Source organism: Petaurus breviceps, unplaced genomic scaffold (assembly GCF_028583685.1).
Source record: "Petaurus breviceps papuanus isolate PSGF00001 unplaced genomic scaffold, PetGlider_PUasm1.0 567, whole genome shotgun sequence".
Classification (NCBI taxonomy): Eukaryota; Metazoa; Chordata; class Mammalia; order Diprotodontia; family Petauridae; genus Petaurus; species Petaurus breviceps.
Genome location: NW_027186383.1, coordinates 4010501 through 4082589, shown reverse-complemented (window position 1 = coordinate 4082589; position 72089 = coordinate 4010501). Strand labels below are relative to the sequence as shown.

The 72089-nt window shown below is 44.6% G+C and overlaps 1 pseudogene; it reads right to left on the bottom strand.

Annotated features, from left to right (window-relative positions):
* Positions 1-48217: 48217 nt before the first annotated feature.
* Positions 48218-49445, bottom strand: LOC138173141 (L-lactate dehydrogenase A chain pseudogene; annotated as a pseudogene).
* Between the last annotated feature and the right edge of the window lie 22644 nt (positions 49446-72089).

Genomic DNA, 72089 nt, shown 5'->3' with positions numbered 1-72089 from the left:
AGCAGAGGCTATTATTATTTATTGTGCTGTAGAGAGAAACAGCATGGTAGAGCAAAGATTACTAGGCTGGGATTCTGCAAGTCCTAGGTTCACACCCTAACTTTGAAACTTACCGGCTGAGGAATTACGGTCATCACTTAAAATGTCTGAGCCTTAAGCAAGTCCCTGGACATATGAGTCAGCAGTGTGATTTCGGACTGAATCAAGAGAGGTAGGCAGGGCTTTCAGGGACAAGGAGTTCATATTCCCTCTGTACTCTGTCATCATCAGACCTCACCTGGGGCATTGGGTCCAGGCCAATTAGACAATCTAAAGAAAGGTTGCCAGGATAACAAATGACCTGGAGTCCCGATATATGAAGTCTGGGGAGGTTTGCCTGTAGAAAGGCAGATTCTTGGGGGATGGGAGAGCTGAAGTTAAGAATCTAAAGGACTCCCATGTGGATGAGGGAACAACCTTGCTCTGCTTCATCTGAGAGGGTAGAACTAAAAGCAATGGATGAAAGTTGTGAAGAGGAAAATTGAAGCTTGAGGTCTGCAATGGGAGCCACTCCAAAGTGTACTGGGATGTCTCAAGAGGTGGAGGGTTCCCCTTTTTTGGGGGTCTTCAAGCAGAAGTTAAGTAACCAGTTATTCGGTGTGCTACAGTGGGTCTTCCTCTTGTATGGGGGTTAGAAGAAAGGGGTCCTGCACTCCCTTACCACTGTCAAATGCTGTGGCTCCAAGGTTCTGGGAAGGAGGGAAGAATGGAAGGAAGAATTTACTGAGCACCTATTATGTTCAAAGCACTGGGAACACAATGAAAATTAAGAACAAAAACCAGTTGCCATTTTCAAGGAGCTCACAATCCAATGAGGTTATAACATGCAAAAAATTACATCACAACAAGATTACATAGAGGACAAATTGGCAATAGTCTCCTCAGGAAGTCACTGAGTTTGAGAAGAACTGTGAAAGGTTTCCTGAGGAATATGAGATTTTGGCTAAGACTTGAAAAAAGTGAGGAATGCCTGAAAGTGTACATGAGGAGGGAGAGGATTCCAGGCACAAGGAGAGAGCTGGGGAAAAGGCAGAGTCTGAAAGATGGAACAGCATGTGGAAGGAACAAGGACAACAGTGCCACCAGATCACAGAGTAAGGGGGGGAGTGGTGAGGCATAAGAAGACAGGAAAGATAAGAAGGGTCCAGGTTATAAAGGATTTTAAAAGCCAAACGGAGGATTTTATATCTGATCCTTGAGGGGATCTCTGGAGTTGTTTGAGTAGGAAGACAACATGGTCAGATTTAAGATTTAGAAAAATCACCTTGACAGCTGATTGGAGAATGGACTGGAGTGGGGAGAAACTTGGGGCAGGCAGACTTCCCAGCAGCTCTTGTGGTGAGGTGATGAGGGGCCTGCATCGGGATGGAGACAGGACCAGAGGACAGAAGGAGGGCATAAATGAGAGGTGTTATTAAGGTTAAAATGAGAGATTGGATATGGGTGATGAGAGAACGAGAAGTCCAGGATGCCCCCTGGGTTGTGAGCTTATGTGATGGGGAGAAGGGTGGTATCTTCAGTAATAACAGGGAAGTTAAGAAGAGGGGAGAGTTTGGAAGAAAACATGAGTTCAGTTTTAGACATGTTGGACTTAAGATCCAGGCTGAGATATCTAATGGGCAGTTGGAGATGGAAGCTTAAAGATTGGGAAAGCAGTTAGGGCTGGATTGAAAGACCTAAAAGTCATCAGCTTAGAAATGATTGAATCCACGAGGGCCAATGAGATCACCTCATTAAATAATATAGATGGAGAAGAAAAGAAAGCCCAAGACAGGGATGCCCACAGTTTGAAGATAGGATTTAAATCAAGATCCATCAAAAGCAAGAGAAAGAGCAATCAGATAGGTAGGAGGAAAACCAGGAGAGATCAATGTCATCAAAACAAGAGAGAAGGGACAACCCAAGAGAAGAGGATGACCCGTAGGGTTTAAGGCTGCAGAGAAGTCAAGAAGGAAGCCGGACCCCTCTCTTAGCACTTCTCCTCCTCCAGCTAAATGCATCCAATTCTTTCAGCTGATCTCCTGGTGCCATGACCTCAAGGCCCTTTACTCAAGGTCATCTTTTCTGTCCTCTGGGTGTTCTTCTTACATGAATTCTTTTCAACTATTTGTTGGACTAGGCATCCCCTGAGTTCTTTTCCAACTAATTTCAGAGATTCCATTAAGTGACTACAATAGATGAAAGTTAATTATAATATACATTTTAACAAAATATTTGTTTAATTCAGTGTATTCTAAGTGTATTCTTTTGCTGTTTTTCATAAAAATCTAGGTAGTTCAAGGTTACAAAAAATAAAAACCAAGACCTAAGATTCTCTCCACCCCTTCACACACAATCCCTTTGGATGTAACCAACAGCATCATAAATTTACAATAAGAATTATAATATGAACCTATAAAGCAATATTTTTATCCCCAGTTATGGGGACGGTATAAATCAAGGCATAAAACTTGAATGGTTAATACATCATCAAGGTCCCAGAAGAAAAATAATATTCCATAATAATGATAAGGCAAATAATGAAGGTAAGCCATTAATCTTCATGGAACATGGTAGAGTCATCTGCCTCCTACAGGCACTTGGCATAAACACTTAAGTCCAGAAAAATGGACTGGATGTTTGCATGATCGAATAGTAGACAAGAAGGTCCCTGAGGATAAGAACTAAACTGAATACAATTCTGTATCCTACATGATGCCTGCTCTTAGTAGGGGCTTAATGAACATCTGTTAAATGCATGAATGAGTGAATGAAATGGTCATTCTGCCTGTTTTTGAGGACGGGGCTGGGCCAAGGTGATGTTGAGAAACTTTCTACCCTATGGGCATATTTAAGAAACTTGGAGAGGTGCATTTCTTTCAAGGCCTCCAAGCCTCACATCTAAGTAGCTCAGACTTAGGTGGCACAAAGTGTGGATTGAAAGCCAAGAGGAGAATTTTCTTGGGCACACCTTCAGTAGATGGTATTGCTTCTGTTTTTCATTGTGATTCTATTGGCTCTAGAGAGGATGGGGGGACCAAAGGGTGGGAACTGCAGAGAGGAGATTGGATTTTGCTTGATATGAGGAACTTCCCAACAATTTGTGCAGAGTTGAATGACCATGGGGTGTGCTATCACAGGACATAATGTACATCTCCCCAGCAGAGCTCAGTTAGAGTCTGGGATGTGCTGGAGATGCTGAAAGGCCCCAGGAATCAGGCCCTAGAAATCAGACCCCAGGAATCCCTCACTCCAAGCCTGGCCAGAGATGTTTTCGTTTCTCTTCAAGCTATGCAGGCCTTCTCTACCTACTGGTCCCCTCCCCAGGTACTTCTCTCCTCTTTTCAGTTCTTTTTTTAAATTAAATTTTATGTTTATTTTTACTTTACAATATTCATTTCCACAAGATTTTGAGTTACAAATTTTCTCCCTGTCTTTCCCCTGCCCACTACCCCAAAACAGCAATCACATTGAATATCCCCTCCCCAAATCTGCTCTCTCTCATATCTTCCCCCATCCCCACTCTGAGTTTCCAGTAGGGCACGGTGGATCTCTATACCCCAGTGCTTCTATATCTTATTTCCCAGTTGCATGTAAAAAAAAAAACATTAAAATTTTTTTTAAATCAATTGGGGCTAAGTAACTTGCTCAAGGTTACATGGCCAGTTATTTCTGGGTGTGGTGCTAAGTATCTGAGCCCGAATTCGATCCCCCAGGTCATCCCAACACTGGGTCCGGTGCTCTTACTTACTGAGCCACTTGGCTGGCCCTAATTTTTTTTTAATTTGATTTTAAAACTTTGAATTCCAGATTTTTTCCCTTTCTCCCTCTTCACCCACCCTAACTGAGAAAATGAGCAATTCAATATAGGTCTCACATGTGTAGCTATGCAAAACATTTCCATAGGGGATATATTGTGAAAGACTGAGTTTATTTCCCTCCATCCTATCCTGCCCCCCACTTGTTCTCTTCTCTACTTTGACCCTGTCCTTTTTCAAAAGTGTGTCCTTCTAACTTCCCTGCCCCCAACCTTCCCTCCCTTCCATCATGCCCCTTCTCATCCTTTTCCCCCCTACTCTCCTGTAGGGTGAGATATCCTATTTAGTGTGTAATTCATTCCCTCCCTAAGCCAAATTCAATGAGAGTAAGGTTGACCCATTGCCTTTTGCCTTACTATTCTTCCCCTCCATTGTAACAGTTTTCCCTTGCCTTTTCTATATGAGATAATTTACTCTATTCTGTCTCTCCCCATCTCCGCTCATTATATTCCTCTCTCACCTCTTAATTTCACCTAATAAGTATCATCCCTTCCTATTCAATTGGTCCTGTGCCCTCTGTCTATATATACCTGTACACATATATACACACACTCACATATGTATTCATACACCCATATACCCTCCTATAGAGACATATATATGTATGTATACATAAATATATATATATACATGTATACATTTATATTCCCTTCAACTATTCTTATACAGAGAAAAGTTTCACGAGTTACAATTATCATTTTTCCATTTAGGAATGTAAATAGTTCAACTTTGATAAGTTCCTTATGATTTCTTTTCCCTGTTTATCTTCTCATGTTTCTCTTGCTTCTTGTATTTGAATGTCAAATTTTCTATTCAACTCTGATTTCTTCATCAAGAATGCTTGAAATTCCTCTATTTCATTGAATGTCCATATTTTCCCCTGAAACATGATACCCAGTATTTTTGTGTAGCTGATTCTTGGTTTTAATCCCAGCTCCTTTGACTTCCTGAATATCATATTCCAAGTCCTTCCATCCCTCAGTGTAGAAGCTTCCAGATCCTGTGTTATCCTGATTGTGTTTCCACAATATTCAAATTGTTTCTTCTTGGCTGCTAGCAATATTTTCTCCTTCATCTGAGAACTCTGGAACCTGGTTATAATATTCCTAGGAGTTTTCTCTTTGGGATCTTTTTCAAAAGCTGATTGGTGAATTCTTTCAACCTCTATTTTGTCCTCTGGTTCTAAAACATCAGGGCAATTTTCCTTGAGAATTTCTTGAAGGATTATTTCTATCTTCTTTTTTTGATTATGGCTTTCAGGTAGTCCAATAATTTTTAAATTATCTCTCCTGGATCTAGTTTCCAGGTCAGTGTTTTTTTTTCCCATGAGATATTTCACATGGCCTTCTATTCTTTCGTTTGTTTGGATCTGTTTAATAGTATCTTGATTTCTCATAAAGTAATTAGCTTCTATTTGTTCCAATCTAAATCTGAAAGAATTATTCTCTGCAGTGAGCTTTTGAGATTCTTTTTCCATCTGGCCAATTTGACTTTTTAAGGCATTCTTCTCCTCATTGGTTTTTTGAGCCTCTTTTGCCATTTGAGTTAGTCTATTTTTAAGGTGTTATTTCCTTCAGTCAGGTTGTTGACTTTCTTTTCATGATTTTCTTTCATCATTATCATTTCTCTTCCCAATTTTTCCTCCACTTCTCTTATTTGGTTTTCAAAATCCTTCTTATGGTCCTCTATGGCCTGTAACCAATTCATATTTTTCTTGGAAGCTTTTGGTGCAAGAGTTCTGACTTCATTGTCTTCCTCCCATTATGAGCTTTGATCCTTTTTGTCCCCAAATAAGGAATCTTAAGTCAGATTTCTGTGCTTGCTTTGCTTCCTTTACTTGATTATGTCGCCACTCAATTACTTGACTTTTGAACTTTTTGCCACAGTAGAACTCTGCTTCCAGAGAGGAGAGCTTTGTCCCATATCCCTGGGGTTTTCTCAGCTTCTGGAGCTATTATTTAGGTGCCCTCTCTAAAGCCTCCACATGGTCTGGCATGTGGTCACATACCCCAGGACCTCCACCCTAGGCAGTGATCCAGAAGCAAGCAGGTTAAAGTAAGAGCAATTACCCCTCAGAATGGTTGCTTGTTTCTTCTACAATCTGCAGGCCAGGAGCTCTGAAGCAGCTACAAGTTGGCAGCTGCCACACCTCATCTTCTTCTCCAGGGGCAGAGACCACACTTCCAGACCCTCTCTTCCCAAAGTCCACACTGACCTCTCACTTTGTCCTAGGCATTTATGGGTTGATAACTCTGGAAACTGCTACAGCTGCTGGTGATCCACTCTCCCAAAGTCCCTCTAGCCATGGCTGGTTGGGGACACCCTGATGCTAAAACCTTGGGTTCACGTGGGGCTGGACTCTGTTCCCAGCTCGCTGCAATGGACCCTTCCTGTCTGCCAGCCGGGCTCCCCTCCTAGTGGGAGATTCGTTTCTCTATGTCACTTTGTGGGTTCTGTAGGCCTAAAGTTTGTTTAGAGTCATTTTTATAGGTATTTGGGGTGGTTATGGGGGAGCACATGGAGTTTTCCTGCTTCCAAACTTCTATCTTGGCTCTGCCCTCCTTTTTCAGTTCTTTTTATGCATCATCCTCCATTAGAAGTAAAGGTCCTTAGGGACCCAAATTGTCTTTCTTTTGATTTGTATTTTTATCTCCAACACTTAGCATAGTGTCTAGAACATATTCAGTGCTCAATAAATGCTTGCTGACTAACATGGCACAGTGAAAAGTGTACAGTGTTCTTAGTAAACTAGCATGGTACAGGGGATTTGCCATCAGAGGTTCTGGGTTCAAATACCATATTGGCCATTTGCTGCCTATATGATCTTAGGCAAGCTGATTTCTCTTTCAGCCATTTCCATCTTCTATAAAATGAGGGGGTTGGACTAAATTACCTCTGAGGTGATAGAGAATAACTTCCTTTTGGGACCCTCCCTTTGCTCTTTCCTTTTCTTCATTCCTCCTCCAACCTTTTGGTCAGCCAGGCCTTATTGGGGGTAGATTAGAAGAAAGATCAGTGAGGTAACCCTTCCCTCTTAGCTTCCCTTCACCTCTTCCCTTCTGAGGAAAGCCAGAGAAGGAGAGAAAGATGACTGTTTATACTTCTCAGATGAGCTAGGATTTATCATCTATAATTATTTTAATAAGGAGGATAATTAGTCCTCATGATATATCCTGACCCTAAATCCTAAGGTCCTTTAGGCTTTACAATTTACCTGCTTATATTTGAAGAGACTAAAGCAGAGAGAAGTTAGGTGATTTGCTCAGAGTCACACAGCTAGTCAGTGTCTGAAGCTCGATTTGAACTCAGTGCCCATTGAGCACACTGTCATCTGATCTGCTGTATGTGCTAAGAACCTCTGGACCTTGCCATCTGTGTCATTGCTAAACTGTGGAGATCTTAAATGTAGAGAGAGACATGACTGCCCAGAGTAAAAAGAAATGGTTTGGCCAAGCTGGTGGATATAATCAGGGGAAAAATTCCTTGGATCTGCCCAATTCCTTTTGAAGATGAATACTTTGTAATTGGGGTGACCAAGGGGAATAGAAATGTCAAGCCTCAATTTAATAGGAAGGGATTATACTTAAAAGGTGAAATTAAGAGGTGAGAGAGGAATATAATGAGAGGAGATGGGGAGAGACAGAATGGGGTAAACTATCTCATGTAGAAGAGGCAAGAAAAAATGGTTACAATGGTTACCAAGAATAAGAAGGCAAAAGGGAATGCGTCAACCTTATTCTCATTGAATTTGGCTTGGGGAGTGGATGAAATACACACTAAATAGGTTATCTCACCCTACAGGAGAGTAGGGGGAAGGGGATGAGTTGGGGATGATGGAAGGGAGGGAAGGCTGGGGGGTAGGGAAGTTGAAAGCACCCACTTTTGAAAAGGGACCGGACCAAAGTAGAGAACAGAACTAGTGGAAGGTGGGATAGGAGGGAGGGAAATATAGTCAGTCTTTTACAATATATCAACTATGTTAATGTTTTGCATAAGCTACACATGTACAACCTATACTGAACTGCTTAACTTTTCAGTAAGGGCGGGTGACAAGTGAGGAAGGGAATGAATCTGGAATTCAAAGTTTTAAAATCAAATGTTTAAATACATACATACATATATATACACTATTAATAATACTATTTTACATGTAATTGGGAAATAAGATATATAGGCACTGTGGCAGAGAGATCCACCATGCCCTACTGGAAAAGTCAAAGGGGGTATGAGAGAAGATATGGGAGAGAGCAGATTGGAGGAAGGGATATACTGTGGGACTGCTATTTTGGAGCAGTGGGTAGGGGAAAAATGGGGAGAAAATGTGTAACTCAAAATCTGGTAGAAATGAATGATGTAAACCAGAAGTTAATAAAGAATTTGAAAAATTAAAAAAACGAAATGTCAAGTATCATGAGGTCACTAACATACAAATGGGCTAAGAAGCTGAGGGAAGGAAATAATTCCATCCTCAAAATGTTACCATATTCTCTTTCTATGCAGTGGGAATAATCAGACACACCGTTAAGTAATGTTTATAATAACTGTATCATTCTCTTTTCAGTCATCTCTTTGATGATATCAATTATGCCATTTACCAATTAATCAACAAAGCGTTATTAAATGACTACCCTTTACCTGACACTATGTTAGAGGTTGGTGGAACAAAAAAAAACTGGAACAGAAAGTATTCCTGCAAGTGGAGTGAGTAGCACTTCCAGGCTCCAAACTACATCCTCAAAATTATTTGATGTTGGTTAAAAAAAATCAAGAGTTCTCTCACTGGGAGTTATTTAAAAGAGAATTCCCTCCTTGATGAAAAACTCCCAAGAAAACTAGAACGTAGTCTGGCAGAAATTAATTTTAGAGTAATATGCCGCAATTCAATCTAAATGGATACATAGCTTTAATAATAATGTTCATACCACCAAAACACTAGAAGAGAAACAGATCATATACCTTTCACAGCTCTGGAAAGGAGATGCATTTTTAACTAAACAAGGAATAGAGGCAATTATAAAACATTGCATTAGGTAAATGGAATTAGGCGAAACTGGAAAACTCTTGCACAGACAAAATCAATGCATCCAGGATAAGAAGAAAAGCAGTAGAGTGGGAGAAAAAATTCAAGAGATAGATAGCTAGATAGATGGAGAATGGGAAAGGGAAAGAAGGGAAAGTAACAAAGATATATGTCTTTATTAATTTGCTTGTTTACTTTTAGTTTATAAGATTCAATTCCACAATCCCTTGAGTTTCAAATTTTCCCCCCTCCCTTTTCTCCCCTTCCCCCCCACCATGGAGGCATGTAATCAACTATAGGATCTGCAAATACTTTCACACTAGACATTAGGTCATAAAGAAGGACTGTAACCAATGGAATGGACAACAGGAAAGAGGACACAAAACCAAACAAGAAAAAGAAAGAGAGCAAGTAGTTTGCTTCAGTATGTATTCAAATTGTTCTTTCCTGTTCTTTCTAGTTTTTTCTCTGAATGTAGACATCTCCTTCCATCATGAGTCTTTTGAAGTTGTCTTATAACCTTGCTTTGCTGAGAAGAGAACAGTCTATCAGAGTCGGTTGTCACACATATGTTGTGTCTGTAATTGTGTACACATTTCTCCTGGCTCTACTCTTCTCACTCCACATCAGTTTGTTTAAGCCTCTCCAGGTAAATATGAAGTCCATCTGCTCCTCATTTCTCATAGCACAATAGTATTCCATTACATTCATATACTGCAACTTGTTTAGCCATTCCCCAAATGATGGGCATCCCCTTAATTTCCAATTCTTTGCCACCACAAAAAGAACTGCTATAAATATTTTTGTGTATATGGGTCTTCCTCCTGCTTCTATGGAACAAATATATATTAAGCACTTACTATGTGCTAGGCATTTTACAAATATTGGTTCATTTGATTCTCACAACAATCCTGGGAGGAAGGTACTATATTATTTCCATTTTGCAGTTGAGGAAACTGAGGCAGAGGTTGCGACTTACCTAGAGTCACAAAGCTAGCCAGTGTCCAAGGTCGAATGTGAACTAAGTCTTTGCTGACTCCCAGGCCCAGTGCTCTATGGACTGTGGTACCACCTAGCTATGCCACACATAGATAGCAATAACAATGGTGACAAGAGCAGCTAACATTTATACGGTACCTGCAGAGTGTAAAGTGAAACATCAGCATTGTTTTAATCTTCATTTCTTTTATTATTAGTGATTTGGAGCATTCTTTCATGAGGCTGACAATAGTCTGCAATTCATCTTTTGAGAAGCGCATTTATATCTGTTGACCTCTTCTCAATTGAGGAATGGAAATATACTGCAGCTAACTTATTATACACCAACGATTGAAGGCAGCTAGATGGGACGGTGGATACAGCACCTGGCTAGCACAGATCTCAGGCTACATAGACATTACCTCAGAAACCACCTGGTCCAAACACCTCAATTTATACATGAGGAAATGGAGGCTCTCAGGGTCTCAGTAACTTGTCTTTGATCAAGTTTTAAATGTAAGAGGCAGCTTTTGAACCCACATTCTCCAACTCCAAAGACTGCTCTTACCTTACCAAAATAAATATGTACCAATCAAAACTTAGTCCCAAGAAATGAGGGTTCTCCATCATCCTTTCTCTATTAAGAGGCTCCTCTTTGATCCAAGATGAGCATGGATCAAGATTCATTTTGAGGAGATTCTAGCCCCTAATGAGAGGGTTTAATCTCCTTTTCTTGTGTTCTTTACTTTGTGTTACACATTTTGACCCTGAAGTCATGGTGGTGGGGATGAGAAATACTAAAAGAATTGTTTTGCTCTAACTAAAAATATGGGTTTTACTTATGTGTAAAGGATCATCAACAGAGAGATAAGAAAGGTGCACTCAATGTATAATGTAGATCAGGTATAGGACAGCTATTTATTATTTCAACACTGGAGAAATACTAAACAGAGAATGTACAAACAGATTGATTAAAAAACTGAAAGAGCAGCTGTAGTAACATTAACTACTGTTTTATTCTCCTAGGAGACTGATGCTTAAAAAGCAACACATGTTGCCATTTGCCAGATGTTGAATAGTGATTTTTTTTTTACTCTGCAATGTTCAAACAATTTCCTTCAAGTTCCATGCCTTCAAGCAATCCAGGTCAAAGATTGTCTTCCTCCACCTGTCAGTGGTCATCCTACTGATGGGGAAACTCTCTCTGCTGCTAATAAGTTTTGATTATGTGACCAAGTATCTCTAACCCTCTTTAACTTCAAAGCTGTACATAACTATCTTACAGTCACAGTTCAGACACTTTGGGCAAGAAACACAAAGCAGAAAGACTTCCAGGGGCACCAAAGCCCAGGCTCAAGCTTGCCTAAACTCATCAGCATTTACTTATATAATACATCTATAGTTCAACACTTCTCCTGGGATGGGGCGAAGGACACCACTCTGCCCCTTACCTCTAATGTGAAGTCTGGAAAGGGAGCCTGACATTCCACACAGGAGAGTTGAAGGAACAGAGCAAGCCAGATGTGTCTCTTTTCTAAACTGAAGCAGCCACACCTGCCTTACTATCCTGAGGCTTAGAGACCAATTAGGAGATTGATTGCTGAATCATTTCAAAGACACCTGAGTCCTCCCCACGGAGCCAATGCATCTATTCAGCAGCACAGTTGGGGCTAATCTGAGCACAAACTGTGAAGTCCAATCCCTTTAATATCCACAAAATAAGTACCAAAATACAAGATACATTTTGGGGGAAAGCCCTGGCCTGGAAGAGGGGTATTATAGAAGTAACCCCTGAGGTGTGAGTACTTGGGAGTGGAGGGAAGGATGGAGAATGGTTTGTTCCAGGTGATCCAACTATGAAGAAAAGAACAAGAATCTGAACTCTCTCCAACTTCACTGAACGCTCTTTTCACTGGACCACACTAATGTAGCCCACAAGGAGTCCTTGTTCAGAAGGGGCGTGGCAGGGCATTGTCCAGGAATAAGGGCCAAGTATTTAAATTAAACCAAAATCTCCATAAAGCAAAATTACAATAGGGTGTTGCACTCCTTACAAAAAGACCCAATGTCCAACAACCACAAATGGCATGAAACCCCTCATTTAATCAACTACAAATGCTCTAGTAGGTCCAGACAAAGTTTCCTCCAGGTAGTTATAAATGAATTAAGCACAGCAATAACAGTAGCCAACCACAAAGACTTGGATTAACATGATACATTCTCACAGTCTGCTGTAGGAGTATGAAATACAGTTGGTATCTTTGGTTTTTCCATCACATGCATTTGTCAATATATCCCTTCCCCCCCCCCAGAGGACATCCTCTCCTTCTTTTCATGTCTTCTTTCATTTCTTACTGCAACAAATCAGACTGCCCAGACAGTTTTAATTAGGGCCACAGGAATCAGGGATGGGGGAGCTTCCTTGAAATGACTCGGAGAGACTAGGATATTCAATGATCTTTTTGAGAAACCAATTACAGGACGTGTTGGTAATTGTAAAATTTTGTCAGAGGTGAATTCTATCTAGTCACCAGATATTTATTAAGCACCTACTGCTGCTACTACTACTAATATGCTACTACTAATAGTACTGCTACTACTATTATACTACTACCACCAGCACTACCATCACCACCATCACCACCACCGCCATCACCACCATCACTGCCACCATCACCATCACCATCACCATCACCACGCCACCACCACTACCACCATCATCACCAGCACCAGCACCACCAGCACCACCAGCACCACCATTACTACTACAGCTACTATGACTATTGCAACTCATAAATTTCATTCCACTTTATCCTCACCAACACCCTGGAAGGAAGGTGTTATTATTGTCCTTGTTTGACAGATGAGGACCCCAAGGCAGACCAAGTCCAAGGAACTTGACCTTCATCACACAGCTAGTAAGTATCTGAGGCCAAATTTGAAACAAATCTTCCTGATTCTATATCCAGAGCTCCATCCACCATGAAACCTCCCTGCCTACTTGCTATAAAATGTCATTATCAAAATCGTGACAGGTCCAGAATGAGGGAGAGGCCAGTCCCATCAGTGTCTTCCTTCATTAGAGCTGATCTGGGGTAATGTGTACAAATCAGGGGGCCATGTTTTACATAGGACCTAGGCAAGCTGGTCTGTTTCTGGAGATGGCAGCTAGATTGATGAGACCTAAAATCCATTGAGGAAATTGGGGGCTCTTTAGCTTGGAGAAGAGAGTAGAGGAGGAGAAGATGATGCCTGTTTAAGTTTTGTTTTCTTTGTTTGTTTTAGTTTAGTTGAGTTGAGTTTTCGTTTTGGAAGAGGGATATGAAACTGCTCTGTTTGGCCAGTGAAGGTAGAAGAAGGAGGACCATGAAAAGTTACATAAAAGTGGATTTAGGCTTGACACCAAGAAAAAACCAAACTATTTGATCCACCAGGATTCTCCCAAGGTAGGACAGACTGCTCTAAAAAAGAGCAAGCTCCCTGTCTTTGGAAGTCTGAAAACAGTCTGGATGAACACTTGCTGGGACCCTTAGGGAGGAGAGGTTTCAGCAGGTGTGCATTGGGCTAGATGAACTCTGAGATGCATTTAACTGAGATTCTCTGGCTAGAAAGGAAGAGACCATTACAGGGAAATGGGTGAAAAGTATTGGGAAGCTCAGGTCCCATGGAGGAAGGCTTATTTAAGTTTATAAAATACTGTGTTTGCAAAGACTTACATGAACTGATGCTGAGTGAGGGGAGCAGAACCAGGAGAACTCTGTACACAGTAACAGCCACAGTGTGTGATGACCAACTTTGATAGACTTAGCTCTTCTGAGAAATGTAAGGTTCTAAGACAACTCCAAAAGGCTCATGATGGAAAATGCTTTCCACATCCAGAGAAAGAACTAGACAGAGTAAGGCATACTATTTGCTCTCTCTCTTTTTTGTTTTGTTTCTTCTTTCACAAGGTTCTTCCCATTGGTTCTAATTATTCTTTACAATATGACTTTGTGAAAATGTGTTTAGTATTAATGTATATGTAGAGTCTCTAGCAGATTGCATGCCTTCTTGGGGAGGGAGGGAAGGGAGGTGCCAAAAATTTAAAACTCAAAAGCTTGTGGAAGTGAATGTTGAAAACTAAAAATAAATAAATTTTAAAAATAACTTGAAGACACAAAAATGAGTATTATGGACAGGATTCAGCAAACGCTGGTGCATTGCAATGAGGGTTTACCTCCTCAAAGCTCTAAAGAGCTTTTTAGGGGAAAAAAGAGCCTGCTGCTTTGCACAACAGGTAATAAATACACTGATACTAAGATGTGATATAAGCCAAAAATATAAAGAGCTCCAGAAATGCTGAAAAAGGAAACTATTTTAGGTCCATTGCTGACTGCTGAGGTTAACACCAAAGACAGTGACAACGGCCCTGCAGGGTCATTGTGAGGGACCATGTATCTGACCAACAATGAAAATCTCTGACAGTTCATCCAGCCTCTGTGTTCTACTCCTCACTGATGAGTGGTTCTAGCTTCAGGGAAAAATCCCAGTGTATCGGAATTGGTCATATATAGAAGTTATGAATATCGTGCATGGATGTGCGTGTGATGTCTCTCTCTTTAGATAGGAAACTCCTCGAGGGCAGGGATAGTGTTCCTGCTGACAACTTTTTCTATATCTTCTCATGAATTTTTCACAGGTTATCTGCTAAGAGTCTTCCTGTCAATCTTTCTGCCATTTTCTGGCTACCAGTGGGACCTGTGTCTGTCCATTGTAGGCTCCTTAATGTGACTGTAGTTCACTCCTTGCGTTTCTGCAGAGGCTGCACATGCCCCACATCCTTATCTCCATTGTCCTTGAGGTGACTTGAACCTTCAATTTTTTTGGATAGTGAGGCATTCTGTATCCCCATAATTAAAGGAAAATTATTGTTGTTAAATAGCTGGACCTTTTTTTTTTTCCAGGAAGAAGTTTAGGGTCCTTAAAAGCGTCAGACTATTTTCCAAAGTCCATCTATTCCACCTCCTCCTTTTTAATCTGGGGCCAAGCTCCTAATCATCTCCAAGACTGGTCAAAGAGAAGGGCACTTATCCTTAGCTCCAGGGAGCATGCTTCAAACCTCATCACTTCACACCGTCATGGGAACAATAGGCATTTATTTTTCATCCACTTGGTTTTTATATGCCAATAGTCAGGCAAGCTCTTCTGAGTGACTTTGGGTCTCATTTAGGACTCTATAATGTTCTGGGGTTGTAGTCAGCACAGTCCTCCAACAAACAGGGGCTCACTTTCCATCAGGAATCCCTCTTCTAGCTGAACTCTGAACTGACCATTGGCCTTGATGTCGGGAGTCCCCTTTGTTGAGCAACCACCTCTCTGTTTTACGCTTTGCTTAATAAAGAGTTTCCTTGCCGTTCAGTGATAGCCCCCATGTCCCTCTCTACATGGCCAGTGATTGGACACTTGAGCAGGAGGCAGAGAATGTCTCCGGCTCATCCTCAGTTTCTTGGAATGTGATGGAAGGTCCAGCAACAGTGAGACTGCCATACATCTTCCTGCTTAACCTTCACACATCACACATGTCCTTCCAGGCAAACTGCAAGGTATGGATGAGAACAATAAACTAGTGACTGAATGACGGTAGATCATGCATTACTCTTTCATCCCTGCTTCACATGCCAACGAGATGTTTGAATGGCAATGTAAAGGGAACAAAATTAGACCCCACTGAGATGAAGCATCGAATTATTAATTAAAAAGTACAACAGCAGCATGAATCACCCCAGCTGTAGTGGACCAAAGTGGCACAGAGAGAGCTTTGAAATTGGAAGGGGAGGGAGGTAGTCACACAGCTGCATCCAATCCAGAGGAAGGCCTCCCAGGACCAAAGCAGAATACACTGTGAAAGTCATGCTGGAAAATGCCTCCTTGCCCTTCTGGGCTTTTTGTCTTTTCAGCACACCATGTCCAGGGAGCAGTCGCACAGCCAGATCCTGAATAGTGGCATTTATCCAAGGGCAGCTGGGAGGGATGGCACCATGATGGGTCTGTCCATAGTAGCTTAGAGGAGCAAAAAAGAGAGGGCGGGGAGGGGGTGAGGTGGGGGGGAGAGAAACCACACCCAAGATCAGAGAGTTGCCTGTGTATTGGAACCCAGTGCTCACACAGTGCTAAGTTTAATCTTGTCCCAAGAAGAATTTCCACAACAACACTCTAGCATCAGGTCCCTTATGTCCACTCACATAGCCCCACACAACCTCATTGATTTTCCAGCAAAGCTAAGCAATATTATTTAAAACAAGAATTAACATTTAAAACTCAAAGATGATCAAATAATTGCTAAAGAACAGGCCAAGTCTGGGACCATCTTTTGACTTTGACAGTCTGAAAGAGCATAACATAATTCTGAATGACTTTACAGCTGGAAAGAACAAAGGGAAGGACCTCGAGAACAAATCTGGGTCACTGAGCTAAGGCCTGCAATCAATAGACATTTTCAAATTCCAATTATAGAACCAGAGTCCCCACGAGAAAGAACAGTGGCTCATCTTGGATTTTGTTCTCCTGTCGCTGCTGTGGCATTTTTAGGCAAAACAAAGATTGGAATGGGGTCAGTTTGGTTATGGTCCGGATCTGGACTCAGCTGCTCCAGGGGCTGCATGGTTGGACTGCTCTCCTCAAGATGACGCCAGGAGTCCGAAGCTGGGGGCACTCATGAACTGCATTGAGGGAGAGCCGCTGATATCTCCAGACCATTATGCCCATTAGTGCAAGCTTCTCTTGGGAAGAGATTACCTTTGGCCTTTTTTTTAATCCATAGGGTTTAGCACAGTGTCTGGCACATGGCGGGTGTTTAATGTTTATCGCCTGATTTGTTGCCCTGCCACCCATGTTGTCCTTTGGAGTCCATACCCTGGTCAGTCCACTCCATGCCTAGCCTAGGACCCAGCCCCTTCCCTACTAGCACCTGTAGGCAAGACTTAGCAATGTAGCAGCATAAAGTTTAGTCATGGTGTACTCATCACAATGGATCTGGTGAGTAAGTATAAAGTTAACAAGTAGACCATGTGAGCCACCATCCAAGTGATGGGCATGGGGAGTCTTCCAGGCTCTTCCAAGATGCAGAAGGGTTTGGTGCAGAGGTTCTAGAAAACAACAGGACGTGGACCCCTGAGCTAACTCCTCAAGGATTTAATGGTGATCAGTTCCCTTTCTTATACCATTGGAATATGGTTTTAGTGTGCTGAAAGTTAGTCTGGGGGCATCCACCTTCCATAGGTAGGCAGTGCCTAGAATTAGAGCATGGAAAAAGTGGGTAAGAACTCAGTGAGATAGTAGAACAAATAGTTTCCTGACTTGGAATCAAGAAGTCCTGAGTTCAAATCCCACCTCATATAGTTACTAGTTATCAGACTTTGGGCAAATCACCTAGCCCTCAATTTCCTCAAGATAATAATAGCACCTACCTCCTAGGGTTGCTATGAAGATAAAAATGAGAAAGTGTATGTGGATCAATGAGTGTTCCTTAAGGTGCTATACAAATGTTAGATATAATTATTGTTTCTGGGACTGTTTTCTTGTATGATTTCCTAAAATATAGACATCAGATTCATTCCTCGTCCATTTTTTTTGGGGGGGGAATCCAATAATTCTTATATTTTCTCTTCTTGATTTGTCCTCCTTGATTTGGACTTCTTTGCATTAAAATCTTTTTTCCAATTTTGTTATTTTTTTTATTTTTCTCTTCCACCATATTTTTGCAAAACATAATGATTCAACTTTTCATAGATTTCATTTTTGAATTTCTTTGTCAGCCTCTCTATACAGTTTCGTTATCATCTCTCCTTAAGAATCCTCATTCCTTCTTTTTTCTTTCTTGTGATTTTTGCTAATTCCATGTCTTTAATTTTTCAAAAAGTTTATTGTCAAATTTTAATTGTGTTAAGAAAATTCTGGTTTTATTTCTGATGTGACTGGTGTGATTTCATTAAGCATCTCTTCTGCTGTTGTCCTTACTTCTTTAATCCATAATATATTATTTAAAACTGTGTCAGACCTCTTCTCTGATTTGTTCATTCCTTTTGGTGATTTAAAATACATTCTTGTAAGGGTTTTGGGCAGTTGGGTATCTTTTGAATATTTCTAGTGATGCTTTGAGAATATTGAAGATAAACTTAAGGTCAAACCTTTAGAATTAGAAGGGCTTTTGAGGTCATTCAGTTCAATACTCTCATTTTGCAGAAGAGGATACTGGGGCTAAAGTGACTTTTGCGAGGTCACACAGATGAATAAGTAGTGCAGCTAGGATTTTAACCCATGTCCTTTGACTCCAGTACTTTTCCTTCCACTCCTTTCTGCCTCCCCTAAACCTCAGTGCCTCCTGTTGCTGCTTAGGTTGTCCAAGAGGTCTTTTCTGTTGACACATAGTCTCTGAAACCTGACTGCGTATCATAAAGGAGTATTTCCCATTGCTCTTCTGTAAACTCCTTGGAAGCAAGGGTTGGTTCATGTTTTTTCTTTGCTTCACAACCACCCAGCATGGTTTCTGGCACATAGTAGGGCTTTCACAAATGCTTATTCATTGATTGCAACTTTGGGGAGGAAATGATTTAAAGAAACAGATGGATGGAAGGATATAGGGCAAAGCTTCTTCTGGTTTTGAATAATCTTCATTTGCATATGAAGGGGGTGGAACAGCTTTGGTCTGGAGGTGACCAGAGTGTAGTCCATTCAGCTGAGGCTTGGAGACATGGTCAAAGGTAGCTTCACAGCCTCTGAGGAGTGAGTCTTCTCTCCATTTGGGAACCTGAGTTTGATTCCCATCTCTGTGCTTTGGTACCACAGGCTCCATACAGGTGTGCTTCTCCACTAGGGAGCTCTCTGTGTGCCCAGTCTTCCCACTGATGTTCTGGGGGAATTTTTGTGGGAGAGCTGGCACCAGCGTTAGAGGGGAAATAGGTTGTTACTACTTTTCTTACTATGCCATTGATTAAATGCCTTTGCTTTGAAAAAAAAATAAATAATAGATCATTCCTGACATTGATTAGAGGGCGAGGAGAGATTGCTTCCAAAATTCCCCATGTTGTTTAGTATGTGAGTGTCTGGATATTTAAAATTATTTGTCAGTGCTTTGAAGGGGCTTTTTTTCATTATGTCATTTTATTATCTAATTTCCTTATGGAAATAAGTGTGTGCTTCTGATCTTTCCAAATTCCTTTTTACAGCTGGAGCCTAAATGAATGCTCAGTGAAGATCTATGGGTAGGGGACCAGCTCAATCAGAGGGAGGGAAAGGAGTCTTGGGGCAAACCTCTCCTTTTCAAATGTTTTGATTGATGCTTCCTGTTTCCTTCCATTACTTTCCCTCTTTGGGAGATCCTCAAGGACAGGGCTCTCTTTTATAATTCTTTGGATCCCCAGCAGGCCCTGGAACATTTGTTGTTTGGTGTTTTGGGTGCATCTGACTCTCCCTGACCCTATTTGGGGTTTTCCTGGCAAAGATTCTAGAGTAGTTGGCCATTTCCTTCCCTAGCTCTTTTTATAGATGAGGAAACTGAGGCAAATAGAGTAAAGTAACTTGCCCAGTTCATACAGCTAGTAAGAATCTGAGGCAATATTTGAACTCAGGGCTTCCTGATTCCAGACCCAACACTTTGCCCACTGTACCACTTGGCTGCCCACCTGGCACTTAATGTGTATTCACTGACTGACTGAATTCTCCTTTGTGAAAAAGAAAATAGTAAATCACATCCAAGTAGACTGCACATGTGTAATGGAAATGCAAATTTAAAGATCTTCCCTGCCCCTAGGCTAAAGTGCACCTAGAGCCTGGGGTGAGAGGCTTGTTTTTCAGTAGACACTTTTTGATTGGCCAGTGGGTCAATAAGATTGTTACATTCTCTGAGCCAGGAGAAGGCTATATAAGCCCTGATGGGTAGCTTTGTTTTGGGGCTCACTTTGAGAAGTGTTCTGTGATTTGATCAGATGAGACTCTGGGAAGCCGTTGTTGAGAGCCCTCCGGCTTTGAAAAACCCAGATGTTGATTTGGTATGGATGTAATCTTTGGACAATTTGGAAACCTGTGTCTACTTGATCTGTTTCTGTCTTGATAATTCTTTCTGTATACTCTGAAGTTCAGGGTGCTGACCTTTTTCCCCTAGGAAAACTAGGCAAACAATATATGTTTGAATGATTAAAGTAAACTTGTTAACCCATTTTGAGTTGCTTTCCTTTATCAGAGCAGATCCAAGAACCTGTGTTGGCAGCCACCATGAAGACACTTGGGGTGCTTGCTGCTACAACATGCAGCCCCCATCTCTCTGCTAAAAGGAGAGAAGACTTTTGTTACTTGTGTTCCTGGACCAAAATTGTTCAATGCAATGAGCTTGAGTGGAGGTGCCTTCTGGTGCTGTTTTCATTTACCCCACATAAGCAATTCTCCTGGCATTGCTTTCTTTATGCTGTATCAGTTCATACAGGTCTTCCAAGGTCTCTATTAATTCTTTATGGATGAGTTAAATTTCATCAATCTAATGACCAGCCTACTGAGTCAACATTTTCCATCTCTACTCCCATTTGGCCTAACCTGTAGCATGCAAGACACCTAAAGGGAATCCCAAAGGCAGCAACAATGTTGAACTGGGTGGCTATTGTTTAAATGTGCCTGTGCATGTGTGTGTGTGTGTGAGTGTGTGTGTATGAGTGTGGGTGTGAGTGTGTATGTGTAGCAACAAGCACCCCAAGCATCCCCAGGGTGGCTGCCAACAAAGGTTCTTAGATCTTCTTTGATAAAGGAAAGCAACTCAAAATGCGTTAACAAGCTTACTTTAATCAGTCAAACATATATAATTTACCTAATTCGGGGGAAAAAGGTCAGCACCCCGAACTACAGAGTATACAGACAGAATTATCAAGACAGAGAAACAGATCAAGTAGACAGGTTTCCAAACTGTCCAACCATTATATCCATACCAAATCAACATCTGGGTTTTTCAAAGTCGGGGAGCTCTCAACAACAGCTTCCCAGAGTCTCATCTGAACAAATCACAGAACACTTCTCAAAGTGAGCCCCAAAACAAAGCTACACATCAGAGCTTATATAGCCTTCTCCTGGCTCAGAGAATGTAACAACCTTATTGACCCACTGGCCAATCAAAATGTATCTACTGAAAAACAAGCCTCCCACCCCAGGCTCCAGGTGCACTTTAGCCTAGGGGCAGGGAAGATCTTAAAAATTTACATTTCCATTACAGTATTTGAGTGACTGTGTGAGTGTGTATGAGTGAGTGTGTGTGTGAGTGTGTGTAAGTGTGAATGTGAGTGAGTGTGTGTGTGATTGTGTGTGTAGGCTTGCTTAAGATTAACTTGAAGATAAGAACTCATCCCAGTGACTGATCAGCTAAGACAGCATCATGGGAGGTTGCAGAAGAGCCTGGTTCTTTCCCTTATGCTCCATTACAGACCTAGAAAGGGCACCACCTTGAATAACAACCAAAAAAACTAAAGTGAAATCCAGGGCAGGAACACTCCAAAAGACTGCCAAAAAACTGGTGATCACTGGCAGAGTTGGTCCCTCTGGGGAAGCTGGCATAAGATTAGGTAGCCAGGATGGAAGCCAGGCAGTATCTGACCAGAGACACTCTGGGCACCTGAAGCTTTTGTCATTTGTTCCCACAAGGAGGAAGGGGAGCTCAGAGAGTTCTTTACTGGGAGTTGCAAGGGATGACAAAAGAATACAATGCTCTGACTAAAGCCAAAAGTCTGTAGGTCTCCAAGCTCTCACTTGGTGTGTCCCAAAGGGGCAGAAACCTGCTAGCACAGGTGCACAGGGGGAGGAAGGCATTGGTGGAAACCAGGAAATAAAGGCCAGGACCAAACTGGGCCCAGCTATGTCATTCAGGAACGTGGAAGGGCATGAAGCCTGATCCCGACAGAGAGTCCCACACTAGCAACTAAAGTGGCAGATGTGAGTAAACAGAAGATGCCAAACACTATGAAGAAATATGACGGGCCAAGAGTTTTTGAAGAGAGAAGCCTGTAAGAAAAGAGTAACTCCAAGATAAGCACAAGTAGAGAATCTGGAGAAAAATGGGTTTACCACAAAAATTCTAAAAATACCCGGAAGAAATTAAGAGAGAAAAATAAGTAGAATAAAAAGATCTGGGGCAAAAACAGAAGAGTAAATGGCTTAGAACAGAACGTGGAAAACCGGACCCAACGACTAGCCATCTGCCAAATTGTAATAACCTACAGGAAAACTATGTGATAGAGGACTCAGTGGCTGCACATTTAAGACTGGACATCAGGTATTCCGCAACCATTGAATTTTTAATTTGGTTTCATTTGTTTTTGCTGCTGAAGCTTTTTACGATACACACACACATACACATACAAACACACATACATACATACATATATACATATATATGTATAATTTCCTGATATATTTTATTCATTCATGTATTCAAAAACATTTAGTAAACAAGGTACCATATTGTGTACTAAAGATACAGTTGGGAAAAACATGCATTTTGACATGTCCTAGCTCTCTGTTGATGGGCCAAAAGAGCCCTTTCCTCCACTGAAGAAGCTTGTCTTTTACTAGACAGATAAATAAATGTAAGTATCTTGATGAGAAATTCAAGGTCAGCTCAATGAGAAGACACTGACCAGAGCAGACCAGGGAAGGGCCTGTGTATAAGGTGACTCTTGAGCTGTGCCCTAGAGGGTCCCGGAGATTCTTCAAGGTGGAGGGAAGAAGGGAGTGGATTCCAGGCAGGGTGAGATGCTATGAAAAGATGTTGAGGCAGGAGATGAAATAATGTCAACGAGGAACAGACTGTTTGCATGGCAGACTGAATGAGGGAAAGTAACATTAAATTAATCTGGAAAGTCACACTGGATGCAGATTGTGAAGAGCTCTGAATGACAACCAAAGGAGTTTGTGTTTGACCTTACACACAGGAAGAAGCTGCTGAATTTCCTTGAGAAGGGGTGCTATGGCCAGGCCTTCATTTAGGAAAATCACTTTGGCAATGTCTAGGGGTTGTATTTGGAGGGGGAAAGACAGGATGCAGAGAAACCGATTAGGAGGCTATTGCCACAGTCCATGGAAGAGGTGATGCCCTAAGCCTTAACTAAGGTGGTGGCCAAACAAATAGAGTGAAGGTATGGATGGAAGTAATACTATGGAGGCATGATCCACAAGACTTGACAACTAACTGAATGGTTATGCAGAGAAAGGGAGAAAACTGAATTGAGGATAATTCTGAGCTTACAAACCTAGATGCCTGGAAGAAGGAAAGTAGGAAGAGGAATGGGTCAGGGGAAAGTTAATAAAAATGAATTCCATGTTGGTGTTATTATTGAGTTAGAGATGTCTGGAGATATCTAGCTGTTATTCTGGAGGAGACAGTGGATTAAGTTGATCTGAAGCTCAGGAAAGAGATTGGTGCTGGATATGTCCATCTGGAAGTCCTTTTCCTGGAAATATCCATTTAACACATGGACATTATTGAGATCACCAAGTTAGAAATGTACAGAAAAAAAGGAAGCCAAATTGTGTGACCTTGGGCAAGTCACTGAACCCCAATTGCACTCCAAAAGGCAAAAAAAAATAAAGGAAGAAAAAAGGGAATAAATCTTAGGTCAGCTTTGGATATGAATAATGATAAAGCAAAGCAGCCTAAGAAGAAAGCACCCCATCTCCCAATGAACACTCCCCCATGACAAAGAAAAACATTTAAGTAAAATCAACCCACAAAACCACTGTGGTGGACAGCATATGAGCCCATTCTGTAGCCCTAGTCCCCCTTCCCTCTGAAAGGAGGAAACTGTTTTCATCACTAGTTTGCTAGAACTAACATTGGTCATCACAATGAAGGTGAGCGTCGCTATCTTTTAATGTTTTCATTTATATCACCCTCATTATTGTCTATATGGTTCTCCTTGTTATGCTTTCCTTCACTCTGCATTCATTCATGCAAGTCCTCCCATGACTCTTTGAATTCCTTAGAGCTTTCATATTTTTTATAATACTATATTCTGTTACATTCATATATCACAGTTTGTTCAGTCATTCCCCAGTCAATGGGCCCCCACTTTGTCCCCCAGTTTTTGTTGCTATAAAAAAGTCCTACAAGGGATATTTTGACTATTTTCCCAGACTTAGCTCATGTGGCACTCTTGTAATAGGTCTTTCTCCATCCTTCCAAATACCTTTGGCTTCCTTTTTTAGACTGCCTTCAGTCTACTCTGTACAGGTCTTGTAGGGACCATGTTATTTCCATGTGATCTCTCCCCCCACCCAAAATCTGCTCCTTGAGTATAGGGACTGTTTGGGTCTTAGTTTGAATCTGTGGCATTTAGCCCTGTGCTCACCACAAAGCAAGCTCCTATTAAATCCTTGTTTCCTCATAGACATGGAACTGCCCCTTTTGCCTTTAGACCTCTTTGTAGAATAAAGAATCATGAGTCAAAGTTTTGAGCCTCAGAGTGACTTTTCTCACAAAATTTCCAATTGCCCAACACAGTCACAATATTTTAAAGAAGGTCCCTGTTGTAGCCTTGATGGACTGGAGTGTTGGATGACCAGTTCAGTAGCAAATATGTTACCAGAACAGAAATATTATCATTATAGCAGAAGCTTTCTGGGAGGAGCTGAAATGTTCAGTATGGTTGGGTAAAAAAGCATGCCTAATCAATCTTGACAGATCAATCCCAAGCTGGATTTAAGCTAACAGAAAATGAGGTTGGGAAAAAAGCAAATCAAAACACTAGACTGTCATTCTTACTCTCCACATTTTCCTCCCTCCGGAAAACCTGCTTGACTCAAGTCTTTCATTATGATCACATCTCATGGCACTAACATATATTTAAACCTACTAGAATGTTGGCCTTAGTTCTCCTATATTTGTGTTTATTTTCAGGTCCATTAGGAGTAGGAAATTCAAGATGTCAGCTTAGCTAATAAAAACGATTTGCCTCTAGTCCTCAGTCTCCTGCAAGCATTCATTAATAAAATATTTATTATCATCTACTCTATGCACAGCGCTATGGTGGGTGCTGAAGTAGATGCAAGGATGAACAAGATCCAGGCCTTTTCCTCAGGGAGCTTGTGATCCCCACAATGATCCCATAGTGCTCCACTGGCCACAAAGAGCTTTGAATGCTTACTCCTGGCCACTGAATTCTCATAGCAGCCCTGGAATAGAGTACAGTTATGCCTTGAAGCCTTCCATGGATCTAGCCTTTTCTCCTCAGTGTGGGTCCTCCCTGCAATGGTGGGGATTCTGAGGGGCTCATGCTTCCTTATCTATGGGTGTCCTGGTCTGGGTTCTCATAAATCCTGCCTGGATGGGCATCTGCTTAGAACCTGAGGTCAAACCCTGCTTCTGCCATTAATCTGCATGGATGAACCTGGGCAATTGAATTCAACCCCCTGGGCCTCAGTGTCCTCCTCCAGAGAAGGAGGTTGGACCAGATAGCCTTGGAGGGGCTTCCCAGATCTAGAACTGCCTCCTGGCAGTCAGAGGAGGAAAAACTATTTCCCGGATTGGGAGGGAGAAGTAGAGAAGGAAACCCTTCACAATTTCATTATGATCTATGATCTAAGCTGGGCCTTGAGCTGAACTTTTAACAGGTGGAGGGGGATAGGGGGAGAAAGAAGAATTATTCTAGAAATAAATAAGGCAGGAGCAAAAGCACAGAGCAGCATGAAAAGAATCCAGTTTGCCTCATTTGTCTAATAAATGGAAAAGTGGTTTGAGAGAAGGTTGCAGAAGCACTGCAACGTGATGTAATGGACGGCTAGTCAGACGTGGAGTCAGTAAAGGCTCAGTCTCAGTCCTTGCCTCTGACACCTGCCACCTTTGTGACCCTGGGCAAGTCACCCCTTCTCACTGTCCTGAGCAAATCTCTGAGGCCATATGTTGCAAGGGAGTTGCAATCTGCAGCGGTGGGTGGAGTTCTTGTACTGAGTTTCCTACACAGGTGAAACCGGAGGTCCAAGACCACTTCCCCACATCAGAAAATACAGGCTGCAAAAGATGGGCTGAACTGAAGTTGTGGATGGCATTGAATGCTAAGCTAATGAACTTAGACTTTCTTCTTGTAAAGCAACAGCGAACATTTTTGTTGTTTTAATCAAGAGACTGTCCTAGGGGCTTTAAACAGGTTGCTCTAGCAGCAGGAAGTAAGGAGAATTGGAGGGGGGGAGAGGAAAAGCCGAGGTAACCCTTGGTGTTGGGGAGAGCACACAACTGCCCTGGTGTAGAAGGGATATCGCTGGCCCTGGTCCTTATCTTGACTAGTTTGGGGCATCAGACGAGTGCCGGTGGCTCCCCCTGGTGACGTATAGAAGTATTGCCATCATTTGCACATGGACACAACAGCTCTGTGTGGGGCAATGAACCAAGCCAGAGTTAGGTCACAGGTGTCCCCAGTCATCCCTGGAGCTGATGCAACTGCCCAGAGATGGATGTGGGAGCTGTAAAGATTTCATAAGGCCATGTTGCCAAAAAAGCTTGGGGGCTTTATTGGGATCACCATCCAAAGGCCAGGAAGGTAGAGTGGAAGAAGCCTTGAATATGGATGTAGAAGGGCCTCTTATTGCCTGTGTAATGTCTAATAAGTCACTTGGTTCTTTGAGCCTCGATTTCCCCATCTGTCAAATTAGGGGAATGGACAAGACACCTTCTAATCTCACATCCAGCTCTAAAGCTGTGATCTCACGACTGTAAAAAAGTCAATCAACAAACCAGACTGGGATACAAATAAGAGAACTCTACTAATATTAGCAGTCATTGCTTTTCTCCCACAATGACCTTGTGGCGTGACTATACAAACCTTATTTTCCCCATATCTTAAGGATGAGGGAATTGAAGTGTGGAGAGGTTGTCATTTTCTTAAAGTCTCACTCACAGCTGGTAAGTGGCAGAGAAATGATTGGACTGTTATTGATAATAATGTTGTTATTAGATCATAGGAATAAACACTCAGTGGGAACAGGATGAGGCCCATGTCATTCTAGTCTTTCTTCTGCTACTTATACCAGAGATGCCTTCAGTGAGCCTGCAGAAGATGAACCGAGAAGCCCCAATGTACATTCAGTCACAAGTATAAGGAGGGGGATGATCAAGATACCTCAGATTAAGTAGCATCTCCCCCCACCCCAGCTCAAATGGTGAAATGAAAGGGAACAGAAGAGAGGGTAATGAAACAGAGTCTTAACTAAAGTATAAAGAACCCCCCTCTAAAATATACAAAACAATAAAGCATAAATAAGTATTAGGATTCCCCCCCTCTAAAATATACAAAACAATAAAGCATAAATAAGTATTGGGATTTTGCTGACCCTTTGAGAGGCGCGAAGTTCCTTAGTTAAGCTTGGGATGAATGGGCGCTGGTCTCTGGCTGCCTGAAGGAGTACTTGTGCCCCTGGGGCACCTTCAAAAAGCAAAAGGCATTTTCTAAGCTTCCAGCTGAAGCAGCAGACAGCTCTGAGGAGTGTGAAGGCTGGGAGCTGAGTTAGACAGTCAGCCCTGGCCATGGGAGTCAAGCTGAAGACATGAACAGACCCCTCCCAAACCCAGCTGAATGCACTACCCATCAGGGATGCTGCACCCCAGATACCATGAGAATGGAACAAGCTTCAGGGCCCTACAGTAACAGGAGTGGGACATCTGGGCTGTATCTCTTCCCTATGGATGTCTCTCTACCTGTGTGTTCTCTCTGGATGGGCTAACCCTTCCCATAGATGCTGTGTGTATTTGGGGTACAGTGCACCCCAGGCTTGTGAAATGAAGGGCTTATTACTATTCTTCATGCTATACTATTAAAGTAAATCTCTTTGCTTTGAGCTAATTTTGTCATCTGGTCATTAAAGGTGAATTAACCATGAGTATTCATAGGGTACCTTGACCCTAGAGTGGTCCTATCCAGTTTGATGGATTTGAAGTTGGGGAAGGTAGCCCTGGAGTGGCTTCTACACAAAAGCAATCATTTGATCTTCCCATGCAAGAATCCTCGGGACATAAAAAAGTGAAGTGGGATAGTACCATGACCCAGAATTATTTTTATACAAGCTTTGTCACACAAGATGAGCAGAAGGAGAAGTTATTAGTAGCAATGGGTTTTTTTTTCCTCAGCTCCATCAAACATAAAGTTGGGAAGACCAAGACTGAGGCCAATCACTATGCCAGCAGCAACAGGTGAGAGTTGTCAACTCAGGCATGAATTCACTTGAGGCCCAGGGCTTTTCCCTCTCTGCCAATGCCCTCTCCTCTGAACTGGGGAAGGCAGTAAATTCAACCAGTTTGATGTCTTCGATATTGTGTGCATAGAGTTATGGGGGAAAAGGAGGGAAAACCAGAGAGTGAACATTGCCTTTCCCAAAGGGAACTGTTACCTCTAGCTACCGACCGTGACATTCACAGTTCCCTGGGTTCAGGTGCTGTGCAGTTGTCTGACATTAAAAGACAAGTCAGGGGCCCTCAGCCCACTTTCTACTCATTGCTGCAGGCAGGGGGCATGGATCTCTTGTCCCTTCCCTTCTCTGCCCCAGCTGGTAGCCCAGAATCTTGTTTGCATGCAGACTGACCCCACTGGACTGCATGCCTGGCACTATTCATTCAGAGAGGCCCTCAGAAAGAGGTGTGACCAGGCAAAGTTGGAAGTATTCATTTGCCCTTTGATGTGAAAATAGCCACTTGACTTTATCCCTGTCAGAGGCTGAACAAGGGTGTGAACTGGAGAACTCATATACCAAATCCCCCTTTTAAGAGCTTTTAAAGCCTTTCATCACCCAGCCACCTTCCTTCCCAGGCTTCTCATGTCTTACGATGTCCTCCGTGATCTGGGGACACTGGCTTTCTAGCTGCTCCCAGCTCCATGTGCTTCACTGTCTGTCCCCCCGGCTGGCCACCAGGCCCCCTCCTCATCTCCACCTCCAGGCTCCCCTGTTTCCTTCCAGGCCCAATTAAAGCCAAGCCTCCTACAAGAAGTCTGTACTGACTCCCTCTGCTGGAAGCGCTTCCCCGGCTCTCATGCTGTCCTCCCCATTGGGCCAAGGGAGCACTGGTTCTAGTTTCCCACATGTCCCTAGCACCCAGTAGAGCGGTTACACTAGGGACTCAGCAAATGCTTGTTCTCAGATGGGCTGACTAAAGAGCTATCGAATGGCAGAGGGATCAGAGAGGGGCTGCTTGGCCCCAGAGAACCAAGGAGTGCAACTGGTGGGTGGCACAAACGTTGAAATTCTGGCTTAGCTCTAGCAATAATGATAACAGTAACTCACATTGAGATCTTGTAAGTTAAATGCTCTCATTCCCATTTTACAGATGGTGGAATTGGGGATCAGAAAGGTGAGGAGACTTGCCCAAGGTCACACAGCCAGGAAGGTCATAAATGGAACCCAAATGCAAGGGGAATCAGTGGCTCCTGAATTCACATCCAGAGAGGTTGGCAGTGGACTCTACCCTGCACTTGGTATATCTCAGAACACCTTACACACACACATCCCATCTAAGTCTCACTGCAATGCTTGGTAGTAGAGACTACAGGTCCTACCTACAAAATGGTGTAGCTGGAACAGATGCCCTCTGGAGTTTCTTTCGGCTCTCTATCTACTGCCTCCAAAGTCAGAGGACCTGGGCTCCAGTTCTGTATCTGATGAGTACAGTTCCTATGACCAGGAGCAAATCAATTGCTTGTCAACCTCAACAAGTTAGTTGTGAGTCTGCCTCAGTTTCCTGATTTGTAGGCATCCACTGAGGCCTCTTTTAGCTCCAGTTCTAGAATCCATCATCTGCAATTTATGGACAAGAAAATTAGAATCAAGGAGTGATGGGGCATCTAGGTGGCACAGTGAATAAAGAGCCAGCCACGGAGTCAGGAGGACCCGAGTTCGGTTCTGGCCTCAGACACTTAAAACCCACAAAAAAAAACTAGCCATGTAATCCTGGGCAAATTACTTGACCCCACTTGCCCTCCAAAAGGCAAAAAAAAAGGAATCAAGGAGTGAAGTGACCTATCCAGGGTCACACAGCTTTTAAGTAGAAGAGGCACGATTTTAACTGGAGACAGCCACCCCAAGTCCATCATTCTTCCCACTCTGCCACCTTGCCTCTCTAGTTCTCTAGAAAAATAGTCCTAGGTTTTGATGGGATCCCTGGAAATCTGGTTCCTTGGGAAAACATACATTTATCACATATGTGGCAGTAAAGCCAATCCCAGATGGCAGCTAGGATGAGCTTCTGCTCTTGGCACATTCACCGGCCAGCAAGGTGGCCTTGGGCAACTCATTTCTGGGCTCATCTGCAGAACAACTGTGCTGCCAGCAGGGGTTTCCATGAGCTTTATGAGAAATCCCTTCATTAAACCAGCAAAGTGCGGTTGGAGGCACCTAAATGTCATGCCAATGGTAGAACATCAAGATGTTCTTTGGAATACCGATTCTTAGATATCACTTTAGAAACACAAAATCCAATCAACTCCTTCCACATCTCTGGGATGTAGCAAACCCCATCTGAGGTGCTAAGGGGCCACTCTCTGGGGGTGTGGGAAGACAAAAGGAAAGGGAGAATACAAAGCTCAAAGATGGGGGCACCTCGTGCTCAAGTCACAAAATCCAATGGATCTGCTCTCTTCCTGCATTGCATCCTGGCTCTTGTGTCTCCTTCCCAACCTCCCCAGGTGGCTTCCATTTCACATACTCATTGGCTTATTAAATTAACTCAGAACTCAGTGCCTGCTGTGGCCCCCAGGGGCATGGTCAGCCAGGTCTGAAAACAGTTTATTTTGATTCTGCAATTAAAAAGGAAAAACCTTTTCCATTTTATTAGCACCAGTTTTCCCACTGCCAGCTTTTGAGACATCGATGAGATTAGAAACTAGTTAATGTAATTAGCCCCAAACTGAGCCTTGCTCAATCATTCAAGGACCCTTGCTGGAGTTCTGCCTCCTGCTTTGAAGCCCCCAAATTGATATGGACAATAGAAAACATAAGATGTAATGTAGCAGAGTGGAGAGATGACCACTTGAATTGAACCAAGGGACCTGAATTCAAGTCCTGCCATGGAAACATCTTGGCTGTAAGATTGGCATTGAATGTCATGTTACTTAATCTCTTGGTGCCCCAGGAAATGTTCTAAACCTTTGCAATACAGAAAAAAAATGCCAACCTTCATTAGGAGAATGAGTTTCCTTACCTAGAAACCAAACAAAAAACTCTCCATGCCAAGAAAATCTAAGTTCTAACAATAACAACAACCCAACCCCTCCATACCAGAAAAGATAGAGGACTGAAGTTGGCAGTGACTGAGGTAGGACATGAGGAAGGTGGTGGAAAGGTGGACATTGCATTACTGCAAGGTGGAATTCTCTAAGCAAAACCATGACCAATGTTATCAACCCACTTCAACTAATTCAACTCAATAGATTTTTATGGAAAGTAGGATGGGAGGAAAGAAGAACATTAGAAAGGAAGGAAGTGAGTAAGGCAGGGAAGGAGGGAGAGAGGGAGAAAGGAAAGAAAGAAGGAAGGAAGGAAGGAAGGAAGGAAGGAAGGAAGGAAGGAAGGAAGGAAGGAAGGAAGGGTGGGTGGGAGGGAGGCAGAGAAAAAGAAGGTAGAAAGGAAGGGAGGGAGGGAAGGTGGAAAAGAAAAAAAGAAGGAGGAAGAGAGGGTGAAGGGAGGGAAGAGGGAGGGAGGGAGTAAAGAAGGGGGAGAAGAAGAAAAGAAAGAAGGGAGAGAGAAAGACAGAGAGGGAGGAAGTTCATTCCACCTGTGGATTTTTTACACTGAAAGTCTTCTTTCCTGTGGCCCCTTCTTCTGATTTGCTAGTTCCTTCCAGAAACTCCATTTTAAAGCCAAAGCCCAGGCTGGCCATATCTTTGTTCCTCTTCAGGTTTCACTCATGATCCTGGATCTCTACATGCCCCACACTCACCTTCACTCTATCCCTCTCTTATCTGCTATCTTCCCACATTAGAATGTAAACTCCTTGAAGACAGGGACTGGCTTTCCTTCTTGCTACTCGTCTCCATATTCTAAGCACTTCTCACAGGGCCTGGCACATAGTAAATGCTTAATTAATGTTTATTGATTTATTGACTTGGGTTGAAGATGGCTCCATTGCCAATAACAGACTTTTTCGGAAGCACACACTTGGGACTGGTCAGGTTGAGCTTTGAGCCAAGATCTTCTGACTCGATCTTCCTCATTTGAAAAGCTGTTGCTGGAGATCACAACCACCAACCTCGCTCATCTGAGGACACCAGAGTTCATTTTTACCAATCACTTTATAAACAATTTCAAAACCCGGGCAGTGGGAGATTCATTGTAAAGGCAAAGGCACAAATAGAACACACTTAAAGAACCAAAAAGAAGGGGGTGAAATCTGGAGATCCCATTTCTCTCCCACTGCTATTTGACTTGTTTGTACTCTGGGGCGCCCGGGAACAACAGGAAATGTGTTCTCATCAACTTTCTGAAGCATGACAAGGATTATTTACTGAGGGTATTTCACACACAGTGAAGCATTTGTTTTTGAGGTTTCTAATGATGGCACAGACACCAAACCCCTCTGGGCTCACATGCAGTGAGAGCTCACTGCTTCCCAAACCACAGGACAGCAGAGTAGTTCTTGCCTGTGAGTCATGCAGGAAACAGCCAGGTGCAAAGAGGTTACTTAAAAGGACCCTTTGGGACCTCAGAGGGAAACCTAAAGGGATTTCACTGTTCCCACGCATGTATGTGTGTATACATGTGTGGTATGTGTATGTATAGGTTGCACATGCATGTGTATACATTGTATATGGGTGTGTGATCACAGATAATTTTAGTGAGGCGGAATGACATAATGAATAGTTTAGCCTTGAAAGGTAGGATGATCAGAGTCCAAGTCCTAAAACATATTGGCTGTATGACCCTGGGGAAGTCATTTACCTTCTCAGTGGTCCAGACCACTATCTCAGCTTTCATACAGATGAGGAAAGGAAAGTGACCTTCCTCAGACTCCATGCGATAACTTGATTACTCAGCTCCAGCCAGAAGGTGTCTCATGCTTAGGTGAGTATTTCTCAATGTGTCCTTGTTCGGACCTAAAGAAGGATTTGCCATCTGGGTTATGGGTGTACACTCAAGGAGGAGGCAGACTATTGTTTGGGCTACTGTTGGGCTGCTCTGGTGTCTAGATTACTCTGAGGCAGAGTTAAGTCCTTTTACTGTTCACAGAGACCATGAATCCTTCACAGTTAGAATCTGCACTGTCTGCAGCCTGGGTCATGCAAAGAGTGAGAAATAGGTGAGCCACAGGGTGTGCTTTTTCTGTGGGTGTGGCCACTCCTTTACTAACATGGGAGGCTGGTCAGTCAGCAGGCAAATCCTGACCTGGATGGACGCTTCCATGCTTGGGCAGGGCCATTAGCCATGAATGGCGATAATGACCAAGGAAGCAATGGAAAGGATCATGCTCACAACAGTGGGGATAAGGTGGTCCTAGTTTCTATGACAACAAGGATGGTTGACATGATGATGTCAATGACAACAAGGATGGTTGATGTTATGGCGATGTCTATGTGGAGATGACGGGAATGATGACAATGGTTATGCTGGGGGGGATGGTGACAGGCGACGGGTCACAAGACAGAGAGCGAGCTTCCGACTCAGTAAGACGTGAATTCAAGTCCTGCCTTTGTGGGTGACACCTCTCACTGCCCCAGGTACCTAAAACTGAACTGAAGAGTAGGTGCTGGTTCAGGTGGGCAAAGGGTGTTTTCTCATCTGAGAGGTCTCTAAACCAAAGAAATTACAGATCATGCCAAAATGCTAGAAGTCACTGGCATTACTGCAGTGTTTTAAGGTTTGCCAAGGGATTTACTACATGATCTCTTTGCTCCTCACCACACCTCTCTGATGTAGGTCCTTATTACTAGTCCCATTGAACAGATGAAGAAACTGAGACTCAGAAAGGCAAGATGATTTTTCCCAACGTTATGTAGCCAAATAAACCAAATAAAGCCAAATAAAGACCCCAGGTCTTTATGATTCCACAACCAGTGTTCTTACCATTATGCAATGTTCATGCTGCCCTTTGAGCTGTTCCAAGTCTCCCTCCTCCACACTTTACCACCCCCCCCATCAGACATTCAACTCCCAGCCAGGAGATTCATAAGTGTGTGATTCTGAGACTTGGTAGTGCACACATTGTCATATAAGTAAAGGCAGTAATGTAAGGAGCCATGTCTAACTAAATTAGTTCATCCTGAGAGAGTGTAGACAAATCCTCTAAAAATCAATTCCATCAAAGTATGGATTATGCATTCCAATCCTTTTCTAGGGGCATAGGAGAAGCTGTCTCATTCTATCATGGCCTTTGTCCTGGATGGAGCCAGGGCATGTGATGAATGAGAATCTTGACTCTAACATCAGGGACCCGCTAGCCAAGAGGACTCTTCTCAGGGGGGTCGGGGTGGCCCAGATGCCAGCCTATTCATGTAGGTGGGGCACCATGAAGGTTTCTTTAGCCTACGCCACGAGAAACCCTTAGCAGTGAATGCCCATCCCCAGAGGTATGGGGCTAAATACTTACCCACTGGCTCTCTGAAAAGGCGGAACATATTTTAAAGTTCCATCTGTATTGTCAACATTTGCTCCATCACTTTAGAGTCTAGACAATGAACAAAACGATAAACCCAGCCCCATTGGGCTTATCCGTTCAGGGAGAACATATGGCGAGGCAGGAAGCTAGCCATCCATCAGAACTGACTCAGCTCCTCCAACACTTGGCCCTGGAATGGCAGCTACTTGTGTTTTGTGCAGGTGTGCTGGGTTTGGACAATGCCAGACCCCGCCTGGTATAGGTAACGAGCTCATTCAGAGGCTTAAAGAAAGGTTCGATTCCATCCCCAATGCAGGAAATGGTCTCTCCAGACTCCCTGAGAGGCGATTGTGTGGCCCTACTTAGCGGTGACGGTTATACCATGGTGACTTGTCATAAGTAAATCTGTCTTCATAGGGAGGAGGGATAGGCTTTTTCTCCCTATTCTCCCACAAAAGACTTGATTCTGATCTATCAGTGTTGGTGGCATTTTTTTGCAAATGCAAAGCAGCTTCAGATCTAAGGCTGGAGAACCATGAGAAAGACATAAATGAAGGCAGCATTTGGGTTTCAGCTGGATGGCATTGCTAAGCCTAGAGCTGAATATTAAACATGTATCCCCAGTGCTGTTTCCTCTCATGATGGGAAAACTGGCAGTGGCCAAACAGCTCTGCCAAGAAGAAAAATACTGAGAAGTAAAAACTCCCAGGGCATTCCCAGGGCAGTGCATCTGCTTAGTGGGGATGGGGCTCATTCCTCAGAGGGTCAGCAACTACTAGTGAGAACATGAATTGGTGTTAGTCAAGGAAATAGCAGTTTCTGTCATTTAATGACTTTTCTCTATAGCTTCAAATGTGTCTAGAAAGGGGAGAGAATTGTGTGTGGGGAGGGAGGAGTTTGAAAAGAAACCTACAGTAAAGGAAGATGAGACATGAGCAAAATATTGCAAAAATGTAAGGATGTTTAAAGGGCTATTCTGAGGAGTTAACCAGAGTGATCCAGAGGGCGCTGTGGAAGGAACTGAACCTGGGGTCCTGACATCTGGAGCCTCTGGTGCCAAGTCAGCCATTTCCTAGGCATGTGCTTAGGGATCACAAAAGTAGCTCACACTGATAACCATGTTTCCCCGATAATAAGACTGTCTTATTATTTTTTTTTGGACAGAAAAACACCAGAGGGCTTATTTTCAGGGGAGGGCTTATTTTAATGAACATTGACAGCAATTTTAATACACAGGTAAATGTGAACAAAAAAATGTACCTTTATTCAATAATAAATTCAATAAAGAACAGGATGACGCGCTCACTGCTGCAGCTCTGATTGGATGCAGCTCGGAGCGTGGCATGCATTTCACTGGGGGGGGGGACGGTGCATACAGAGGGTACCATAATGTAGCATGTAGCGCAGGGGATCATCTTCACTACAGTAGCAATCTCAATAGGGCTTATTTTCGGGGGAGGGCTTATTTTAGAGGAATCTTACACAGTAAGGGGAGGGTTTATTTTCGGGATAGGTCTTATTATCGGGGAAACACGGTACAGCCACTAGAACGTACAAGGTACTGACTGCATGGGGCAGGGCAAGGATCATGATTGTCATTCTATTCATGAGAAAGCCAGGTACAGAGAGGCTGTACCACCTACAGGACTCTCTCTTACTGCCACTGTGAGGTTCAGCAGAAAAGTGAGGGGGTGGGGCTAAGTGGGATTACTAAAAAGCTCTCATTCATGCGTTCATTTATTCATAACTTACCTTTCCCAACTTAACATAGCTGCTAGCTGCTGGCCCATATGTGTACCTTGTATTCAGACTGTATGTATCTTGAATATACCTATATTAACTATATATTGAATATTCATGTTGACTGCCCCATTAGAATGTAAATTCTTTGAGAATAGAGACTGAATGTCTGTCTCTCTCATATCTGTCCTGTCTGTCTGTCTGTCTGTCTGTCTCCCCCAGCATTTAGTATAATGTCCAGCACATAACAGGTGCTTAAAAAATGCATATTGACCTGACTGGAATGGAATATCATCATTGCACCAGGCATTGAGGACATAAAGACAAACCCCCAAACCAGGTCTTACTCTCAGGGAATTGACATTCTCCCGAGTTCTGTTTGTCTTCTTGTGCAGACATTCCATGGCCCCTGCCAAGGACACGACACAGGGGAAGGCTCAATTCTGAAAAGTCTTACTGAGTGCCATGGGAGGAAGAATGGCCTGGGAAGGGGGCAGAATGTGGCCAGTGATGTTATATGGTGGGGAGTGATGAGCAGAGCTACTCAATCTGCAGAGACAGATGGAATCGTCCATGTAGATGCTGCTCAATCATCTTTCCATACTACGTTAAATTTATGATTTTATATTAAGAAAAAAAATTTGTGTTGGCAGGGAAAGGAGAGAACAAAGAGGAAACGAGACTACATGAAGTAATAATGAGGCGCAAAGCTCGGGAGTCAGGAAGCTCTGAGTTCAAATCTTGCCTCTGGCACTAGCAGCGTGACTCTGGTCAAGCCTCACTTTACTTATCTGTAAAATGGAGGAGTTGAACCAGATGTTCTCGAAAGTCACTCCCAGCTCCAAACCTGTTATTTCATGATTTTGTGAGTGCTCCAGACTGACAAAGCATTTCAGTGTGTCATCTTATTTGATCCTGAGTAGGACTCTGTAGTGCACAAGAAGATGATATTTTATCCTATTTGACAAATGAGCACACAGAGAGAAAAGATAAATGACTTGCCCAGGGCCACACAGTCAGAAGGCATCTGAGGTATGCCAATAAAATTGTACAGTATCTCAAAGTGTCCAGAAGCAGTCTACCCAACCCATACCTGGAAAAGAAGCCCCACTCCAACTCCTGCCCCACCTCCATGGTCATCTAGTCTCTGTTTAAAGATCCCTAGGGGGGAGGGTCATTGGCTAAGTAGGGAAGTGAGTCCTTCCACCTGGAGACATATCTCATTGGGGGGAAGGTTTTCCTGCCACTGAGCCTAGTAACAAAGTTAGTATTGGCTTTATAGACACTTCTCCAAGGATTATGGATTACTGTGGGGACCTTGGAGAGCATCTAGCCCCACACTCTTATTTTATTAGTAGGGCATGGAGGACAGGAGAAGGACAGTGATTTACACAGGGACACACAGGTAGTAAAAAGCTTGGGGTCAGTTTCCACACACTTGTAAAGCAGATTAATAACATCTGACATGTGCTAACTCCGAGACACAAAGGCTAACAAAGTGTGTTTATGAATGTTTAAGATCTTGGCCCAAAGGTGCTCTAAACTTTCAGTAAATTATTCCTTCTGACTGAACTGGGAATGGTTTCCCATAGTGGCTGTTCTAAACCTTAAACTCCCTCTTCCAACTGCCTTTTCCACACTCAAGCCCCTTACAGATACACACACACATATGCACGTATGCACTTCACTTACCTGAACACATACACATGTTCACCCCCATGTTCACAAATGCACAGAGATTAGTATACTCCTAATTCACTGAAAAAATGGAAGACATCCTGTACTTTCATTCCCTTCCCATCATCTTCAAACTTCTCAGTATCATTTTTCTTTCATTCTATTTTTCTTCTCTTGTGCTTCAGATCTCTCCCCATTGCTCAACTTTTGATCTCCCCACCTCCCCAGGACCCTGTTCCACCAATAACACCTCTCCCCCACCCAAATATATCTTCCAACTCTTCTCCCTGATGGCTCCTTCCCATCTGCCCACAAATTTTCAATTCAATTCAGTGAATAATTATTTCAACAACTCACATGCTCAGGCCTTCCCAACACTAAAAGGCTTGCTTTAATACTCCTACACTATTGAGTTATTGTTTTATTTCTCACCTGTCCTCTACTATTGAAAAAGCTGTCTCTACCTCAGCCCCCACCTCCAAACCATCCACTTAACTCTTTAATAGTATGAAACGTGAACTCCTGTTCCTAATCTCCACTGAAACTGTTCCCTTAAGATCACCTGTGACCTCCTAACATTCCTATTAACTCCCCTGATAGAGTGTAAGTGCCATGGGAGCAGGGAGGGTTTCCTTCTTGTCTTTGGATTTCTAGAGTCCAGATCAGTCCTTGGCATCACTATGTGGTGTTCAGTGTATTAAACTGAGAGTCAAGAAGAGGTGTGTTTGCCTCCTTCACATGTCTCCTAACTGGGTGCCCAAGTCATTGAGCCATTCTGGCCCTCACTATTCTGATCTGTAAAAAGAGTGAGTTGGGCTCATTGACCTTTAGGACTTCTAGCTTTAGATATGGAATCCTTCTTGCTACTCGGTCCTTCCTTCACCACTCCCCACGGCTGAGAAAGATCCAATGAGCATCACAAAGAGGCAAAGGAGAGGGGCATGGTGGGTACAAGCAATGAAAAACCCTGAAGGACAGACCTGAAAAATGTCATCGAGGCGTTGTATCAGAAGCAGAGAAGACAGATTGGTCACATGGCAAGGATCAAGGATGATACTGTCAGAGTGCTTCCCTGCCATACTCTTGATATATATGGAAAATCGGAGCAAGCCTCCAAAATGTAGAGTTGAATTCCTAAGATAAATTTGGGGGAAGACATGGACCAGAGTCCCTTAGGATGGGCCATCATGATTAGACTGGCATCAGAATTCTTGGAGAGTCCTCCCACATTGAGGAGATCACATTTCCATCAGAATACCTGACCAACTAATGATATTCAAACCCCAGGGTCTTTCCCCTTCAGATCTCGTCCTCTTTGACCCCCTCATAATATGTAAGACCGTTGACTGTGCCCTTCTACTTCTCCTCTCCCTTTCTCACTTTAGCTCGGAGATCTAACACTCCCTCGTTTCTCTTTCCACCTTTAGCTGCTTCCTCTTTCTTCTTGGCTGTCTCCTTGCTTCCTTAATGTGAAGAGTCCACAAAGCTCTGGCCTGAGTCCTCATCTATTCTCCCTTCACTTCTCCCTTGGCCATCTCATTCCCTTTCAAAGTCTTCAGCTTTCACTTCAATGTAGATCCTCCCCTTCCCTCATCTCCCAGTCTCCACACGTGCATCTCCAATTACCCATGGAGTATCTCTGCCTGGCTGTCCCACTGGCACCTCAACCTCAACAGAGGGTCACGGGACCAAAGTTTCTGATCTGGATGGGACTTTAGAGGTCATAGTCTGACCTCCTCACTTTACACATGGGGAAACTGAGGTTCAAAAAATTGAAGTGACCTGGCCAAGGTGAAATAGCCAGTAAGCACAGCCAGGATCTCTGACTTCAAGCCAGCTCCCCTTTTAATGTACTATATTGCTTACATGGAAACCCATCATGTATCCCCTGCTACCTCCAAGGTAAGAACCAATCTGGTTTTCTGGGCACATTATTCCATAGCTTTGGAGAGGAACATAAAACAATGACAATAGGCCTGTTCAACCTGAACTCCAGGGCATCTAAGATCAGAGGCATGTCAATAGTAACATTGACCATCTGCTCTGGGTCACAGATGCATGAAGTCAGCCAATAACGTGTTGGCAAAGAAGGGTCAAACAAATGGAAATGGAGGAGTTTATGATGCTAATCCAGGACCAGGTCACAACACCAAGTGTTTAGAAGGGATTTCCTTAAGGAGACCAGACCCAGTAAATGGTATATACTATGCAAATGGTTGAAACTGTGCAACATCTCCCTGAAGGCTGCAGCTATCTAAGCCCTAGTAAACCCCTAGCAAAGCAAAACCCAGTGGCCAGAATTATACATCAGAAGCTCCTGCTTTTTGTGGCACATTAGAGGGCAAATGACCTCCAAATGTTGTGTGGACCTGTCACCACTGCAGACCCAAACACTGCCTGTGATCACCCAGAGGGAACATCAGCTCTTAAAAAAGGAGACCGTTTGAGATGGACCATCCCCAACACCCAATTAGCAATCTCTATAGAATAACGAGTCTTAAAAATACACTTACCTTCTGAGAAGGTCATAATTGGGCAACTGCAGGGTGAGACCCAACCCCTGTCCATCACGTCTGCTGTTGGAGTCTCAGTTACTTCCAATAAGTGGACAAAAGATCAGTCGATGTCCCAACACTTTTACCAATCGCCAAAGCTGTCATTTTACATTTTACTATCCTGTGTGTGCCATTGTCCATTGGAAATAAAATGGGAAAGAACAATAGCTGCTTAATGACTTATCCTGGGATTGTTTCTATTTGAACTCCATTGAGGGAAAATGTGTAGAATGAAGAAATTGACATTGTAGTGATAATAATAATAATAATAATAATAATAGCAGTCATTGCTCCCATTTCTATAGCCCTACTATGTGCCAGGCACTGAGCTGAGTGCTTTACAATTCATGCCTCATTTGAGCTTCACAACAACCCTGATAGGTAGGTGTGATTATTATCTCCGTTTTGCAGATAGGGAAACTGAGGCTCAGGGAAGATGGATGATTGCCCCACTTCACAGAGCTAGTAAGTGTCTGAGGCAAGAGTATGAGGCTCTCCAAAGAGGGTTTGATCCTTGGCTTTGTCTCTGCAGTACCTAGCACAAAGAATTGAACGCATAAATATTGCTGAGTTGAATTGATCTGAACCCGGGTCTGCCCACCTCCAAGTCTGACACTCGCTCCAAAAGTTCAGTGCTTCAAATTATATAATAATAATTTTAAAACTTAACAGCTTTGAAAGGCTTCAGAACTCTCATTGAAACAATGGAACCCACCACAGGTGCAGAAGAATCACGATGAAACATGTAACATACCTCGAGATAGAGAAATAAAGGCCCAGAGACCAGAATGGGGCAGATGTGTCTGTGGGTAGACGCACACATATACATCATACATAATGTTTTCTCAATGTGGGGGGGGGGTAGGAGGAGGAAGGAAGAGCATTCATAACTTAAAACTGAGTTAAAAGAAAAACAAGCCCAAAGTTTAATTCCTGAGACTTTTTGGTTTTTAGTCATTTGGGGTTTAGCAAAATGTTCCATGTACTTTTTCCCATTTTCCCAGAGTATGAATCTACCATAAGGGTTTGCATCTTTCTGAAGATGGGAAATGTCACTTTTCAGTGATACTGTGAGCATACCCAAGTACAGATAAAAATCCCATTATGGAGAAGCCATCCCAGGGAAGGTTATGGCTAATGAGCCTAAGTCCCAGCCCTGGTGGGTGGCATCGGGCCACAGCTGGATACACAGCGTGTGGAAATTTCAGCCTCTGCCCCCCTCAAACAGCCCCATCCAACAGGGGCATTGCAGCCCTGCAGAGTGGAGTTTATGACCTTTATAAGATCGAAATGAGGCCCCCAACCCTTCCCCCCAGACTCCACCCTCTCTTGCCTGTCTCTAGTCATGGCTCTCATGCCAGTGGTTATTTTATTCATCTAGTTACAGAAAATGCTCTGCCATGAATCAAGCTGGGTTTCCATAACTTTGGGGCCTTGTCTGTGTGATTGGCCCTCTCCATCACTAAAGCTTGGATAGATGAGCCAACAGGGAAGGGAGAGAGGCTGCAGGCCTTTGTTCATCACAGGATTCTTGTTCTCCCATACAACAGAAATCCAATAGAAGCAATTGAATGAGTGTGTCTGAAGGGCCCCATGTGCTCAGCACTGTGTTAGGCACCGGGGGTACAAAGACAAAGATGAAAGCAGTCCCCATCCTCAGGTAGAATTTGGACTGGAGAGTCACTAAGGTTCCTTCTTTTCTATGATTCTGTCTTAGGAAGAGAAGAGTTGGACAGACAAAACTGAGAGAATGTAACCTTAAAAATTCAATAACAAATTTCTAGAATACAAAAATCTGTGGCTTCCAGGAAAAACATAACATACTTGCATATTTTAAAAGTCCTCTGCAGCAGGATATAAACATGTCCTTGGGGGCTTGAGGCAAAGATGTTTACCCTCAGCTGGGACAGTAAATACTTCCCGAATCCATTCACCGTCACTAAACAGTGGCAAATATTTTCCCCAGATTTTTATTATAACTTAAATGTATGAACTGTGACTAGAATATGAAAAAAACCCAATTACTGTCAGAAATGTAAAGCTCATCCAGTTCTCCATCCTACACAGGGCCCCGACCCTTCCTGGAGAGTATGTGTTTCAATCTCATCCCTGCAAGAGCGACACCAAGCAAGGGCCCAGCAACTGCTTGTTTCAAACTCCTTTCAAAGACAGTGGTCTTCTCTCCTGCCCCGTGGGACCCATGGGCTAGATCAAGCAGCCATAGAGCCTTTATCCCTCAGACCTCCTGAGCTCTAGGGACAAAGGCATCTGGAACTTTTCACATCTGATCATAGGATAGGTTTTGGGAAGGAACCAAGTGGCTCTAGTCGCTGGTGCTGTCTAGGGTCTGGCCCAGAACTGAAGCCCCAGATGCCTTTTAAGGCCCCAACTCCTGGTCCCAAGATAGGAGGAGCCCCTCACTAACATTCACACACACACACACACACACACACTTCTTTCAAAGCTAATACTCAAACATATACAGTCCTGCTCAACTAGAAGAAAGCTAGGCTGCCTTAGCCCTTGGAGTTTGGCTCCATAAGGGCCCTGCCCTATCCAGCCAGAGACATCCAGGGGCTTTAGCTCATCACTAACATCTGCTCACGATAAAGAGGCCACTTTTTCAATGTACTATCATCATGATGCTGCCATGTGGCTACAAATCATAGCACCCAATGATCTCTGAGCTGCAGGCAGTGCTGGGTGCCCAAAGGGCAGGGAAGAATGGTGTGACTGGTGCCTGCAGACTACAGGATATAAATAGAAGTGACAAAAACATCAGTAAGGATGTGTATGACTGGGAAAGATGATGGGCCAGCTCATGTGGCTTCATGAGGAAGCCGAAAGGACCCTGTATTTGGAGGGCAAGTTCAAATTGTCTCTGTCCCATGACAACCAAACAATCTTGGTCAAGGAGCCTCTCTGGGTGGGCCTCCATTTTCTCTGGATGATTGTAAAGGTCCCTTCTGTATCTGTCATTCTTTAATCAAATATATTTACCTTTTAAACTTCAAACAATTTTAATGCTTTACTCATTGATATATGGGGCAATCAGGTACAATGGATAGGGCACTGAACCTGGAGTCAGGAAGACTCCTTGTCCTGAGTTCAAATGTGGCCTCAGACAGCTGTGTGACCCTGGGCAAGTCACTTCATCCTGTTTGCCTCAGTTTCCTTGTCTATAAAATAGGCTGGAGAAGGAAATGACAAACCACTCCAGTATCCCTGCCAAGAAAATCCCAAGTGGAGTCATGAGGAGTCGGACACAACTCAAGCGACTAAACAACACAGACAATGAAAATCCCTTAAGGGTTATGGATTCCATTCTTGTTTCTGTATCCTAAGCATCTAGTGCAACACTGAAAACACAAACGGCCCTTAATAAGTAAGTGAGGATGGAGTGGAGCCCAGTTCTTTGATGGGAACCTAGGAATTCACCTTGTCTATTTCACCTCATGGGACCGGTGGAAGACTTGGATCAATGTATTTGGTCATGGAACCCAAGCAAACATGGCACTGAACAGGAGAGCCAAAGAAAGAGAAGACAACAGCGAAAGCCCGGTGAAGTCAGCTTTCAAAGCCATGATGGCCCCTGCTTGAGGCTGGGCTGGAGGACCCCGCATGGCAGCTGTTCATTCCACCCCTTCTTGGGGAGTCCCTAAGGGTTTCCCGCCATGCCTCTGTCCATGTGCTGAGCTTGCCTGATGGCCTCCTTTGTAGTCCAAGGCCATGCCAGATGCATCTGCTTATTCCTTTTGACTGGATCAAAGCAAGAAGAGATGTCCCTGCCTTAGAGCGTCTGAGGAGGGGGCAGGCCCAAAGATCCCGGGCCCGTGCTGCCAGGAGCACCCACCAAGGAGTGGGGGAGGAGGGGGCTCATGAGGCCCGTGCCCAGCTGGAGCCCTGCCTCCCCCTCTCCTTCACCTCTCTCTGCCTGCTTCGCTCAACCTCTAATGGCTCTTTGTGGTAACTGCTCGCAGATGAGCGTTTCAGAATTACTGCTTCCCGGCAGCTTCTCCCCTTGGGTTTGGCAAGGGTCAAAAGTAGCCGGACTTCTCATACAGTGTTACAGGATGCTGGCCAGGACAAAGCAGTGGGGTGGGGGAAGCAACCGGTGGACTGACTCACTGCAGGGACGTTGGGGCCCTTCCTCGGCAAGGGACTGATGCCAATCGCTGTCAACTTCCGGCCACTTAAGGAGGAAGGAGATTGGTTAGAAGAAAAATATTTTTACTGTGAATGACCTGCTGGGCTTTTTTTTTTCTTTTAAATGCTTCCTGCCACGAGCTAATAGTTCACCTTAGGTCACAAGTTGTGTTTTCTCTTCATTAAAGCCTGTCTCAGGTATTAGACTGCAGATGGGATATTCCGGAAATTTTATTTTAATATGTGAAAAATCTTCAGTCTGGAGGCCTTACATCTTCAGACAAATCAATGCGCCCAGGAGAACTGGACACAGGGTTCATTAATGGAGGAACATGATTCTTTGATCCGAGCTCCTGGAAGGCCTTTGGACACTGAGGGATGAAGCACTTTGTTAGAGACTCACATTCCAGCCTAGCTCTTCTCTGGGCATTGACCGAGGCCAATGTTTTTATTCTCTTGCAAATCATCTCTCATGGGACGGGTTAGTCCTCTTGGAGAATGAACGATGAATGGCAGGCAACCACATTTTCCCCAACCTGGGTCAAATTTCCCTTTTGTGGATCATCACTTCTCTCACTTTCCATCATTCTCTGGTCCAGTCAGATGGATTTTCTTGCTGCTCCTGTCATATGACCTTCAATCTCCCTCCTTTGAGCCTGTGCACATTCTGTCCCCCATGCCTGGTATGCCTTCCTCTGCCTCCACCTCCTCTTTCTCTTACAAGGAGGCTCAGCTCCAGGGCCACCTCTTACCTGAGGCTTTTCATGATCCCCTAGCCTCTAGGGATCGATCCTTCAGAAAAGCTGCCTTGTGTCTATTTTGCATGTAATTATCCAGGTACATGTTTTCCCCTCAGATAGAAGGTAAGTTCTTTGAGGGCAGAGCATGTTTCATTTTTGTCTTTGCATCCCCAGTACCTGGCACGTGGCCTAGGACAGGGGATTTTTAACAAATGCTTCTTCGTTGACTGGCTGATTGATTCCTGACTCTAAGCCCAGGATTCTGTTCATTACATCAGGCTGCCTCCTAAATGAGAAGTGTCATTATTTGGAGGTGTGACCCAGATACTGTATCCTGGGATTCTTGAAATCTCTTTAAACAACCCCGTTTGCAGGAGGGGAGTGTGTGGCACACCTAAGCAGGCAATGTCCTTGATAATCCCTGACTCTCTTCAAACCACATGGCACTAGGTGCCAACAAGAAAGGTGGGGTGGGGTGGAGGGCAAGGAAGGATGACAGAGGCCCTGCTGTCTCCTACTCTCAGGGCAGAGAAGAAGAACATATGGACCAGAGTCCCTAATTACCCTGACTACTTTCTCTTTCTGGTGATGCCAAGGGACCTGTACCCTGGTCTGTCAGCCAAAAATTCCAGTAGCTTGGCACACATGATTCACTGGTTTTCTACCTGCTTGGCCAAATCCTTTTCCAGGTCCTTGGACCCACATCAGAAATAGTGTGTGTGGAGTCTGAGAAACATAAGCCCTGTCTGATGGGTCTGTAATACATGAAGATTTTTTATGCTTCATTGGCATGTGATATGATAGCTCCAACAAGCTAATGGGCCTCCTTAGGCCCAGCCCTGCTCTCCATGCCTTGTGACTGTCACTGACTGGCCAGTCATCTTCAGCTCACTGGCTTTGAGATTCCCAGGACCAATGTCCTAGCTCTGGCGTGGAGAATTCCATGACCATTAACTAGTCCAGATATTACTTCTCAGCAGATACCAAAGGCATGGTTTAGATCTGTAACAGCATGGTAGACCAGTCACGCCCCACCCCCATCAGCATATTTCTTCCCTTTTAGATATATTGGGGTCCTTAACCCGGGGACCATAAACTTGCTTTTTTAAAAATACTTTTATAACTGTCCTTCAATAGAATTGGCTTTTTTGTGATCCTTTGTATCTTATTGTACATATTTAGTTATTCTGTGAAGGGACAGGCTTCACCACACTACCCAAGGGACCCCGAAAGGATCCCCGAAAGGCTAAGAACCCCTGCTCTAGCTAGAGGATGAATTGCTGTAAGAACGACAGGACAGAAATGCTGTAGACTCTCCCTGACCCCCAAACTCTGCCCAATGTTATTAGAAATTGGTCCAAATCACAGAATCTCTGAGCTGGAAGGAAGCCCAAGCAACACTTGAACAAGGATCTGCTCTCTACACTCCCACAAGTCACCACCCAGCCTTTGACTGAAGACCTCCAAAGAGGGGGTGCCACCATTTCCTATCTTCCTTCCCAGTAACTGATGATTAGGACAAATTTCTTCATAGTTCACCTCAGTTGCTTGCATATGACTGCCACTCACCACCCTTAGCTCTGACCTCTGGGTGTTGCAGAACAAACCTAACTCCTCCTATGATCAGACAATATCTGTTCCACTCCCCTGCCCCACTAGGAGCTTTTTCTTTTCCAAATTGATAGTCTCCACTTCCTTTAATTGATCCCCATATGATGGGCATTTGAGGACCCTTCCAGGCCCCCACCTTGTTGCCTCTTCAGAATCTGCACCATTTTATCAAAGTTCTTTCTCAAATGCGACCCCCAGACCCAGACCTAATCCATCAGATGGGCTCTGACTGGGTCAGTGTGCATGAGCACTTCCACCTCCTTACTCCTGGATGCATGTCTCCTCACAGAGTCTAAGATTGGGTTAGTTTTGTTGGCTGCCATGCCATACTGCCTACATGGTTTACCTCCAGATCACATGCCTTTCCAGAGTCCAAATAACAGTTACTGTCAGAATCGTCTCTTCTTTTGTGGAATTAAAGTGTTACCTGTACTCCAGGAGTCTTCTTTCCAGAAAAGTTGGTCTGGCATTGGAATTATCCACTTCCTGGATTAATCCTGGCAGAGTTCTGACCCCCAAAGATGGGAGAGGAACCAGATTTTTCTTCAACCTGTGATTGATTGCAACCCTTTTCCCTGAGTTACATGGACAATCATTACAATAAAGCTTAGAAAGAGCTCATATCTTTGGTCTCACTTCTATAAAAGATATTCAATGAACTAATACAATATGCTAGTTATCAGGTATAGGACAGCTACTTATTTCCTCCAATACAAGAGAAATGGTTATAACTCAAAGACTTAGCCTATATTAACAAATACTGAAAATACAAAAACAATAATCCATTGCACCTATTATACCCTTCTGAGAGAGAATCTCAATTTTGTGGGTGTTCCAAATAGATATTTTATAATTAATTTGGGTCTTTACATTTGAGAAACTCACCAAGTTTGGACTTTCTGCTCAGTCAGTTATGACCCCTCAGTTCTTTCAAGCAGATCCTGAAGGTAGCCACATTCTCTTTGGAGAAGTGATTTAATAGCAGAAGGTGACTTCCATTGGGCAGCTGACTAGATTAGAAAAGCAGCTTGGGATATTCCTTTATATGCAAGAGAAGCAATATGGGATAGTGGTTAGAGGATTACCCTTGGATTTAAGAAGACCTGACCCAAGTCCTATCTGTGACATACACTGTCATGTAATCTTTAGTGTCCCCACGTAATTCTCTAACACTAACCTAAAAGACGAATTGAAGATTCAAATTGGCGAGTGCAATATCTACCCCAGGAGAAATGGGTAAAACCTTAGGTCCAGTCTCCAGGGGCAGAGTCAAGATGGTGGAATAGAAGCAGGACCTCCCTGCAGCCCTGGCTTCCACCTTCCCCAATCCATGTATTTCTAACTTTAGGAAGAGACTAGAGTGTGTTCACAGGTTTGACATTTCTGGTGTTCTGTCACTAATCAGAGGAAGGATTTGACCTATTTGAAAAGTGCACCATTCATAACCCCTTGACCACTGTCATGTTCTCTTGATAGCAGCACATTAAAAGGTTTTAAAATTGCAGCTCCTTCTGGATTCCCCAAAGAGTTTCTGCACTCTTCCTTAAACGGCTCTCCTCCTCTGGATTCAGGTTTACCTTCACCACATCTGAAAAGCCATTCTGCCCCAAGATACATGGGACACTAAGGAAGACATCCTCATCAATGCCATATAGTCCCTTAATCATGGTGGAAATTGGATGCACTCTCCTAAGATTCTTCATAATGCTTTCTGCCAGATCTGCCACAGACAAGCCCACGGCCCAGGAAGTGTAGCCCTTCAGCTTGATCACCTCATAAGCACTTTCAGCCACATGTTTATGAACTTCTTTCCAATTCTGTGAATCAGCATCAGTTCCTATTTGAGGATTAACATTGTTCAGACACACACCAGCAAGATTCACACCACTCCACACAGGAACACTGGAGTCTCCATGTTCCCCAAGGACCCATCCGTGACAACTTGAAGAATGGACACCAAGTCTCTCCCCCATTAGGTAACAGAAATGGGCAGAATCCAGATTGCAACCATTTCCAATAACATGGTTTTTAGGAAAGCCACTTAGCTTCCAGGCCACCTATGTCAAAATATCCACTGGATTGGAAACAATAAGCAGCTTGCAATTAGGGCTGTATTTAACAATATTGGGAATGATGAATTTAAAGATATTCACATTACGCTGGACCAAATGAAGACCACTTTCTCCCTCCTGTTGACATGCCGCAACTGTAACAATGACCAGTTTTGAGTTTGCAGTTACACTGTAGTCTTTTCCAGAAACAATCTTTGGCATTTTGAGGAAAAGGCTGCCATGTTGGATATCCATCATCTCTCCCTTTAGTTTGTCTTCTATTACATCAACCAAGGCAAGTTCATCAGACAAATCCTTTGTTAAGATACTGATGGCACATGCCATGCCAACTGCACCAACCCTAACAACAGTGATCTTGTTCTGGGGAACCTCTTCCTCCTTTAGGACATTCAAAATCAGCTGATCCTTAATAATAGATGCCATTTTGGGGGATATTGAGGTTGCTGGTCAGGCTGCGAAATTTATGAGTTATACTTGAGACAGCTACTCCCAGAATCGCGCCAAGGGGCTTACATTCTAATGAGGGAAGACAATACACCAAAGGGAGAAGAGCTAACTCTTACAGGGACAGGATGCCGAAGTCCAACGGTCAGAAGCAGAGACAGAAGGAGAATGAGTGCTAGCCAGTCTGAGCTCCTCCCCAAAATGGAGGAACGCACCAACGGGGTAAGGGGACCGGCTGATGTTCTGGACACCTGGCAGACAGATGGTCCTGGGCGAGGAGGTCTCAGGAAGCTCCTAGAGGGCAGCGATGCTTTCCTTTGGTCCTCGTATCCCCAGTGCTTAGCATAGTGCCTGGAACAGATTATGTCCTTAATAAATAAATGCAGAGTGATAGATTGATCCTTTGCTGTCCCTTTAACAGATGGTGGGCCATTCATTGCACAAAGCACTCCACCAGTGGTGTTGGTTGAGTGCTTGACAACATAGGAAATTACTCTCATGTGGCCTCAAGCTGTTCCCACAAGCATTTAAACAACAATGAAAAAAGATCAAAAAGAAAACCAAGTATCTTAACCTGGCTTAGTTTTTGCCTGGAAGAAGGAACTTGCCCCTACCCAGACAAAAGACACCAGGAGAGAATGGGACTGGAGATAATCATTTGCACTGTATTACTTATTGGCTTAGAGAGTAATTTTCTCACACAGCCTGTGACATAGGTGGTATTATCACCCCCACTTTGCAGATACTTAGGGATCTGGAATGACTTTCCCAAGGTCACTCAACTAGTACGTGTCAGAGCTGGGACTTGAACTCAGGTCTCAGGTCTCCACCTGAGGTCAAAGCCTCGTTGCCTGGACAATTGCAATAACCTGTCTCCAGTCTCTCTCCTCCCTGCACCAGCCTCCATAATGCTGCAATAAGACCTTCTCCAAACCCAGGTCACTGATGAAGAAGGTTAAATGAAGACTCCTCACAATGTGTCTCCTAATTGTATTCCTTCCTGTGTTTTCCATCAGTCTTTTTCACTTATCTCCAGTCAAACTAGATTACTTATTACTCACAGAATTGGGCATTTAATCTCTGACCTCCATACCTTTGCATGACTCAAAGGCATTTCCCCTCACCTAGGCCTCTCAGAAGTCTTTATCTTCATGGCTCTGTTCAGGTGCCTTTCTAGATTTTCTTATGTGTTAGTGACCCTCCCAAAAAACCATATACTGTCCACTCATGCATACAAATGGGAGCTGTAGGATGTGGTCACATAGTGTTAGATCTGGAGTCGGCAAGACAGAGGTTTGAATCCTAGGCGGCCCCATGGGAGTTGTGCAACCTTGGTCAAGTCACATCTGCCTGAACCTTAGTTTCCTCAGCTGTCCGATGGGGAAAGCAACAGAACGGACCTCACAGGTGGTAGAAGAGTCACGTGAGATATGGCAGGTCAAGCTCTTGGCAAAACTTCCATGTGGACGATTGTGTGGGTGTTGCCTTTGCTGCCATCTGGCTCCCTCCTAGAATGTGTGCCCTCAAGGCCAGGGACAGCTTTTCATTTTATTGGCTTTGTGCCTGAGTTCCTCCCCCCCCCCCCCCCCCCCAGCATGTGACTGTGGAGGCAGTGGAGACCTGATGGGACTCTCTAAAGTCCCTCCAACTTTCAGAGCCTTCCCGTTATTGCACCTGCTTCTCCCAACTCTACACCTGTCCCCTCCTTCCTCATAACCCATCCTGCCCCTTTCTGCAACCTTCTCCCTGTTCCATGTGGCTAGAAACGGCCATGTCTCAGGGGACTTAATGGTGACTCCATGGCAGTGGAAGTAGGAAAGGACAAGAGGTCAAGACACCCTGCTTCTCCCTGGAAACCTGCTGGCCCTCCTTCACCTCCCTGTGTGGAGCCCTCTGGAGATGTGGTGAGACCCAGGAGGATGCTGGGCAAGGGCCAGGTCTGGAGACAGCCTCTCTTTGGGTCATCTACTTCCTTTCTCCTTCTGCCATGGCTAAGGTCATCACATTCAACAGCTGAACTCCTCTGCAGGCTGAGTTGCAGAAGGCCCTTGACCCTTCCAGAGATCCAATCTTGTCTCTCTGGAGATTGTGTTCCAGATACAGCCTTGCCCTCCTCCCTCCTCGGCTACCTCCACCACCATGTTTGTGTCTGTCTCTAGTTAAGCCATAAGCTTTCTTTTGAGTGGGGGTAAAAGTGCACCTGTAAAAAGGCCCATCTATTTTAGCAACATCCATCAGTCAGCTAATATTTATTAAGCACCTACTGTGTGCCAGGCACTGGGAAAACAAATAAAGGCAAAAGACACTCCTTGCCCGCAGGGAGCCTTCAGGGCCCCGGGGGAGACAACATGTAGACAGGTATGTATAAAACCAACTATCAGGAAACAAGATGTAGGCAGAATAATTTCTACGTCGTCTCACATGGAGAACACTGAGGACTGGGAAAGGCATTTTGCAAAAAGGGGGACCTGGTCATTCTGTTTATAGGGTTCAAGGGACTTTAGATGCTGTCTTGTCCAGCCTCCTCATTTTACAGCTGAGTAAACTGAGGCAGACAGGGGCAAAGTGACTTGCCTACCATACACAGAGAATCCTAGGTGTACAGCCATCAGGGATCTCAGGGAACCTCAAATTCATCTCTTCATTTTAGAAATGAAGAACGTGGGATACAGAGTGGGCCTGTGGCTGCTCCTTGTGCCACAGATAGGCAGCAGACTAGGGTTCAGGCTACGGTCTTCTGACCCCAAATCCCTGATCTTTCCACCAAACCTCCAATGGCCTGGCATCCTTGGTGTTTGGGGCAGCAGACTGGACTGGACTGAATCCCGACTCCTGGGCCATGCTCTCCCTGCTCATCCAGGCTGACCTTGGTCTTCTCAGGTGCTGACTCTCCCACCTTTGCTGGCGTGGATTGATCCACCCTGAAGCTCCCATCCATTCTTTCCTTTTGTGGAGAGCCTTGGCTGATCTGTGATGCTTGCCTATTTTGGGAACTGGAGGAAGGAGGAATACATCACAAAACAGAAGCCTGCTGATCTCCTCTCTCTCCAAGGGCCACCCGTTCATATGGGCCTGGTTCCCCTCCATCAAGCCTCTGACGGCACTGCCATCACCAGGCCTCTCAGGCGAGGTAAGCCATCTGTTTGACTGTTTTCATACACATCCCAATGTGAGGTAAACAGAATCCGATACAACATTAATTCACACAGAAACAGTGAGAACCAGGGTTTATGTTTTGACCTGAGATATTTAAGGAATGTTAGGAATGTGAGCCTTTATCCAATGCTTGGAATGCCATGGCTTATGCTGGAATGATTTCACATTTCCACATGGTAATGAATGCCCTCAGTGGGCCATAGATGGGACTAAACTGCCCTGGGGAGCTCAGCATCTCCCCCATTGCCTGTGGCTGTGCTGCCATCAAAGCTCCCCCATGGAAGAAGCCACAGGACCCCCTGTCCTAACACACTGTGATCTGGCAGGATGCCCATGTGGCTTCACGGCCCCCCACCTCCTGGTCATCTAAAGTTGCATGGGCCTCAGTTTACATGCCTGTAAAATGGAGAGCTTGAATGAGAGACCAGGAAGGCAGAGTGGAAAAAGCATTGGGTTCGGAGTCAAAGGGCCCAGGTGCCAAGCCTGGCTCTGACCATTTGCTGTTTGGCCTCGGGTACGAGTCTCTCACTCCAGAAACGATCTGGCCGGGGGAGGGGACAGACTCAGAGAACCATGCATGACATTTGAGAATGTTGGATTTCAAAGAAATGGACCTTTGTTCCAATGCCCCTTCTGTCACACAATAGCTGTGTACTCCTAGATGAGGCCCCAGTTTTCTCATCTGTAAAGGGAAAGGCGTTGAACTAAATCCCTGACATCTGAATCTCTGACCTTGACCAATGTCTGAGGTCTGATCAGACTCGAATATTTTATCAGTTAATCAGCAAGTATTTATTAAGCACCAATGCCCAGGAAGACTTATTCTGGGCAGACAAATACAGAGAATGAAACAATCCTCACTCAGGAGAAGCTGGCTTGTAATGAAGGAGACAATGACATATACACATATAGAAACATGAAAGGGATGTAAGGCAAGGTAGATTTGAGTCTGTAAACAGTCCTGGTCATGGGTCTAGAGCTGGAAGGAATCCCAGGGGTCACCTAGTCTAGCTCTCCTGGTTTTACAGGAGCTGATGGCCAAAGACATTATCAACCTGCCCAAGGTCACACAGAACGGGAATCCCAGAGCAGGGAATTGCAGTCAGGTCTTCGATTCTAAATCCAATGTTCTTAAGTCATTGTCCTTTGAGCCCATCCTCTATCCTGGTCATATTGCCTCGGGAGTGTTGGGTTCGAGGCTGGGCAGCCCATTTTAAGACCTTTCTGTACAAATCGGAGGGTATCCACAGGAAGCTGACAAGGACAGTGACAAGTCTGAGTGCACAAAGGGAAAGAGAACCCTGGGGAGAAGAGGGACATGGGGCACCAAGTTCTCCCACCATGCCTCCTCCCTTCTCCTGCCTCCTCCTGGTCTCCTTTCTAGGCTCAAAGAGGTGTCACCTCCTCCTTGGGAAGGGCTTCACACTTTGATGAATCCCCTTCATCAAAGAACCATTCAGATCAATACCTAGTCCTACCAATCGCAGCCTCAAGGGAGGAGGTTCAAGACTGGGAGGAAAGACCTGGGCTTTCAGCAGCATAGGGAATTCCCAGGAAAGGCAAGGAGGAAGAGAGCCACTGCAGCCTTCTGTTTGACACTTAGCTCAGCCTCCGGTGAATCACTGCTCCTTCTGGCTACTGAGCCAACCAGAAGACTTTTCACCATCACATTGTCTCTTGGTTCCTAATGGCGGAGGAACTGGCACTCTCAATTCCCATGCCTCGGATTGGTGCAGGCAGAGAATATTGATCATGCTCTAAGGACTGCTCTCTCATTGGCCAGTCTTCTATTACTAAAGGCTGACTTGACCATACATTTGAACCAGAGACTCCATTCCTGGGCTTATACCCCAAGGATGCCTTGATAAGAAAATATCCCCATAGCCTCCAAGATATATATATATATATATATATATATATATACACATCAGAACTTCTTGTGATAGCTAAGAATTTGAAATCCATCAACTGGAGAATAGCTAAACAAATTGTACGTGAATATAATGGCATATTAACTGATTTAAGAAATGATGCACGTGATGGAGACAGAGAAGAACAGAAAGAGCTACATGAACTGAAGTCAGAGAGCCAAGAAAACAATGTACGTGGCAAGTACATCAGTGTAAGTGGGAAATTTAACAGTTATAAAGCTCAAACAGGCCTCGAATGAAGAAATACAATGTGACACCTTCAGGCCAGACTTTGGTGGAGGTTGGAGGCCCACAAGTGCTCAGGTTTTTGCACAGGTTTTTTTTTTTAATTTTTTCAATGTATCAACCAGTTACAGTGACTTTTTTTCTTCTCTAAAGAGTACCATTTATCACATGGGATGGCTTTCTGGGAGGGGAAGAGGGGGTAACACCTGGTGATATAAGAAACAGAAATTGCCAATAAAAACTCATTAAAAAAAAGGACTAAGACTTCAGAGGCATAAAACTCTGTCAGAAGGGCCTTATGTTCCCTAAAAAAACAGGCTATGAAATCTGCCCTTAATCTTCCCTTCCATTTTTCTGTCACCCCTTCCCTTCATCCTTCCCTCTCCAAATCTTCCCAGGACTTCCTTTTCATCCATTTCTATTAAGAAGACAGACGAACATATAATACAGTGGACCTATGTCCTGGTCATGAATCACATCTTTTTAGTGGCCGTAAGGATAGAAATGGGGGAATTTTTTTTTTTATTTCCTAGGCAGTGTGGTCTCACAATCTACCCTTCTAACAAGAAAAAGGAAATTTCCTAGGAGGTGCCTTGTGGGTAAATGCAAGTTCAAGTGTTCCCAATTTAAAGAATAAAACTCCCAGGTAGCTATTTGGGAGACTATGGGGGTGAAAGGTTGTATGCACTCAGTCTTGGTTCCTTTCTCTTGGGTTTTGTGTAATTATTTTTCTTTACTACAAGGGGATGATACAATGTGTGGATATTGTGTGTTTTGGTTGGGGGCAATCTATCAAGCGATTACTGAAGTAAAAGACAAACGTCATTAGTAAAACTTTGTATAGTCTTTCAAGGAAGTTTGGTATTATGCCATAATCTCTTAATAGGGTATCCTACAACAGCTGGATAACATAGATGCTCAGTTTGACTGAGGTGATGACACTTCTCCCCCTGAAAAGCCCCCCCTCCCCCTGAGACAAGCCTGAGCCAGTATTTCTCTCTTTCTTTCACCCTGTCCTTTCTCCTTAGCTTATTTGAATGATGAGGATAGATTCAGGAGTGGACCAAATAAACCCAGCGGATTTGGCCTCTGATAGTCCCTAAGCAGAGCCTTTTCCAAGCAGAAGGGGCTTCTTTCCATTCCCTCATTGGAGGGTTTTAAGCAAAGGCTGCCTGGACAGCTGCCAACCTGTTGTAGAGATATGTAGTGTGTATGTTGGAGAGAAATGGTTCACATGCAGCCTGGGTTAGACGTCTCTAAGGTTGCTTCCAGCTCTCAGGGTCTTGCATTCAGGTCTCTCTATAATTAGTTGGTGGTTAGGTCTACATTCCTTGGCATGTCCCCATCCTGGAAGGATAGAAGGAGAAAAAGAGGAAGATGCAGAGCAGTGATCCCACCCTCGATCCCCTTTCTTATTAGGAAGCTATTCTCTGATTTCTATGTCATTCTGTACTTCTGAAAACTAGCCCTGCAAATGCCCAGGTTGGGTCATGTCACGATGTGAAGCTCATAGGCTTTATGACCTGGCAATGGAAGGAACCTCAGATGCTGTCATGTCCAACCCTCTTGTCTTACCTGTCAGGAAACGGAGGCCCAGAGAAATCAATTGGTTTGTTTGAGTGACCAAGAGGGATTTGAACCCAGGTCCCTTACTCCAAACCCAGTGCCCTTCCCACTACATCATATTAAGGCATTTTATCTCTAGAATGCCAGGATCTCAGCACTGGCAGCAGCCCCCACCTGACCCTGAATCTGCTCTACCGAATTCCCCCCAAGTGGCCTGGCAGCATTCTGTGGAAGAGCTCTCCCTCTGCCTCTGGAGGACAGCGCCTCTCCCACTTGGGAACAGCTCTCATTAGGAGGAACATTTTTGCTTTTCTCCCCTTACTGACCCTACTTTGGGAACAGTCCCCAGGAGTCATGGTTCCTTCCCCTTAGTTCTGTGTCTCTGCAGTGGCCTAAGCCCACCCCCATGGCTCCTGATCCTGGACTCAGATGTGCTGTCCAGGGATGATACAATGCATTTGGAGTCTGAGAATCTAGGATCCACTTCCTGACTCATTGGACTCCTTGAGAGCAGGGCCAGGCTTTATTGGGGGGGGGGTATATCAGTGTTTACTCTGTGTCCCCAGTATTAGCACTGGGTCTGGCACACAGTAGGTGCTTAATTGATGTTTGTTGGCCAGCATACTGATCTGCTCCATACCAGCTGTGTGACCTTGGGCTGAGGGGTCATTCTCTAGAGCCCAGTTTCCTCTTGTCCAATGGAAGGGGCCAGGACTAGGAAGGTCCCTTCAAAGTCTGAGATTCCACTTGTGGAGCCCAGCTTCAGTCACCTCACCACTCTGCCTCTGTTTCCTCATCTGTAAAATGGGAGGGTTGAACTTTTGGATCATCTTTAAGAACCTTGTCATGCCCTTCTTAGACAAACACTGGCTTCTCCTGTCACTGCCTTCTGGCCCTCGAGGCCTTGGCCCCAATTCCACCATGCATCATCCCTTGCCCTCCCAGGCTCTTCCTGTTCAGTCTCACTATTCACAGTAGAAATGTGGTGCTGACAGTGTAGTCTCTGCCGGACAGCAATAACGAACTCTGAGACCACTAGCTGATCCCCTGGCCCCCCACTGGTGCCATTCACCACCTGCCCCAGCAGCCTGACAACAGCAGCGTTTTTCACCCCATCTCCGAGTCCATGGGCTCTGGGACCTTGGGTAATAGTCAGTATACAAATCAGTACCAACAATCTGCAGTCTTGGAGAGGTGACTGAGAAGGGAAATGATGGCATAATGCAGAGATGGAAACAAATAAAACATGGATGTCAAATATTCTAGAAGTCCACCTGAAAAAAAAAATAAATGAAAATAAAGAGATTGAACTAAACAGTTCATTCTGGAGGCCCCTTCCAGCTCCAAGGCCTTGGTCCTCTGAGCACAATTAACAAGGGGCTTGGCAATGCTAGGAGGGAGTCTCCTGGTACCTCTTCTCTGAGGGACCTCACTACCCTGCCTGTGCTGTCCAGCCGAGGCAGTGGCCTGTGCCCTGAGCAACCACTTGGGGCAAAGAAGAAAAGGAAGCTGCCTTCATATGCTCCTAGCTGCTGCGGCAGCATCACGCCCTCTGCATCCCTGTAAACAGACTGGCGTGGTCCTCCCCCTCCATCCACGGGCAGCGTCTGGCCAGATCCTTCCTGCAGCGACACCAAGTGGCCACAGGGCAGTGGAGCAGTGGCCAGATGAAGCATTAGCTGCTCTTGGTGGAAGACAGTGCAGACGGACCTAGAGAATGGGTCCAGATGGTCACGAAGGGAGAGCGAGGAGAGCCCTTGGAGGTCATCAAGCCCAAGCCCTCATTTTAGAGGTGGGGAAACTGAGGCCTAGAGTGGGAGAGTAACATCCAGAGATGCAGAGTGACTCCCACCTCTAGGATCAAACACAAAGCCCTTTGTTGCCTCTTCAGAACCTGCTCCCTCCCCACATTCTTTGCCTCCTTCCCCCCATGTACTCATTGGATTCTGGATAATTTTTTTGAGTGGGGAGAATTCCAGACCTGTGATTTCTTCAGCAGGTGGAGCAGGATGAAGACCAAGCATACCTCCATAAGTGGGAGCTTTGGAGATTCACCTGGGGAGTGGAGAGGTCAAGGCTTGCCTTCAAGCTCCACGTGCAGCCAGCTGTAATACAGCAACATCTGAACTTGGGGCTTCCTAGCTCTGAGGCCAGCTCTCTGTCCACTCCATCCCATTGCGCTCAGCCTAATGTACACTAAAGAGAAATTTGAAGAGAAGGAGGAAGTCATCACTTTCCTCGGGACCTCAAAGACCTTGACAGGAGAAGGCAAGTTTTGGTAAAAGAGAGAGAGGGGGAGGAGAAAGAAAGGGAGAAGGGAGAGATGGAGCAAGAAAAAGGGGAAAGGAGGGAGAGATGGGGAAGAAGCAGAAGGAAAATGGGGAGAGGAGGAAGGTAAAATGGGAGAGGAGTAAGGGAGAAGGAAGGGAGGAAAGGGGAGAAGAAAGGGGGAGGAGAAATACTCATTTGAGAGAAATTCACTGAAGTCCATTTTCCAGAAGTATGGATTCCATAGTTTGTCAACATCACCTAGTATTCACTCTGACTATCTAGGTGCATTTCCTGTTCATGAAATTCAAATGGCTGAGGAATTTCATAAGACACAGTGCCACAGAAGTGGCATGCAGAGATGAGAGAGGCAAGAAAACATGGCACCCAAATCCAGAGAGCAATGGAGTTAGTACAGCCAGTAGAGACAAGCACAGGACTGAGAGAGGTCGGTGTTCATTCTCGTGATATTCCCTAGACTGCCACTCCCATCCCAGTAGGAGAAGTCAGCAAAGAAATTCAGAAAGACTCTCTCTGAGATGCCAAGAAGCATGTGACCCCCAGTGAGGCTGTGCCAATCTTCCCAAGCACTTTCCATGAGTGAGCTTCTGAGTCCCTTTGGTGCCCTGTTTAAGAGACTAAAGCTGAGTTGAATCCATTCTCAGGGTTGCAACCACTGGAGAATAGGTACCTTCAGTGCATCAGACCTCATTCAGTTCCATGTTAAAAACCCTTCTTATTCTTTTCCATTAAGTGCCTTTCCCTTTGTATCCATGTGTTATCTGGCCTGGTCTGGGATTAGAAAATACATAAGTGGGGGCTCAGAGCTATAAATCTGAATTATTACCTCTCACCAATGGTTGCATGAACCAGAGAAGGGGACCACATCCGGGCCAATTCAATCCAAAGATGGGTTGTTCTGTGCTTGTACCATTGGAGAGGCAAAAAACTGGACAGAGGCCTCCAGTGAATTAGCTGGATCCACTATGGCAAGTTTATTGAAGGACTGGGACAAGAATTACCTAGGCTAAGAGTGTGCACATTAAAGAGGAATGAAGATATTGTGGGTGCACTGAAATAATGAAGTACTAAATGGTGTGAAAAATCATGATCAAGCTGCTGTATTCCAAGGACAGGAACCCGTACCTGTTTCCCTAGCATTTCCTATTAAATGTACAGGAAAGAAAAAAAGGATTAAAAAAAAGCATTTTACTGAGGCTTTTACACCAACTGTTTCCCAGTCCTAAACATCCTCCAGCTCTTCACTGAGGCCTTTTAAACCCCCTTTCAAGATTTAGTAGAAGTGCACTTCCTGCAGGAAGCCTTTCCACATGCCCCAACAATTAGTACCCCCGTGTCACTTTGTATTTACTGTGTATCTAGCTTGTATTCACTAATTTGTATGCACATTGCCCCATCCTTCAGTATAATTTAATTTCCTTGATGGGAAGAAATTCCATCAGTAGTCCATCATGAAGCATTTATTAAGTACCCATAAATGTGAATTGGCTACAGAGCTGGAAGGACCCCAGGGTTATTGATGAAAAGCTGGAAAGGAAGTTAGAGACTGACTAATCCAAACCCTTTCATTTTACAGATGAGGAAACTGAGGATCAGAGAGAGTAATTTGTATAAAATTACTCAGAAACTCCCAAAGCGGACTTGTAATCTCCCTACTTGGACTCCAAGTCCAATAGATTTGGTCGTTTTATTTGTTTCTCCCACTGCACTGTGTTCTTTCCTCATTCTGTTTTGTGCTTAACGCTCAGAGAACTGGAGAGAAAGAACTCTTCCTCCCCATCCATATTTTTTGAGTTCCCCAAAGCCCAATTATTTTTCTTTCAGAGAACCTGAATTCATATCTCACCTCTGCCATTTACCAGCTTTGGGATCTTGGCCAAGTCATTTATTGGCCTCAGTTGGAGGTGCAGGGGGAGAAGGGCCTGTTTCCTCCTTTGTAAAATGCTGGGATTTGACTAAATGACCTCTGAAGTCTTTCTGATGTAGATCGAGGATTCTGTACTAAATCTCTTCAAGAATCTCTAAATGGCAACTGTAGGCACAGCTATACTCACTCTATGACTAAGGTTGATAGCGGGCAGCTGGGGGCACCATGGTGCATAGGGCTCTGGGTCTGGAGTCAGGAAGACTTATCTTTATGATCAAAAGTTGCCTCAGATACTTACTAGCTATGTGACTCTGGGCAAGTCACTTAACCCTGCTTGCCTCCGTTTCCTCATCTGTAAAATGGACAAGGAAATGGCAAACCACTCTAGTATCTCTGCCAAGAAAACCCCAGCTGGTGTCATGGAGAGTTAGACAAGGCTGAAAAATGACTAGACAAACAAAGTCTCCAGAGCACAGCCCAGTACCTTCCTTGTTACGCTGTGGTGGGCTCAGAGAAGACTTACCTGCTACCCCAGGTAAGAGGAATCAGCAGGTTCAACTCTGAGAAGTCACAGCTTAACATCGAGAGCAAAGAGAATAAAGAGTAAGGGCTTTCCACACCTGGTGCGTTAACTACCCCTCATTCGGCAGGGAAACATCCACTTGTAGCAAGCCTTAGCAGATGTCCTGTCTTTACTGTTCTACCTTCTCCCAGAGCATAGAGAGCTACTCAGCTTCTATGATCGAAATTAATAAAATAGTAATCTCATCAGTTTGGAAACTTCAAATAAGCAAGTAGAAGAAACTGATTTCTGTGTATCATAGGCTCACAGGGAAGGAGGGGGGATATTATGATTCTCTAGTCCAATTCCAGTCTTTTCAGTCACACCCATCTCTTTGTGACCCCATATGGGGTTTTCTTGGCAGAGCAGTTGAAGTGGTTTGCCATTTTCTTCTTCAGGTCATTTTACAGATGAAGAAGCTGAGGCAAAGAGGGTTAAGTGACTTGCCCAGGGTCACACAGCTTGTAAGCTTCCTGATGCTGCTGTATTTGAACTCATGACAAGGAGCCTTTCTGACTCCAGTCCCAGCTCTCTATCCATTTAGCCATCAAGATGCCTTATATATGGGGAAACTGAGGCTTGAAAGGGGGGAATGATTTGCCCAGTGTCCTAAAGAAAGTAGACAGCAGTACTGGCTTTTGAGACCAGGTCCTGTGCCTCCAGCTCCAGAGTGTTGGCTCCTTCTCAATGAGCTGCGTTTGCATTTGAGCTTGGCCCACAAGGATTCTCCGGCTCTTACTAGTGGTTTAAAATAGAGTTTATTTTTGGATTCTCCCATCCTCAATGCTGGTGATGAGGAAGCCACACTCCATTGCATCATGCCATGGAGTGTCTTACAAAGTCTGTTCTTTCTCATGCAGCAGCATCTCTCTCCTGGGCTTCCTGCTAGCATTCTCCCAGGAGTCTGGGAGGCAATACTCCCTCAGACTGTCTTTGAAATAGCAGACCTGGATCTCTCTCCCCTGGTGTTCCACAGCTTCTGAAACAAACAACAGAGACAGCATTTGTGAGAATCTGGGCACTCTGGGCCTGGTGGGAATAGGGCACAGGGATGAACACTTTCCCAGAGTCTCTTTCTGCCATGTACCCAAGAGTGCTCTGGTAACATCAAACAGCCCAGAGATTCAGTCTGGGAACAAGAGGGGGTCTCATCAGTGTTGAAAGTGGCCCACTTCCTCTGGGGCTGAAAGGACTCAGTTGAGTCCCACATCTGAGCAGCCCTTAGGGGCAGTACAGGAAAAAAAAAGAGATGGGAAGAAAGTTTAGACTGAATGTCTAAGTGAAAGGATGTTTGAACCACTCCTCTGAGGTTCCAGCCATGATCTCATCAGTTCCCACTACACTCAAGAGAATTAGGAAACTGAAGAAACATGATCCCAAAGGAGAAAGAGAACAGAAGACATTAGGAGGAGGAAGAGGAGGGCCTGATCAGCGCCAAACCACACATAAAAACCAGCCTTTAGGTGGGCTGGGATGTCATCATATGCCTTTGTTCACAAGCAAGCAGACCCTCACCCATCCGGCGCCGTCAGTCAGTCAGTCAGTCAGTCAGTCAGTCAACAACTTGCTACCACACAAGCCCAAGCTTTCTTTCCGCTTCTTCGATTCCTGTCTTCCAAGTGGCGAAGGGGGTAGGGAGCTTCGCGGGTTCTGCACCTGATGCTCCTGGCTGCCTGGGGGGGCTCCAGGTCTGCAGTAATTGCTGGACACAGAGGCAGATGATGACATCCCAGGGCACCTCCATTCCAGAAAGTTCCTCGGGCTCTCCCAAGTCCCTGGTGCACCAGTGGCAGTAGGCTTGGCTCAACAGTTCCTCCACCTGCTGGTGGAGCAGGGGGTAGCTGGGATGAAATCCAAAGAGATGACAGATGTACTTGAGGACAGAGGAGCACACGCACTGCCAGCCTGCAACACAAGAAGGGTGTAGACAGGGGCAGCTCCGGTCTGGAGCTAGGTCCCCATGAGCTGGGAAGGAGCCAGACCAGGAGAATGGAACCGAATGGAGTGTAGGTCTGGGTTCTCTGAGCAGCAGAGGAGAATATAAGCACCCTGAGGGCAGGGATGACCTCACCCAGGACCTTGCCCAGTGTCTGGCACACCAAAGGTCCTTAATAGATGCCTAGCGACCAGCTGTGCACTGGATGGATTCATTCAGTTAACAGTGGGTAAAAACACTGGCCTTGGAGTCAGGGAGACCTGAGTTCAATTCCAGCCTTAGATATTTTTTACTGTGTGACCCTGAGCAATTCACCTAACCACTGCCTGCTTCAGTTTCCTCTTTGTAGAATGGTCCAGCTCCCAGAGTCATTGTGGGAATAAAATAAGATACTGTTTGCAAAGTGCTTTGCAAACCTTCCAGCACTCTCTAAATGCTAGCTATCACCACAAAAGATGGTTTCTGATGTCTCTTTCCACTCTAAAAACTCAACAACACCTTGATTGTGTGATTCTAAAGGCAACTAAAGATCCCATTGGGTTTCTACCACCATGTCACATTACTGACTCCTCTAAATTTTCAAGTCTTTGAAAACCACAGATGGTTTTTCACATTAAGTGTCATCCGGTTATGACTAGCCCCCAACTCTGATCTTCGAAACTAACAAGCAGAAGTCAGATTTGTCACAACAGACACTGGATTTGGGCTCCAGAAGGGCATTCTTTGGAGCCCTAAGTCTAATGGAGTTGCATCTTTTGATGGAACCAAACTAGGAAAGATTCAGAACTGTGGTGATTGAGTAGAAACGCAGTAAATTGGATCAAATATTGTTGTACAAATTTAATTATCTTTTCATGAGCTTAAAAATAGAGAAGGGAATTGAATACAGTTGGTGGGCAAAGGACTCTCCAGTAAATCACCAAGTTCCTACTAACTTTCCAAGCTAGATCTATTTCTGGACTAGCTGCCCAAAGGGTGCCTTCCATCATGCTTGGGATCAGGACACACTCCCCTCCTTGGAGAAGGCAGAGACCCAGGGACACCAGTGTGAGGCCAAGGCTGCGAATGCTCCAACATGGAGAGGAAGACAGCAGGGCAGGGGAGGAAAGGGAGGAACTCTTCCCAGCTGTGAGAGGGAGGTAACCTGGGATAATGAAAAGAGTCCAGGAAATGTGGGCAGAGAACTTCTTGGCTCTACTAACTACTACCTAGGCAAATAATTTATCACTCAAGGCCTCGGGTTTCCAAACTATAAAATGAAGGAGCTGGATTTGATGGCATCTGAGGTCACTTAAAATTCTAGATATATGAGCTTCTAATTTTAACTAATTATCCTATTGAGTCAATAAGCTCTGGGTTTCCCCCCCCAAACTATCAAAGTACTAAAAATGGAGTCAGCCCCCTCTAAATTCAGCACCCTAGGACCAGTGTCTGGTTATACCACCCTAGGTATTTCTCCGTGTTTCTTCAGACTCATTGTCACTAGCTTCTGCTATTTTAGACTCACAATAGCCTAATATCTCACCAGTGACTAAGAAATGTGAGCAAATACACTAAAAAGAAAGGAAGGAAAAAGCAACTAGCGACTAATAGCCACTCCCTCTCTCCCCAACTCGACAGTCTTTTAAATTTGGTTCTAAGTATAAATATACTAGAAACACAGGAACTACTTACTGGTCTTCTGGGGCAAGATGATTGTGGGGAGCTGAAGGGACAGAGTGATGTTCCTGAGCCATTCCAGGTAATCTGGCATGCTCCCCAGGGATTCAAGGCAGCTTTGGTTATTTAGCTGGAAGAACTCTGGGGCCAGCCCTGATGGGCCACAGAGCTGTTTGGCAGACACAACCCCTGCAAGGAACTGAATCACGCTGTTGTACAATTCCAAGATTACCCCCGGTTCCTGGGAGGGCAAGCCAGCTAGCTGCCTGTCCTTGTTGTCCCTGGAAAGCCGCTCTCCAAATTCACAGTTGATGCCCTTCTCCATGAAGTGAGTAAAGGTTTCACAGCAGAGCTCAGCAGCTGGGGGCGAGTAGCAGACCAGCCATCTCACTGCCTTCTGTACCTAGAGAGGCAAACACCAAGTGAGGGTGGGAGAATCCAGTCAGGTTGGAGACAGACACAGAAGGAAGCTCAGAAGGCACCTCGTCCAACTTGTACCTGAACAAGACTCACTCTATACTCAACTAGTGCTCAATGAGCCTTTGTCAAGAAGGATCCATGACCTCTCAAGGCAGGCCATTTTCCTATGCAATAGCTGTCATTTCAGCAAGTTTTCTTCCTGATAGGCAGGCAGCTGGATGGGGCAGCGTCCAGAGCATTGAGTCTGGAGTCAGGAAGACCTGAGTTCAAATTCAGCCTCAGACACAAAATGTGTGACTCCAGACAAGTCACTGTTTGCTTCAGTTTCCTTATCTGTAAAATGGAGATATTAAAACACTGAACCCCCCCCCCCAGGGTTGTTGAGAGGATCAAATTGAATAATAATTGTAAAGCATTGTGCACAGTGCCTGGCACAAAGTAAATGTTCTATAAATGTTGTTGTTGTTGATGATGATGATGATATTATTAAACCAGCATCTGCACCCTATGACCATCCTCCATAGCTTACTTCCACAGTCTGGAAACTAAATAGAACCGAACTCCTCTTCCACATAACAGTCTCCCCCTCACTCCAAATCCTCTCTTGCTTGCAAGTGGGGTTTCTCCCTTCATAGACTGGGGCTTGCTATGCATGACTAGTCTCAAGTCTCTTGTGTTGGGGTATGAGATTTAAAAAGATGAAAAGGGTCCTCAGGCCCCTTGTGACTTGCAAGTGTCTCTGAGATGAGGGTTTCAGCATCTGGCATTGGGGTGTTTTTTTTAACTTTCTTGGTTCCTGTTCATGGGAGGGTCTCACAACCCAAGTGGCTATGGAACAGAGACTCAGGTGTCTACCTTTACCTGGTTGGACCCTTCCAAGTCTTGAATGTAGCATGGGATCTTGAGGATGGTGAAGTAGGAAATGAGATGGCTGGTGATCAAGTCTCTCAGCCTCAGACCTTCAAGAGAAACAGATGCCAGGGAGAATTAGTGCCAGTCAGAGCCTCCTTTCAGGTTTACTAAAGTGTGTGATGGCAACACCTCAAGGAATCATGATACCATTGCTGGGGGATCTCCTTCCACCCTAGTTCAAGAGAGCAGCCCTAGGCTCGGAAGTGGTCAGTGCTCAGAGCTCCCACAGGAGGCATGTGGCAGACACAGTACTGAAGTTCCAAGCTCCCTGACTCCCAGACCTGTGCTACCCATCTATCCCCTAGACCAGATCATGCTGCCTCACTCTAGAACCTTATTCGTCTTTTCTTTTGCTTTTTTTTTTTCAGTTGGATCTCAGACATCACTTGTATAGGGAAATCAAAGGGTGTCAATTACCTCCACCTGTGCAGACTGACAACCCAGCTATAACTTATTGTCTTAGAGAGTGGCCTGGAGATACTGAGAGGTTAAGCCAATTGACCAAGATCATGGAGCCAGTATGAGTGGGAGGATGAATTTGAACCAATGTGTTCCTGTTTCCAAACCAGAACTGTCCATGGTACCAAAGACCCTGTCTAGCCACTAAATATGTCTTCCATTAAAGGGAGGGGAGGAAAGAAAGGGGTAAGGAGGGAAAGGCCGAAGAGGGTAAGGAAGAGAATGGCAGGAAAGGGAAGGGCAAAGAAAGAATAAGGAAGGGGCATGGCAAGCTTCTGTTTCACCTACCTAGCCCCGTGGGTCACACTCAGCACAGCTCTGCAGAAATCTCCCCAAGGTTCCCCAAGTGACGCACCTGCCTTGGCTTCCTCTTCTCCAAGGCTCTCACTGTCAACAGGGACGAGGATCACCAGGGGCACCAGTGGCTGGGGTGGTTTTGCCCTCAGCACATGGTTCAATCGCAGGCGAGCCGAATGCCAGTAACTCTCTTGGCAAACTCCTCTTCTCCTTGTCGGTAAGAGGAGGATGAGGCCATTGAGAGCGGAGAGACTGTTCTGGCTCTTGGTCATGTGAAGCTGCTCCTGGGTGCAGACTCCATGCAAAGCCTGTGCAAGAGCCACGGAGGGAAGGCAAGGTTAGGTCTGGTGTAAGGGCTGTGAGAATACCTCAGGGCATCAACAAGGCACAGTGGGATTGGTGTAGGCACTGCTTTTACCAGTGGAGAGCAGGATCCCTCACTCACCTCATTAACGATCTCTCGTTAGGTACTTACTATGAGCTTGTCTGCCTACAGATAACCTGGTGGCGAGTTTCAGACTGAGCTAGGCTGGTTCTCAGAAGAGACATGCACAGGTCATCACTGGTTCCCATGCAAAGCTTCTCCAGCCACACAGACTATCAGAGCCTAAAACCTACTGAGACAACACAGAGAGCCCAGGATCACTGCCCCCCCCCGCCTTGGGCCTCGGCCAGGCCAGACAGCAGACGGCCAGCCCAGCCCTTGACTGCCCTAAGCCTAGAGGCTCTAAGTAATGCAGCAGGCTACTCCTCCAGGAGGGCATCTGTGCACACTGGGAAGTGAGCACCACATGAGAAGGGGTCACAAAGAGGGCTGTTGGGAAGCTGCCAATGGGACATGGAAGTACATAATCTTTGGTACAGATAGTTTATATGTATGCATGTACATATGCACACATGTACATAGACACACATGTGTATTGTATACGTATTATATGCATATGCATTAATATTTATAGAAATTATTTACCAAAAATACCAATGTAAATATATGTTTACTTAAAATGACTTAATATGTTAATAATGACTTAATAATGTTAAGTTCTAATGATAATTTTTTAAATCATAGCCTTTTTAGGGACTTGAAAGAACTTTCTGTCTCAATATATCTTTGACTCTTTCCCTGTCTTTCTCTTTCTCTCTCTTTCTGTGTCTTTATCTGTCTATCTCTCTGTGTCTCTGTGTCTCTTTCTCTGTTTGTCTCTGTCTGTCTCTGTCTTTCTCTGTCTCTGTCTGTCTCTTCCTTTGTGTGTCTCTGTCTCTGTTTCTCCTCTCTCTCTCTGTCTCTCTCTCTCTTTCTCTCTGTCTCTCTGTCTGTCTGTCTGTCTGTCTGTCTCTCTCTCTCTCAGGGCTCTACTCTCTATGCCCTATCCTCCACTATTATCAGGGCATGGAGAGCATCCTGGGTTCAAGAGGTCTTGCTAGGGGAGCATATACCCTGACATGTCCCACACCAAGCTTGACAGGCTTTGTGCCCAAGCCCTGTAAGGGACAGCTCATTGTCTAAGGACCAGGCTACCTAAGTTTGAAAGCAATTACTCTTCAGGATGACGAGCTTTTCTGGCCAACAACTCATCTAAGCAATAGCAGAGTTTATATGGAAGGATACAAAAATCATTGCTTAATGCTTTGGTCTCCTGATCCTTTTCCTTCATTAATTCTCCTTCTCTTGAGCCATCTTGAGATTCCAGAAAAGAATAGACAGCTGTAAGAGCAGTAGGAAGGAACCCAGAGGCTGCTCAAAGTGGTCAAGTCCAAAAACAGGTGAAGGTCATAGTCACTGGCCGATCTTGAGAACCTCAAGCTCACAGAACCTTGAAACTGAAAAAGACTTTGGAAACGAAAAGGTCTGTCTCTTCAAAACCCTTTGAAATTGGGTAGACTGAGAAACAAAAATGGCTAGCAGACAGGTCGATTTTGAATTGGAGGGTGCTCTGAGAAATCATCTCAAACAATGCCCCCCTTTCACATATGAGGAAATGAAGGCTGTCTGGTTTTCCCAAAGCCATTCAGAAACAGGTGGCTTTGAACCCAGGCCCCAAGACTTCAGACACAGCCCTTCCACAGTCACATGCTAACTTGTAGGCAATGTGGCACCAGGGAATGAGGCTGGAGGCAGAGTAAATGGCTGGCTTTAAATGACTCCAGCTCTTCCTCCCTGGGGAGCCTGAGGCAGGTGACTCCCCCACTCTGGGTCTCAGTCTCCTCTCAAATGAAGATATCAGTCTAGAGAGCCATTAAGGCCCTTCCCAGTTCCAAGTTGCTGTGTGTAAAGTCCAGCCTTTGTGCCCTTCCCATCATGCTAAACTCTTTCCTAGATCGCCTATTCTGTGGGTTGTTTTCACTGCTCTTTGGCCCCCAGCAAGGGGGTTGGGGTAACTTACCTACCTTGACGCAGATGTTAATATTCACAGTCAGACTCCATTTTTGCCTTTGGGATTTCAAGGTACATAGGGTCTCCACTCTGTCATTAGACGATCTTTGTCCATTCTGTGGTGGGGCTTTGACTCCCATGAATTTGGTTCTTAACCAGTCCATTAACACTCTATGGGGGAAAAATACCAGCAGGCATTACTTTATTGGCAAAGGTCTTTGGTCAGCTTTTAGAATTCTGCCCTTAGAATAGCAAAGGTAAGTTCCTGGAAATATTGGTCTGGGAACTTTAGATCTGGAAAGCTGGGGAGGTGACACCTTGACACCTTTCTTTCATCATGGGCAGTGTGGTATAGGAGAAAGAGCATCAAATTTGGAGACAGAGGGGCTGAGTGCAAATCTTTGCTGAGATTTACCACTGGTATGATCATAAACAAGTCACTTAACTTCCATGGTCCTCAGTTTACTCAACTGTAAAAAGAGAAATTTGGATTCGATGGCCTCCAAGATTCCTTTCAAGAGTTTCTGAACCTCCCTTGTTTACCCATCTGTAAAATGAGAGTGCTGGATTCATCTCTGGTCCTCTAAACCTTTACAATTCTGTGAGTCTGGAGAAAAGGCTTTGGGAACCATGTAAACCTGAAGAGGAAGCAGGGTGCCTTGTCAATTGAAGCAATTATCACATTTGTAGTGTGAAAATAACAACATCCTTCCAATGTGGCTGAACACCTGCCAAGCCCCTTCCCTACAGCAACCCTGAGAAGGACTCAGACCGAGCATCATTATGCGCATTTTACAGATGAGGCAACTGAGGACTGCTTCAGCAAAGTAACTTGTCCAAGGTCACACAACTAGTAAGCATCAGGGTCAGGATTAGAACCTGAGTTTCTCAGTCAACAAGCACTGATTAAGGGCATAGTCCTGCAAGTCTGGGGGCTGTGCTAGGCACAGACAGGGACTTCCCTCCAGTAGCTTCTATTCTATCACTTGCAATTCCAGGTTGGGAGTGGTTTCAAGGATAGCCACTGCCTCTAAACAGTGAATGTACATGAAGGAGAGTAGCCCAGATCCTTGTCCCCAGGGCCCCAATGGGGAGCTTCTCTATCGGGAGAACTGCAAATGGCACTGAAGCCATCAGAATGCAGACAACTTACAGCATGGACAAATTCTGAACATCCCTGAGAGGTTGAGTCCAACTCACCTTGTTGGACTATAAGCAAAGCAGGTGTCATAGCCTGGCAGGATCAGTAGCACCTTCCAGAAGATCTCCTGCCTGGGCATGAGGTGGCATTCAACCACCAAGGAGTGTAAATCCAAGGGGGCCCAAGCTGTGGCACTGGCAAAAGACAAGCATGGGACATGGGGGGAAGGCAACACCCTGGGAAATACCTGTAATTAAATTCCACTTGAATTGGCCCAACTTTTCAAACAACTTTCAAACAAACAGAACAACATTTCCCATTCTAGAAAAATTTCCCAGGGTCGATAGGAAATTAATGCTGAATTTATTATGGATTCTAAAAGAAAAGCAAACTGGACATGATAGAGATCTGCCATGTCATGTACAATCTTCCTTTTCTGCCATATGAAAATGGCCACTTTCTATGGTGTTTAAGTACAGATTTCTAAAAAAAAAAAAGGGGGGGGTTAAAATAAAAATATCCAGAGTATCATAGATTTAGAGTTGGAAGGGACCTTACAATTCCCTCATTTTACAGATAGGGAAACTGAGGTAAGGGAATTAAAATACTTGCTCAGGGTCACCCATCCAGTAAGTGTCTGCAGCTGGACTTGAACCTGCCTTTGAGTTCAGCACTCTCCCCTCAATGCCACCTCAAGCATCATCAGACAAACTGCTATTTACCATATTGACTCCTGGAGTTCCCATGGCAGATTTCCCTTCCTCCACCTCGATAATCTGCAATACAGACACAGCCCTGAATTACAGTACCAATTGTGTGATGCCTGTCCCTCCTCTATACTCCTAAATGACTCCAGATTTTTTTATAGAGATACAAAGTATGGGTACTTAGTATTATAGGATGAGATTTAGGACTAGAAATGAGCTTTAAGGTCATTGAGTTAGACGCAAATAGGTTAGGGGACTTGTCCAAGGTCACACAGGTAGCATGTGGAAGAGTCAAGGTTTAATCCTTGGTCTTTGCAATTCATTCCCACTGTATTATTCTGCCCCCTGTTAATTTCTTTTTAGTAGGACCTTCAAGCGAAGCTCATAATAGCATAGCCATTGATTCATTGATCATCTGGTGACTCACCTCATCCATCGTTGTCTTGCTGCCCCTTGGACACCTTCATGGTTCAGACCATTCTCTGGACATGCCACAACTGCAGGTGGTGGCTCCTCTGTTGCATTGGCCAACTCACTATAAAGAAACAAGGGCAGAGCCAGTCACCAAATAACTCTCAACATGACATTGTTATGGCATCAAGAATATCCAAATGTGGCCTTTCCTTCTTGATGAGGATCTTGACTTGAGGAAGGTGATGCAAAGACACTGACCTTGCTCTCTCCTCTGGACTCCACTTTTGAGTCCAGTGCCAAGATATAGATCAGGATGACTGGAAATGGCCCAGGATGCAGTGGGAGACCATGGCCTTGATTTTTAAGCTTCAAAACACAGGTGGAAGGGCCGAGTCAAGATGGTGGAGTAGAAGCAGGACCTCCAAGAGGCTCTGGCTCCCACCTTCCCCAATCCATGTAAAAAGGGGACTCTGAACAAACTTTAGAGCTGCAGAACCCACAAAATGACACAGAGAAGCTAACCTCCCACTGAAGACAACCCAGCAAGCCGGCAGGAATCAGCCAGTGCAGTGCTCTAGGAGCCGAGCCCAGGTCGGCGTGAGTCAGGTTTTAGCGCCAGGGCAGGTCTGACCAGCTGCTGGCCAGTGGGACTCCAGATCAGTAGTAGCTGTGGCCGTTTCCAGAATTATCAACACATATATGCAAAGGACAAAGTGAGAGGTCAGTGTAGTCTGGACTTTAGGACCCAGTAAGTGGGAGTGTGTCGGCTTTTGCCCCCGGG